Source organism: Hakea prostrata, chromosome 7 (assembly GCF_041222555.1).
Source record: "Hakea prostrata isolate BN-2017 chromosome 7, UWA_Hpros_2, whole genome shotgun sequence".
In the NCBI taxonomy this organism is placed as follows: domain Eukaryota; kingdom Viridiplantae; phylum Streptophyta; class Magnoliopsida; order Proteales; family Proteaceae; genus Hakea; species Hakea prostrata.
The window spans coordinates 33,291,571-33,363,659 of NC_142606.1; the positions used below are offsets into that span (position 1 = coordinate 33,291,571).

The 72,089-nt window shown below is 38.3% G+C and overlaps 1 protein-coding gene and 1 pseudogene across 1 annotated transcript; both read right to left on the reverse strand.

Moving 5' to 3' along the window:
- Positions 1–22,997: 22,997 nt before the first annotated feature.
- On the reverse strand, positions 22,998–23,627 carry LOC149010920 (polygalacturonase-1 non-catalytic subunit beta pseudogene; annotated as a pseudogene).
- Positions 23,628–25,594: 1,967 nt separating this feature from the next.
- LOC149010921 (ABC transporter C family member 3-like) lies at positions 25,595–46,835 on the reverse strand. Its single transcript, XM_089162504.1, is given in 13 exon segments — positions 25,595–25,695; positions 25,809–26,048; positions 26,265–26,328; positions 26,752–27,057; positions 27,206–27,414; positions 27,514–27,808; positions 29,360–29,524; positions 29,628–30,278; positions 30,363–30,449; positions 30,732–30,779; positions 30,782–32,212; positions 32,214–32,528; positions 46,527–46,835. Coding segments are annotated over 13 exon segments (4,221 nt in total).
- Between the last annotated feature and the right edge of the window lie 25,254 nt (positions 46,836–72,089).

Here is a 72,089-nt window from a genome sequence, read left to right on the forward strand (position 1 = left end):
TATGGGGGTTGTTACATTCCTCCCTCCTTAAAAGAAATTTCATCCCCGAAATTACAACGTACCTGAAGGTCCAAAAAGGTGAGGATACTTGGACCGCATCTCATCTTCTTTCTCCCAAGATGCTTCCTTAAAAGAGTGATTCTTCCATCTGATCTTCACCAAAGGTATAGTCCGATTTCTCAATTGCTTGTCCTTCCGATCCAAAATCTCAGCCAGTTCTTCATAATATTTCAAATCCGCACTCAAACCTTCCGGTTCATGCTGGACCAACTGCTCTGCATTTGTCAAGCATTGCCTGAGCATAGATACATGGAATACATCATGCACACCAGCAAAAGACGGGGGCCGAGCCAATCGATAAGCTATTGGTCCAACCTTTTCAATAATGTCAAAGGGACCAATATACCTAGGGTTGAGCTTTCCTTTAGCATTAAAACGCATGACTCCTTTCATCGGCAAAACTTTCAAAAACGCACGCTCACCAACTTGAAACTCAAGGTCAGACCTTCTTTTATCCACATAAGACTTCTGTCGAGACTGAGCAGTTTTAATCCTTTCTCTAATCATATCCACCATGGTGCTGGTGGTTTCGATTAGATCAGGGCCAAGAACACGCCTTTCCCCAACTTCATCCCAATACAACGGAGTTCTACAAGTCTTTCCATACAGAGCTTTAAACGGGGCCATTTCAATAGTAGACTGATAACTGTTATTATAAGCAAACTCCACCAAGGCTAGGTGGTCATCCCAGTTACCACTCATATCTATGACACACGCCCTAAGCATATCTTCCAAAATCTGTATGGTCCTTTCCGATTGGCCATCGGTCTGAGGATGATGAGTAGTACTCAAATTCAGCTGAGTACCCAGAGCTTTCTGCAGACTATTCGAGAAACGCGACGTAAACCTTGGGTCTCTATCTGACACAATGCTAATAGGAACACCATGCAGTCTCACCACATTATCAACATAGAGTCGGGCCAACTTATCCATAGAATAGGTGATCTTCATTGAAATGAAGTGTGCGGATTTGGTTAATCGGTCTACTACCACCCACACAGAGTCATTCCCTTTTTCAGATCGGGGTAGACCAGTGACAAAATCCATAGCAATGTCTTCCCACTTCCAACTAGGTACTGGAAGAGGTTGCAGAAGGCCAGACGAAGGCTGTCGCAGCTTTCACAGTTTGACAAGTTCCACACTTAGCAATGAAATCTTCCACATCATTCTTCATGCCAGACCACCAAAAATACCCTTTCATATCATGGTACATCTTCACGCTTCCGGGATGAATAGTAAAGATGGACTGATGAGCACCAGTCAAGATTTCGCTTCTGAGGTCTTCCACAGCAGGAACACAAACCCTTTCTCTAAAAACAAGAGCACCATCAAAGGCTAGGGAGAAATCTTCCATGTCCTTAGTCTTTGAAGTGATCAAGTCAATCTTCTTCTTCAATTCCAGATCAGTCGACTGTAGAGCAACAATTCGGTCCCTCAAACTCGGTCGAACTGACACAGCTGCCAAAATAGCACCGGAACTTTCTGACAAAATCTCAAGTCCAAATCTTACAACGAAGAACAATAAGGGCTTACTGAGAGATGTCAGAACCAAACTTCCTCGATTACTCTTTCTACTCAAGGCATCAGCAACCACATTAGCTTTTCCTGAATGATACTGAATATCACAATCATAGTCCTTCACCAGTTCTAGCCATCTTCTCTGTCTCATATTCAACTCCTTCTGAGTAAAGAAATACTTGAGACTCTTGTGGTCAATGAAAATCGATATGTTTTCACCATAAAGATAGTGACGCCAAATCTTTAGAGCAAAAATCACAGCTGCCAATTCCAAGTCATGAGTAGGATAGTTATGCTCGTAGTTCTTCAACTGCCTAGAAGCATAAGCTACAACCTTCCCATGCTGCATCAAAACGCAACCCAAACCAACTTTAGAGGCATCGATTATACACTGTCAAACCTCCAAAGTCATCTGGTATCGTCAACACAGGAGCGTTAGTTAACCTTTTCTTGAGTTCTTGGAAACTCTTTTCACAGACTTCCTTCCACTCAAACTTGACTCCTTTTCTGGTAAGCTTTGTCATAGGTGTTGAGATTCTAGAGAAATTCTCAATGAAGCGCCTATAATATCCCGCCATACCAAGAAAACTTCGAATTTCAGTGACTGACTTAGGTTGGTCCCAATCAGCAATAGCTTGAACCTTTGCAGGGTCAACCTTAATACTGTCAGCAGAAACAATGTGACCTAAGAACATAACTTTAGGTAACCAAAAGTCACACTTGTTGAACTTGGCAAACAACTTCTTCTCTCTCAAACGCTACAGAGCAAAACTCAAATGCACAACATGTTCTTCTTCGCTCTTTGAATAAATCAGAATGTCATCAATAAATACAATGATAAACTTATCTATGACATCCTGAAATACTTGGTTCATCAGATCCATGAACGCTGCCGGAGCATTAGTAAGACCAAAAGGCATAGCTCGGAGTTCATAATGCCCATATCTAGTCCTAAATGCGGTCCTGCAGACATCACTGGACTTCACTCTTAACTGATGATACCCAGATCTCAGATCGATCTTCGAGAACACAGAGGCACCTTTCAACTGATCAAACAAGTCGTCGATCCTAGGGAGAGGATATTTATTTTTAATCGTCAACTTGTTCAATTCTCGATAGTTTATGCACATTCGCATACTACCGTCTTTCTTCTTCACAAACAACACCGGGGCTCCCCAAGGCGAAACACTGGGTTGGATAAACCCTTTGCTTGACAAATCATTTAACTGAGTCTGAAGTTCCTTTAACTCAGTCGGAGCCATCCGATATGGAGCTTTCGACACAGGAGCTGCTCCAGGAATTAAATCAATTGAAAACTCTAACTCCCTCTCTGGAGGCAAACCAGACAAATCATTAGGGAAAACATTAGGAAAGTCCCTGACAACTCAATATCAGACAACCATTTCACACCTTCCGAGACATCCACAGAAGAGGAAAGAAGTCCAACATCCTTAGTCCACTGCCTGACTTTCACAGTCGCAGCCACTATCTTCTTGCTCAACTTCCCTTGACTACTTTGATACTTAAACGGACTATCATCCTTAGGATGAAACAGTACCTTCCTTTCTGAGCAAAGGATAACTGCGCCGTACTTAGATAACCAATCCATTCCAAGTATCACATCAAAATCAGACATGTCTAACTTGATCAAACGGGCTTCAAGGGTTCTACCAGCAATAACAACGGAACAAGATTCTACCACTTCATCTAATCTAACCACAGATCTGGTAGGAGTACTAATAACTAGTCCTCTTTCCAACTTCGCAAGTGTAACAGGGATACGACTCACAAAAGAAGATGCTATGAATGAATGCGATGCACCAATATCAAATAATACGAAAGCAGAGATAGATGATACTGAAATAATACCTGTCACAACATCGTGATCTATCTCAGATTCTGAACCAACAACACTGAACACTTTTCCAGTGGGAACATTCGAAGCAGGCTTCTAAGCTGACACCTGAGAACTCGGCTTCTGAGTGTAGTTACGAGAATAATGACTCGGCTTTCCACAGTTAAAGCAGATCAAATCCCTACCACTCACAGGAGCTGCTGAAGAAGGATATGCAGGTCTCTGGTTATTAACCACTGGACGAGGGTTAGCATAGATCGGTCCAGTACCCTGACTACCTGCAACAGGACGCACCGGTGCACCACTAGAACCATAGCTCGAAGCAGAGCTAAAACTGGAACAAGCTCCTCTAGGCTGGAACGAAGGGGCAGTATAAGGAGCAGGCCTAGAGAATCTCCGGTTACGGTCACCCAAATGATTCTTGTTCGCAACAGAACGCTGGAGCAGATAATTCTCTCTCTCATTATCTTCTACCTTCTTCGCATTCTGTACCATCTCAGCATAATCCACAATCGGATGAATTGCCAGGTAAGTCTTCAGTGACGACCTCAAACCTTTGAAGAACTTCTTTGCCTTCTCACGATCACCTTTGAAAGCAGCAGGGGCAAAGTAGAACAATTCTTCAAACTTCTTCTAGTACTCCAGAACAGTACTAGGTCCTTGCGTGAGTGCCATGAACTCAACTTCTTTAGCATCTCTCACAGACTCAGGAAAGTAATTCTTGCAAAATACTTCCTTGAAAATTTCCCAAGTAAGAACCAGGTGCGAAGCTTCCAAAATAGGTCTGGTAGAATTCCACCACGCATCAGCTTCATGCTGCGAGTCTATTCTCGCACATAGAATCTTCTCGAGCTTCATTGCAACGGAGGTTGCGAAAAGCTTTTTCCATCTCTCAGATCCACTTGTTAGGGAACAATGTATCCGACGAAATACCAGTAAAAGCAGGGATCTGAAGCTTCAAGAAATGCTCCATCAACCTTGCATGCGGACCAGGGGCAAAACCGTCCACAAAAGGACCAGCTGCAGAAGTACCAGCTCCATTAGGATTAAGAGCTGACTGGGCATTCTGTTGAGTAGTCACAAAACCTTGCATCATAGTAGTAAACTGATTCTGCTGCTGATGCATCATGTTTCCCAAAATGTTCATCACATCCTAAATAGAGACTACTTGCGGTGCATGCGGAGCATTTCCACCAGTGGGAGGCTCAGTTCCAGTGTTTACTACAAATATCTCAACACGGTTCTAATTCTCACCACCTTCTTCTCCATCTTGACCATTAACAGCACGATTCCTTAATCGAACCATTCTGCGAAAGAAATTCCAGAAATTAGCAACACTAAAAGATCTAGTCCGGAAAAGATTTCACAAGTCAAAATAACTCCACAACATGGCCAACATTCACAAACAGAAGCAGCAACAAGCACAAATTCCAAAAATCAACATAACAGAGCCAGAATCCAAAAATCTGTGCAACAGCAACTGGACCGGTCGCTTGAGCCGGTCGCTCAAATCAATCGACCTCCAATAGCGACCGCCCCAAAATACGCGCGACAACAACGTTTCAAATACGGTTTTTGGGTCTCATTTCACTTCTACATTGTTCCAAACACATTTTGGGCTCTAGGGATTTCGTGCAAAGGTTAGGAAAGTATTTTGGAGACTCCGTGGGCTTCGGATCTACTTCCCACGCGACACTTACACACTACACAGGTAATCTTCTCACAAAACCCTTCATTTCTATGGTTTGCATGAAAGAACTACAATGTGCAACTATTTTTAGGTTTTCTTTTGTGCAAAAATGTTTCTTTTACTTCCCATAACATGTCTAGGCATAGATCTACTGTTCACTATGCATTTTTACACTAATAGGTAATTACTGGACATCTCATGACTTCTCATTTTGCGTCTTTTTCGCCTAAAAATAGATTTTCTCACTAGATGGCTGCCCGCGGAGGTAGGAGAGTACCCATTCGCAGCTAAGGTCGTGGTCGAGGTAGAGGTGACGCACATGACCCAGTCCCTCCACACTACTTTAGATCACTGGAGGCACAGGAGCTGTACTTTGGCCACTTTAGTCAGCGTCCAATCAAGCATGGTCGACCAGTAGTGACTTCAGAGGTAGCACAGTTCCAGATCGAGAGTAGATTTGCGGCTGTGGGCTGGAGAGGTACCTTGTTTTTGAACGAGGATGCCTATCCAAAGCTAGTCAGGTTATTCTACAGCAACCTGACCTTCCACAGAGAGATGGATGGAGAGCACGACACTAGGCTGGTGATAGAGAGCCGGGTGAAGACTACTGACATACGCTTCACCACAGAGGAGCTGGCTCACATCCTAGACGTGCCATACATCCACAGCGACAGGAGATGGTTCGAGCCGGGGGCTGAGTCAGATGATGTCATTCACTAGGAGGAGAGAGCTCTCGTCTTCTCGAGCATTTGCCCACAGGAGTGCAGCGGGGTAGAGTCAGTGACCGAGCTGCATCCCTCATGCAGGATCATCTCCCGGATCATAGAACGGAACTTGCTGCCTAAGGCAGGTCATCAGAGTGAGATTTCACTCATGTAGGCTATGATGACCTTCTCAGTGTACACCCGCTACCAGATAGACTTGGCTTACATAATCCAAAATGCCATGATCTATCGAGTGACTCATCCGAGGGGAGCAAACCTTGGATACGGGCGACTTCTGACGCGGATCTTCAAGCACTTCGGGGTCGACTTCGAGGGAGAGGAGGCTGTCCCGGTTGGTCATGGCTGTACGATAGGTCACAGATTGGTCGCTCAGATGCACTTACTGGGTGGACCAAACTCACCAGAGATGCCAGCAGAGCCGGAGGACATGGATGTAGAGGCTGATGATGAGGATCATGCAGACTCGCCACCACCTTCTCAGTTCGAGACAGGAGGCACATTCGAAACTCAGGATACTTCGGAAGTCGCACCACCTTGGGCTAGAGGTCTGTTCACTTGGATGGACCAGTTCGAGCAGGGGTAGGTAGAGATGAGGGGCCAGATAGAAGAGTGCCTTGACATACTCCGCCAGATGAGACTAGCTCCACCACCACCACCACAACAGTAGATAGGCTTAGGTTTTGATTCATTTTGATTCAATACTGACTTTAGCGTTTAGATATGTGTATTTTAGTTTTTTTATTTATTCAGCACATGTTCATTTCCTACCATTTTGTAAAGCGTAGAGTACGCTCCAAATTATTTTAAAACTTTATCTTTTAATGAAATACAATTATGATTGTTGCACTTGTATTATTGTCTCTTATGCATTTTCTTGATAATTACAATGTGAGAATGTATTTCACTTGACTTATAGTAAGTTATGCAAAAGAAGATTCACTTACTTTCTCAGTTTGTTTCTAACGAAAGATGTTCTATTATTCACTCTAATTCTTTTGAGTCACTACTGGATCTATGACTCAGATTGCTCATCTAACACTTGTATTAAATATTATTGACTTCGTAAAAACTTGGCTCTGATACCACTCTGTCACACCCCACCCGCCGGTCTCGGTTACCCGCCCGACAACCCGTGGAGTGTGATCCGTCACAAGATCCAAGGTTTTAGTCTATCAACAATATTTAAGACAAATAAAGATAATTAAGAGCAAAGACTATTCAATAATTGAATTAAATGAATTACAAGAGTCCAAATACTCCAATAATAATAATAAAGGAAAGAAATAATGAATAAAATGAATAAGGGTTTTAACGGAAGTAAACAAAAAGTTATATCAATTTCTTCCAAGTTTCCTTTTCTAAATCTAAAAAGTGTTTTTCATGGATCTCAAGGTAAGGTGTTCTTCAATTCAACTCTATTCGCCGAACAAACTTTCTGACCACCTTCCGTCTCTGATCATCAATAGGTGCGATAAGCGCACTCCATGCAGCTGCAGGAGCTCCCACACATGCTATTTCCATCTCCCACTGACGGTGCCACATCTTCTTCATACGGGATGGTTCCTTCATAGGAAACCAGTCCATCCTCCTGTATAGTTCCTTCTTCTATGCAGGCTAATAAACAATACAAAATAAAGACGTGAGTTCTAGAGAACTCAGTAACAAAAACAATCACAAATCCCATCAATTATCCAACAATGCCAAGATACATAAATAATATGAATGAATGCAAAGTATGAATGATACTATGATTTCTAACTATGCAGGTCTCTAATAGTTGACATGCTTTAAGTTATACACCAGCCCTCCTCTGGGAAAGTCTCATCACTCTGATCCGGCAAGGACTGGCTACCTCTGTAGGGATCCTGGGAAAACGGGGAAAGTCCACACCTGGCTTTCAATTCCATGGCTGGGGGTTAAGTCAACACTCTCTTACCACCACCATTGGTAATGAGTACTGGCGCATGTCGGGGTTTCTAATCCAATGCAAGGTCATATTGGTTACATGTCTACATGAAGTCCAGATACATCCCCTATGGCACCAACCAACTCGGTTCAGTATCCTTCGCAACCTAGGAGAGAGAATCCTCATGGATTGGCTACCGCTATTGAACTCCACTCCTTAACCCTATGGTCATCCACATATTATTGGGGCGGATGCTCTCATGATTCCTCACGACACCTGGTTCGATCCTTGGACATCCATGAGCCCAACCCTAAAATATGCAACCCTACCATTTATATGACTAATAGTGGACCACAATGTCATATCACTGTCATCACGGGTCACTCGGTTTCAATCCCCTTACCAAAAGGGTAGTAGCATGTGGGGTACCTAACCATGCAAATCTAGACTCTACCTAATTAATGCCATCAAATAGTAAAGACAGTGATGGAGACATCAGCAGGCATGTGTCCCATTTCATAGCCTTCTGATATCCCTAGCTAAGATATCCCAAAATAGTTACCTCATCCATCAGAACCATATACCAACTACCATCAATACATAACATTCATAATCAACACAATATGTATATAAGTAAGACAAACAACAGTAAAGTAATATGATTTCTATATAAGACATATAAACAGCAGCATATATAAAGAAATATGATTTCAAATATACACTAGATTAACATATTATAAGTCTATTCAAGAGATAGGATGAATTGTCCTTACCTGCATATAAGTAAGATTGACCGTAAAATGAAATCCGATAACTATTATATGACTTTTCTTTCAAACAGTGATTACCTATACACAGGGTTACAGTAACATATAAGTTAAATGAATCAATTTGAATTAGAACCAAAAACCATTTGGTCTATGTTTACCAGCCGGTCGCTTAGGTTGAGCGACCGCCACTAGTGACCGCCCCAAAAACACAGTGAGTTTCAATCCGAAACTCAGGCCTTTGATTACTCGTTTTCAATCCGGATTTCGAGTAACCTTGACCTAAGTCTCGAATCTAATACTCCCTAAGCCAAAAGGGTGAGGGAAAACTAACCATTACCATCAATAGATTACCCAGAACTCTCCCCTTGATTGGATTAACCTTCTCACGAAATCAGGGTTTCGTTTACGGTTAATTCATCTCAAGTAGATATAAAAGAGAGTCAAAAATGATCCAAGGGGGTAACCACAAAGACGAGGGGGTGGGTTAACACTAATTTAACGGACAAAGAGAGTAAAGAACAAAGGATTAATTCATTACCTCACGCCAGAGAGTCAGAAAAGGAAAGGACTAATCTCCAAGTCACTGCCAGCACCCCAGAGTCTCTTTCGGAACTTCCCCGCAGCCGTCTAACCTCCAAATTTAGCAACCATGAATAAAATATTCGTTACTTAGACGAGGGTTGCCTTTTAAGAAGTTAGGGGGCAAAATAGGGTAAAATTCCCAAAAATAGACCAGGCGGTCGCTTGGTTTAATCGACCGCCACTAGCAACCGCCCCCATGTAATTTGCCATACAAGGGTGCTTTTGCTAGGGGGTTGATACCCAAGGCCAACCTAGCCCTAAAGAAGAGATGGGGAGATCTTACCTTCATTCCGGACGTCTCCGAACAACACTTGACTTCCAGAATTCCAAAATCCAACCAAGGCAGGCTCTTTAGATAAAGGATCCAGATCCATGGGTTTAGGGTATGGATCATGGACTTCAATCTGGACACTCCACAAATTCACCCGACTAGACCTTCGGGTTCTCGGACCTGAAATACGGATCTCGGGTTAGAAATATGGGGGTTGTTATAGAACCCATTCATAAACAATTGGTGTTTGAGCTTAGTGACGTCTTTAAGCCCTACTATCACTAAATGAGGGAGGCCCCTTGTTGCTTTAATGGAGACACATAATCTTGCAAAAGACAACCTTTCTTTGAGTAGAGTACATTTATATGCACAGACCGGGGTTCCAAGGGTGCTAGCAATGAGCCCTAGAGTTTTTGGTCCCCAAAGATTCAAATTCAGACCATAAACCCTAATACATGGGGGGGGGGGTCTGCTTCTCCTTTTTTGTGAAATCCCTCAAAACCCTAACCTAGAAATCCATATTGTAGGTCCAAATACCCGAAGTCAAGGAAGAAGACAGCTGTGGGCCATCCAAATTTGAACCATTGGATCTGACTTGGAACCAATGGAAGTAGATGGTGATCATCCTATGATGGAAACCTTGTCTAATTTTGGAAGAAGATGCAACTTATTGAATGATGAAGGACTTGGTAGATGGACCATGAGTGCATTGTTGACACAAGTGGAAGGTCCCATAGAACCAGGTAAGACCCTTTTAAAACTTGAAAAAGGACCCAATAAGAAGCTAGGGCTTTCAGAACACCAAACACACTTTTGACCAAAAACGGACAAGTTGGTTGCTTGCCTTGGTCCCCCAAGGCAACCAACCCAATCGACCAAATGGTACCGGGGCAGATTTGTCACTTTTTGGAAAATTAGGTTTTTGAAGCCCTATTTAAGTATTTTTTTGTTCTAAAACGTGTCATTATGTTCTAAAGCCATCAGAGAACATGAGAGACTCTCTAGAGAACCCTCTCCAAGGTGAAGGAGGGTTTGGAAGCATTCGTCGAAGTTTTTGTCCGTCGATTCTTCTTTTAAAAGGTTAGCATTCATTCTACTCTTTCTAGTTTCTCTCTCTCCCTTGTTTCTACCTACTGTTTAGATCTTCTTCAAGGTCTATACTTGTTGTAATGACCTATTTTTCCATTCTCTTAGTTCTAGAGTGAACCTCCATTCACTCTATCTCTTCCATGAGCATCACGATGTGATTTTGGTAAAGCCTAGCATGACCTTCATGATTGTATTCTCTTTTGATTGATTTGATTTCTAATCCATGCTAGATCTATTTCTAATTTATTTTTAGACCTTGATCTATTGTTTTCTTAGTTCTAGAGTGAATCCCCATTGACTCAAGTCTATTCGTGAAATCTACGGATTAATTTCAGATGAAGCATAGTATGTGATCCGTTGGGTTTTTATTCCGTTGACCATGATTGAGGCCTAAACCATGTTAGATAGTCTCCCCATATTATTTCAGAGTTTTCCTATTAATTTCAAAGTGTTTGTATCTCAAATGATGAGATTTCGATTGATTTTAGGTTTTTCTGTCCCTACACAGTAGTGTTGGCGACTTGGCTTGGTCTCCCCAAGCGACAAGGCCAAGCGACCAAAGGGTACAGTGATAGTAAAATCCCCTATTTTGACCTCTTTTCATCTTCGAACCTTTAGGGTTTGTTCCTAACATTAAATCATAGTATTATTAGGGTTTCTTTGGCAAGTTTGAACCTACCTTTTCATCTACTCTTCAAAGGTTTCGAGACGACATAAAGTGAGAACGTTCACTTACAAATAACATAAGTTACTTCCTATTTTTGAATGCATGATCTTTGTTATTGTTTTTGGATTTATTCATGATAGATACGCCTTCGTAATTACATTATGTTATTCATTATATGATTTGCATATCTATAGTGAATGTGAATGCTTGATTGTGAATGGATTATGATATGATGTTATAAATGGAATCACATTGTAATGTGATTGCCTAAGTTGTGGTTATAGAATGGGGAATGCCCTTTTAGTGTTTCTTTCTTGGGACACAAGTGGAAGTGGTATGGGATGCATTCCTATGTTGCTCCTTGGCGCTTTCCATAATTAGTTGTTAACATGCCTAGGATTTGTGTGAAAACCCACCTAATCCTAACTTTGTTGTTGTATCAAATGCATACATACCATATGCATTGTTCGATTTATTCTCTGTCGTCTGAGTTGCCTAGTTTTGTTTGGTAGACGTTTACCTCGAAGCTGATCTATTCTCTCTACCATTTCTTCTTGTGCCTCCCATTCCCTTTGGTCTTCTATCCCTTTTGTTCTAGAGTGGATCTCCATACACTCCATAACCTTGTAAATTCTCCACATAATGATTTTGAAGAGAAATCAAGTGTGATCTTCATGATTTGTTAACCTTTCGAATTGTTTTTGATTTCAAAGCATGTTAGATTTACTCATTTGTTTTCATCACAAAAGACTTATTGTTATTTGTTTTCTGAAGATTTTGGGAGAAGAAAGTCAAGAAAAAGCGATGTATCTCTATTTCTTTGAAAGCTAAGTACTCTCCCAATTTCGAGGACAAAATTATTTTAAGGGGGGGGAGAATGTGAAATCCAGCCCAAAACCTAAATTAAACACCCTATTTGTTTTGGATGAAAAAGAACTTGTTTGATGTTTGACCTTGAAATTGGACCTTGAGTATAGTGTTGATATGTTTAGAAGATCCTAGAAAGTCAAGTCGGACCTCTCCCTTAGTGTAGATCTAAAGGCCCAAAGTAGTAGTGAAAGTCAAATATGGGTCATATCAGTAGAAGACATGGTGTTCGACTCCGAACCCATGGAGATAGACAATGATGCCCCATACTTGAAGACCTTGATTGATCTAGAAAAGAGACTACGCCTTGATGAAGAGAAGATTGGTTGATGACCCTAGAGCTTGGTTAATTATGATTCGAAGCCATTTTTCCATGCTAGGTAAGTTGTAGTTTATATGTTTAAAGTTTCGTTTGATTCCGAGTAGTGGAAGGCCCTCAAATCCCTATTTCCGGCTTTGTTGACAGTTTGGGTTGACTGCCTAGGTCGACTGGGCTAGTCTACCCAGCCAATCAACCCAAGGATGCTGAACTCAAGCAGAATCTTTTGTTTAGGTTATCTTGCTATATATACCTCATAACTTCGTGATTTTAGTATCCCTAGCTTCCAAAACACCTAGAGAATGAAGGGAATTCATCTCCAAGCCTCCATTGGTGTGGAAGAAGATCTACATTCAACTCTCAAGCTTTCTCTCTCTTGTTCTTCAATCAAAGGTTAGTATTCAATCTATTATGTTATTGATTCATTCTTACTATGATCATCCTCTTCTTTGAACTGAGATTATGAGGAAGATATTGCATCTCTGCAATCATATCTTCTACAATCTCTTCTTATTCTATATGCTATGATTTCATATTAATTCTCAACATGATTTTCATGATTTCTTTTTAAACTATGATCATATTCTTATTTCGATTTCTTCTAGCATTATAGATGTATTCTTATGATTATTCATACCTTTGATTTACTGTATTCATGTACTAGAATGAGATCTCATCATCTCTAGTTCATCTCTTTCATTCATAGCATGTTTTCAATGCAAACTATGATTTTTACCAAATTAGAAAGTATGATTCTAAATTAGTAAGTATTGATTTTGATCAGTGTTTGATGTCTAAACTATGCTTTTTAGTCTTAGACTACTATGTTATACATTCCCTCCAAGTTTCATAGCATTCGAATAGTGTAGAATAGGTTTCGGACTAAAAATATGATTTTTGACTCGTACTGTTCATTGGGTCGACTGGTTGGGTCAATCAACCCAGCCAATCAACCCGCAGTGATAGCAACTCTGTTTTTGATCTATTTCGACTCCAATCTTTTGGAATCGCTTCTTATGATCTATACATGTTTTGTCAAGCTTGTTTAGGTGATTTTGGATCTGTTCTCTGATCTCTTATTTGAAGACTATAAGTTTGGATTACAAGGTGAGTATTCCAACTCACAATATGCCTATTTACATGTCTTTATGTATTATGATATGAATGCATGATTTAACTACTGTTGTTTGGTTTCCTTTACATCATGATACTTCTACAACTACAGTAGCTTGTCCACATTGTTAATTTCATATTAGAATTGATTATTGATTATGAGTATATGTTATGGACTACGATGTGGATATGGATGTGAATTTGACTTGTATGGAATCATGATGTGATGTGGATGCCTAGGCCGTAGTTGTGGAATGGGGAATGCCCTATTTGCATTTCTGTCTTTGGACATCAGTGGAAGTGGTATGGGACGATTTCCTATGGTGCCCCTTGACTCTTTCCCTAACTATTGGTTGACATACCTAGGATTGGTCTAGAAGTGTTTGGCTAGAGTCCGTATTTGAGAGAGTCGGATAAGCTGACTCTAGTGTGAAGGATACCGGAAAGGATCCCGAGAGGGGAGGAATGGACGTATCTGGATTTGAGTTGATATAACTAAGTAGATGACTTGCATTGGGCTAGGCTTTACCCTGACATGCACCAGTACTTAGGCCAAACGGTGATGTGAGAGAGAGGTGACTTAAACCCCAGCCATGGATTGTCCAAGATGGATGAAGGACCCTTTGCCAACCGAGGATGAGTGAATTGGGACCTACCCAAAGAAGTATGGTGCTATGACTTAAAGCATGTCTGCCAATAGAGACCAGCATACATACATAGAGTTAGAAGCATATTGTATTTATTATTTCATGTCATTGCATATATGTTTGTTTGTGAATGCATGTGAAGATGCTTATTGTGTTTGGTTTACTTACTAAGTTCTTTTGAGCTTACCCTTCGGGGGACATGTTTTTAGATGACATTGCATGTACGAAAGAGAACCCGTGCCCCAGTACGGAGGACCTTTCCATATATGGATACAGCTCCGGATGTCCTTGGACAAGGTAATGAACAGCGTGGCAGCCAGTACACAGACTTGGGCTGCATTGATGGCTCCCATTGACGGCAGCTAGCATCATCTTATTCGCCGATGGGATCGTGCGCTAGATGCTGATCTGAAGCTTCAAGAGCATGACCCTAAAGTGAAGAAGATGAAGACCGAAAAAGAAGAAGAAGAGCCGACTGAAGATGTGGATTAGATTCTCTTGTTTCTTCTAGACTTTTATTTTACTTGTATTAGCTTAGAGCTTGCTTTAGATTTCAATCTACCTTCCGCATATGTTGTGGGGTATATTTCAGCTATACTCTATAGTTGTCTTTTGATTTAGTATCTTGTTGTTCCTCACTCTGATATTCTTTAGTGATCCTTCTGAATCCTTTCTTGACTTTTATTAGTAAAATACTTGAATACAATGATTTGTTTTTGCTTTTGATTATGTTATTGTGCTAAATGGATATGATCGTTCCTAAACTTGATCTTCAGGGCTGTGAGTCACTCCCCCGGGTAACTCAGATAGGGTATAGAATGGGTGTATTTGGGTTGGATGTGACAATTTGTCTAGAAGTGTTTGTCTAGGAAAGCCTATCATATCACACCCTATCGGGGGGGGGGGGGCATTGAGGCCTAGTGACCCATGGCAACAATGGGGATTTGTAGGGGCTCAAGATCAATAGCTAATCCGTGAAAGGATACAAATCACATTGTGGGGGCCATTCGTTGGTAGAGTCGCCCATAATAAACATGGGCTCATGGGCTCCCAAGAGTGCGAGAAGCATAAGGGGACACAAGAGCTTCCCGTTTATTATATGTGGATGACCAATAGGGTTAAGAGTCTACGTAGCCGAGAAGAAGACAGTGACTCTAGGGGGACAGATACCGAAACAGATCACGAGAAGCGAGGAAGGGAAGTATCTGACCCTAAAGTGGATGTGACTCAGTAGATGACGTGCATTGGGCTAGGTATAACCCTAACACGCTTTAGTACTCATACCAATGGTGGAGTGAGAGAGTGGTGACCTAAACCCCAGCCATGGAATGTCCAAGAAGGATGCCTTGATCCAACTACCTCGGAGAACCCAATAGACAAAGATTGTTGGGGGAGAGTGATTGAGACTACCCAGAGGAGTATGGTGTTTCATCTTAATGCATGTTTGCTGATGAGCACATTTATGTGTGAAATCTTAGGGCATAAAGCATACATTTTACACACTTAGAGTGGAGCTACTTTTGTTTTTATGTTGTCTTTGTAGATTTTAGGACTTTTCATGATTCAAGCAAATATTTGGAGTTTTGGGTATGAAACATGCAATTTTACATGTCAAGTGGTCCGTTCAAATTCTCAAGTGCGAAAATCGGCATGATCTAGAGCATGATGGATTAGAGATGTGATTATGGGTCAACTCCAAGATATTTTAGAAATAAAGAAGAACATGGAGAAAAAGAGTCCTTGCATACTTCAATTTATTTCCTACTTGGGACTTGATCAAAAAGGAAAAAGAGGATAAAGAATCATATTGAGAGAAGGAAGAGGGAAAAATCCCATTTTGAGTGTCTCTGCCCAGCTTCGATCAAACCCTTCATCGAATGGTCACCCAATGTCCGATCGAGCAGACTTTTGGAGGAGAGCTTCATGACTTCTTGATCCTCAAATAGAATGGTAGAATTGTGCCTTTGATCTCTCTAAGTCAATCCGATTAGTATGTCAAAGCCCTCCTTAGTTGAGTTAGATAGAAACTCTAAGTTTGATTCAAACTTTGTCAAGAATCATATCCCATGTAAACTCTATAAAAGGAAAGCATACTCCAGCAAGAGAGAACGAGTTTTTAGAGCTTAGGAGAAGCACACTTTCTTTTCTCTTTAATTTATTTAGGCTTTCTATAGTTTTCTTTGATTGCTTTTGTGAGATTCTAAATTCTAGGTTGAATGTTTAGGTTTAATTTTTCTATATAATGCAACTTCAATTTCAAGTTGAAGTTGAAGTTTCAAGTTTGAGGATTTTTTTTCTTCTCTGGGTCTAACAATTGCAGATCTAGATCATTATAAATCTGGTTGTTAGGATTGATTGAGATTCGAATTGTTCGTTCAAGTTTTGTTTATTCGAGATTCAAAGATGCAAGTAAGTAACCTTCGACAATAATCTTCTCTCCCCCTTCCATTCTCGCTTCTATCTACCCCTCCATATTCTTAATTTAGGATTCACTTTCAGCATTTATTTATTGTTCTCCCTTCCCCCTGGGTCCTTGATCAAAGATGCCTATAGTCGTGCCTCTCTTTGTTTAAGGTTTCCCTTTTCCTTTTATTACTTTGTTATTAACTCTCTGCAATTTATTTTTCTTGCATTTATTTATTGTTCTCCCTTCCCCCTAGGTCCTTGATCAAGGATGCTTACAGTTGTGTCTCTCTTTGTTTAAGGTTTCATTTTTCCTTTTTTTGTTATGTTATTTCCTTTCTGCATTTTTTTCTGCCTTTTATTTATGTGTTAGTTATATTTGTATTATCTTTAGTCTCAATTTGATCGCATTAGATGTATGGATTAGGACCGCTTGTTTAGATTAATTAATTAGTAACAAATTTGAATCATTGCACTCTCATATTATCATTAAGAGGTTAAATTCAAAAGTGGCATATCTCTTTGAGATCGACCCATTAGTTACACGATACCGTGCGCTTGCGGTTATTTTTATTTTGCAAACATCTGCCAATAGAGACCAACATGTATAGAGTTAGAAGCATACTAACACATTGTTTTATATTATTTTACATTCATGTCTTGTTCTTGGATTGTGACTATAATTGTTATTGTAAATGAACTACTTGCTAAGTTTTTTTGAGCTCACTCTTTGGGGACAACGTTTTAGATTTTTCTATAGGTGTAGATGACAGCAAGATCTAGGATTACGAGCCCATGATGACTGATCCACATGGTCTACAAGATTTTAGTGATCACGAACATAACAGTGAAGCATGTCCGTGTGATAACTGTGCGCACCAGGATTAGTCCGATCTTGAAGCTGGAGTGTCTCATGCGAGAGATGGAGATCTTTGAATTTAGACATTATCTTATGGACAAGGAAACTTATTATGAATAATTTTAAATTAGTTTATAGACTTCTTTGATTCTTTCAGTTGCAACACTTTAGATTTTGATCTACCTTCCACATTTTATTTTAGAGTTTATTTTTCGCTTTACTCTTTACTTTGATTCTATATTGGTATCATTTTTCCACACTCTGATTATTTTTTTTAAGATACTTCTGAGATCCCTTCATTGATTATTTATTTTGAATTACTTTAATGCAATGATTTGTTCTTGCTCTTGATTATACTATTGTGCTATGTGGGAGGATGATTGCCTTGAACTGATCTTTGGGATTGTGGACCACACCTCCGGGTATTCCAGATAGGGTACCAGCTGTGGTGATGTGACATTTTTTTCTCCAATGAGTGTTTTACAGACCATGGATAGAGGACCAAGAGACGGGAATTGAAGATCCATGGTCCCTCTTCTAAGATTCTTTGGTTATGCGTTTGATCATTGAAAGCGAACACAAACAAACCATTATCTAGGCCATATACATCTACACCCCTAGCATGTTTCCAATTATTTTCAACATATTGCTGCATATGTAAGGTTGGTTTGCTTGCAGATACATACCCCACAAGAGTGGAAGCCCAACACTTTTCTTCTTTGTCTGCCTCATCGTCTATGCAATTGGCAATGATTTCTTCATCCTCAATCATGGGTTCAATGAATGGTATTTCTGCAGATCCATCCAGAATTTTCCCACTTTTGAAGAGTTTTGCCCAGACTTTCAGCGCGGGTGCATCAGATTGAGATTTAGAAGGGGGTTCCCTTGGTGGGAACCTTCATTCTCCAACGGAATGGTCTTCCACTATTTTGACTTCTCAGATTCACACTCTTGTTTTGGAGCTAGTTGATTCTAAATAGAAGGAAGGGGAAGAAGTAACGAACCCATTCGTAACCTTCAGAGAAACAAATTCCCATAGAACTGGAACGGAGACACCAGTGGAGGTTCCATCTCATTACTTTGCATCTACATTGTTTTCCCCACTTTAGTCTATGATGGATTTAGTCTTGCCCTTCTACTGGTAATTTTTCTTTACTTACCCACTTTTAATTTTCTTTTGCTCTTGTTCTGAAGTTCTTAACCTTTGCATTTCTTTTTTCAAAATAATTCAAAATTTTGATGATTTTTAAAATGGATATTGTTGATTAATGTAGAAATATATGTCGTAAGCTCTGAAAATGAACTTATCTGCTCTTATTATTCTAAAATTGTGCCTTAACGTGGTGCAACATTAATTCCTTCTGTTTTTTCTGAATTGGATCTGATTTATCTAGGAAATTGTGAACTTCGTGAGGATTTTTCTGATGAGTAGAGAATTGAAGCCCCAAGACGGTGGAAGAACAGTGATGAGGAAAGAGATGGTTCTTGTTGATTTCATTAATTACTTATGACACTAATTACTTGCTGGATTTTCAAAGTGCTTTTAATGTGAGTTCCTTTTGTTTTCATGAAATCACACTTGTAGGAACCGATCATGATAACGACGATGAAAATCAGCGTTGTTCACATGAAAATGTTTCCATTTTTGGAGGAAAGGTATGATCTCGCTCTGTCACTGTAAGATTTTTTTTTCTTTTTTAATAATTTTTTTAAAGAATGAATTTTTCCATCATCATTATGTCTTGAAAAAGTTACTTGGGAACCAAAGTATTCAAATTAATATAGAACACACTCCCTGATTAAGGAAATTGGAGGCAAAAATTGTCTCATTATTCAACTGAGTTACATCTCATTTTATGACCCCCCAAAAAAAAATCCCTTTGGGTGAAGAACTAAGTTAGATATCCAGATTCTATCAGGTTTACTTGGAGGCATCCTTCCAATTACATTACTTCGTTTTATTTCATGTTTTGAGAACATATCGTTTCACTTTTTCTATTGGAAGTTTTGTAAAGGAAACTATGGTATCTCAATTCTCAATGCACGATGAGAGTTTAAGGGCCGTTGATACGAATCGAGATTTCAATCTCGGATTCATGAACGAGAATTTACCCGTGGTTGTATCTCTAATGAAATCTGAGATTCACATTTTTCCATAAACGGAACGAGATTTATGGGTAAGGGTGAAATCCAGAGATTTCAAAAAAGCTATACATTTTTACATTCACAAAAATCACATCATGAAATAATTTTTTAGGATGAATCCACAAATTTCATTCCACAACCAAACATCTAATTTTATAAATTATAACTCCATAGACTTAAAATCTATGGATTTGAAATCTCTAGATATTTTATGGGTGATTTGCCTTTTCAAAATTTATGTAGAAACGAGAGCTGTTGAAACCCATTTTAGAATGCAACTACTATCAGAAATTACTTCATTACTTGAATCATAAATAAAGATTGTTTATTCTTTCACTAACATTCCAGTGATACATGGGAGGGAACTCCTTCCAAGATGGTGGGGGTGGTGATTTCAAATGCATTGCAGAAGTACTTAATTTCAGAACGCAAGAATTGAAATTTGTCTGCTCAGTGACTTACGTGAATCAAGAATGTGCTATCATCTATTCTGCACTTCATTTACTTGAGACGGCATTTCTTATAGTTACAAATCTGGCAACTCCCTGTAGATGTTCTACTTAGTAGAATATTTGTGGGTTTCTTTTCTAATCCAAATGTGATAAGAAAAGATTGATATATAGGGTTTGAAATCTTTCAACGCAGTTTTATAGTTCTCTTTTATCTTTCTTGGGTTGTCGTCATTTGGAAGCTGAAGTCCTCATGAGTTGTGCTAAAAAGCTAGATTTGGTTCACATTATTCCAAAAGGGTATAATCAATATGTAGTTCAACTGCTACAACATCCTTATTTAATTTGACCCAGCATGGAAGATCCAATTTGTTATATAAGCCTCTAGGAATTTGATGCAAACCTTCACAGACATTAGGGTCCAGCACACACTTAGGGAGGGCACAACGTTGCTGAATCATTCGCCTCACAAGCAATACAAAAATGTCTGTTTGTTTAAGGCTTCCCCCCCCCCCCCCCCCTCTTTCTTTCACTCTCTATCTTAACTGACAATACTAGTTGTACCTTCCGAAGAGAATTTAAATTTAAAATGCATTCCCTTTTCAACCAAAAAAGAGGAAAAGAAAAAAAAGGAGAAAACAGAAGTCCTCCGTTACAACTGAACAAAATAGGCAAAACATTCCAACATTCATGAAGTAACTGATTAGAAAATAAGAAAGGCAAAAGATCAAGAAGTCATCAGGGCTAAGGCATATTTGATAAAACCATTATAAGTGAATATTCTTGATGGATTCAAACTAAATATATGATTCAATCATGGCATTAACCCATGAACTTTTTAATTTATGTTGTCCAACATTTCAATACGCTACAATACGTATAAAAATATTCACTAGGTAGATTAATAAGTTTGTTTTCCAAAAAGTAACTAAATATTTTTAAAAAATAATAATAATATTTAATCTTATATTAGAACATCACAAAACACATGCATTTGCACTTGCACTTTTACTAGTATATATAAATATGAAGTTTGATATTTTGGACTTAGTTAGAACTTATCATTTGCCTAGTCTATAAGAAAATGATGCAATTTGGGTTATTAGTACATTTATTGTAATGATTTTGTTGTATTTGGGTAGAGAACCGGATTATATTTGTAAGATTAGATCTTTTACACAGAAGACTTCAATTCTGTTAATGTAGAGTGGTAGGAGGGAATGTTTCCTAAATTCAGGTCAAGTCATCGTATATATGTGAAGGGATAAGAGATATGGAATGTGAAATAATTGAGAGTGGTGTTAATTAGGTGAAAATGGTTGATTCTGGGTCGTTGGATAATCATGACCTTTATACGTGTTGGCTTCATAGAGTTTTTGTTAACAAGAAGTCAAGTGTGTGAGATGCATCGGCTTATCACTAGCAAACCAGTTCAAGGATTTATCTATTGTGTACTTTTGATTAGCTTTGATGGTTTTCCTAAGTGGAGGTTCAAGTCGATAGACACCTTTCATTAATGCATTTGAGTTCTAGGCCTGTTTTGTGAGCTCCATTATATTCAAAATGGTGGGAGATTGTTGTAATTTTTAATTATAATGGATATATTTCTTGGTTTCTTTTTAATTAAACAAAGTGTCTTTTTTTAATACTATATTTAAAAAGTATTTATGTTTAGTCCCACATTGGATGCCTAGGAGTCGGATACCGAATTTATTAATAGGTGCTACCTATTAATTTCAGTTCATGATAAAATAGATACGCTATTCGATGTGTGCAATGTACGAGTAAGGATGGTTTACTTGTCCGAGTGTGCATGTGCACGCACAGCAAGGGCAGGACAGCTGTTTAGGTGCTTTTGGGGCGCTCTTGGCACTTTGCCACGTTTGCATTGCTTCAAGCGAGATTTGATCTAGAGCGTCAACCAAGGTGATGGATCCAAGAAAGATCTGATGGTCAGATTAGCATAACTAATCTAAACATTAAAAAGGTATATCCAAGTTGATACATCCACCAATATGGACCATTGGGTTGTGCGGCTGAATGATCCGACAACACATATTTGTTCGTATGTGGGTACCTATTTGTATAGAGTCGTGAACTTACAGAATAGGTACCTCTCTGCTAATAGGTACCTTGATTCACAAAATTAACTCTATTTTCCCTCTATAAATGCTTTGTGTTCAGATGTTTTATTGCATAACTAAAATCTGATTTCAACTTAGAGTTGGGCTTTTTTGTATCTTGGGAGACTGTTCACTATAACCCGATTGCACACAATGCTGGGGGTGAATATAGTCTTAAGGAAAGCAACGCTATAACGCTCCTGAAAGTGCCGACTTTGTGATTTGGGGTGTGGGGGGGGGGGATGTGGAAGGGTTTGACTATTAAATATCACAAGGGAGAGATGTGACCTCTTCACTAAGAGGTGTTGGACTTGATGATGGTAACATACTTTCTTCTTCTGTGCATTTGTTGTTTTTCACAACAGGGGCCGAACATAGAATGGAGTGAGCGTACAAGTTCAATTCAGGCATACGAAGTGGTGAAGAATGAAAATTATGCATTATCATCAACTTAATCACCACAGCTTAATTAGTTAGTAGTTGAATAAGAAGCATGGATGACTGTATAAATTTCCATAAGGCTTCTCCATTTGATTGGATGTAACCAACAAGAATTATATAACAAATCAAAAACTTGTAATAGATATGGAACCTGATTTTACCATGTCACAATAAAATTTCAATATTAATGTGAAAGTTCAAATGAATTGAAATCTATAATGCTCCTAGTTCAGGAATGATTACAAGGTTTTACTTTGTTTTGTTCAAATTTTACTCACTTCACTTCTAATCTGAATAATGGGGCTTGACTTTGATTGGGTTTTATTTGCATTTCAGATTGTTATTTATTATATATGGTTGACAACTGAAGATCAAAATCATATTGAAGCTTGAAAAATATAATGGACAAACCACAATGTCATTATTTATTCTATGAGTAGTATAATCATCAGTAGCATGTACCACAACTAAGAGAACTTGCAAATCTTCAAATTCCACTTAACCTTGAGCTTTTGTCCAGACCATTTCATTCTCATTCATCCAATGACACACCTCAATAAGGCCAGGGCTAGAACCAAGCAACTTGAAAGCAATATGTCTTGGATCCCAAGTAGATGTGTCATAGTGACATACCATGATTGCATGATTTACTTTTTCCTGAGCATGTATATCAACTGAATATATTTTTACCCTTTGTAAAACATGACAATAATAAACTTGAAATAGGAATGGCTCACTATGACATAGCATGGGTGGCTGCGAGAGATTTCCATAGATGAGTTTCACAGCTTTAAATGTGACATTCTTGTAAGATCCTTTAGCATTCTCAGTGCTCCATATGTCTACATGGTTTCCTAATTTTTCAACAACAAAATCAATGAGATCCTCAGCAGAAATTACACAAGTGCTTTGCTCACCTTGAGTGGTACTCTTCTTACATATCTTGAGTGTCTTTCTAATATGTTTATCCATGTTTGATTCTTCTATCACACCAAAAATATTCTTCAAATCCTTAATCTGTTCAAAGGAAAATGGAATTTTTGATGCTAGAGTTCTTGGCAAGAATGATGTATATGACATTGCATCTCTTAGATCAGGGATAGATAAGAAACCTCCCTCTTTGACCATTGATTCCCTAAAAAATAAAACTCCTCCTTGGCTGACAATTGATTGGGGTATCTCATATTGAAAGTGATCGTATACTTCTTTGATAGCAGTCCATTGAGCTATTGGTGGTAGGGTTGTATCATCTTTTGTCTTCTTTACAAGTAAGTTTGCAGAACATGCAATATTAGCTTGTTTACAAAATGAATGTAGGTGGGAAGCCAAAACATTTTTTTCAATAAGTTTTATAAACATTTTTTCCTCACGGATGCTTAAAGGAGAAACTTTTGCATCTATCCAGTGTGGAGGGTGTGGGAGATCAATATGCTCTTTCCAATATTGTGAAAAGGAATTTTCAGCTCGGAAGCCCTACAAAGTCAAGGGAGAAGAAATAACCATACAAGGAGGTAAAAAAAAAGCAAGAAATTAACACATTGAATGAATAACGGAAAAAAGCATCAGTATTCTTACACTAAAGTGAGCTGTCATTAAAAATCCAAGAAATAGAATGCGATGGGTCATGATAGATTTTGAATGAAGATCAAAAGTTTGCACCATGCTGCAACTGAAATGGTTTTGTTATTGTTGAAGTTGGTGACTGGATTTATGTAGTTGTAAATTGTGTAGTATCAATACATTAAAAAAAAAGAAAATGCTTTGGTCTACTCCTAAAAACATGTTGAATACTATTAACTATATACTGACAAAAAAAAGTTGGTTGCAAACCAAAACAACAAGAGCACATTCAAGGAAAATGACCCAAACCTAACCCCTTAGAGGTCAGAAGTCTAATAATTCCTTTTGCAGCTAACTTGGCCACCCTCCCCAAAGTGGGGAAAAACTGTGATATTAATGCCCAGAAGGCTTATTTAATTTAAAAGATATTTTTGGAAGATCCTCAGCCATATGTTTCTGAGGTTAGAGATAACCTCCCACATGGTTGGCTGCATATGAACAATTCAAATTCTCGATATAGAAACAATCTTGGGTTTTCATGTCAAAATGCACTATCATAGAAGGAAAACTTTGAGAGGTGGAGAAACTTGGAAAGACCAGTTAGAAAATGTTTAGGCAAGATATAACACCTAATGTAATAAAAAGATACTGTTAACCTAATGTAATAAAAGATATTGTTAAAAGGCACACAGAAGAAAAATGGAAATAGGTCGAAGTAATACAAAGATTTAACGTGGTTCATACACCAACGCAATGTGTTACATTAAGAGGTTAAAAAAAAAAAATTCACTATAAAGGAAGAAAACAATGGAGATCTTTCAAGTAGTCGTCAATACAATGTCATAAAACTCTCACCTAGAGCCTTGATGTGAAAGTTCTCCAAATCTTTCGATTATATGGTAGAATGTAAGGTACGTATATGTAGAGTTCCAATTGGTTAAAGGGGTCAACCAATTGAGTCAGTTTGTACTGTACTGCGGTGTTGTGCCCTCACACCCCCATTGGGAAGGGAAATTAGTGATGGGCTTGGGGCACCACAAACCCTCTACCTCTGTCGCGGATCTTAGAAACAGGTCATTCAGGTTATCCATAAAAATGCATTGATACGGATTAATCTTCAAAGCCAGGTAGAAGAAATCAAGTCATACATGATAGATATTCATTTTTGTCCATAAGATAGATTAGAATACATAGATTAGAATGCATGCACCAAATGTAGTCACATGAGAATTTCAAATCTTTCTTTTGTCATCCATTTCGGATCATGAAATGTTTCTTTTTTTTTTTTATATATCTTTTCTTTTCAATAAAAGGTCATTTGTGGTTAAGTAAAGCAAAACAAAAAGTACAAGGTTACTAGAAAAACACAGACGCTGTAGAAGAATAAGTCCTTGGCTTACTGCACTCAGCTAAGTCTAAACTGAGGAAAACCATTTCCGATCTTAAGGATATCAACGTCGCAGTCAGTCTAATTCAGACTGCATGGTTTGAGTATTCAAATGTTTATCAAACTTTCACATTTAACTATTCAAAAACTAATGACTACATCTTCGAGTATATTCCTTAACAAGCTTTGCAAATGAGGAAGACTCATTCTGTAGCAGTCTGGTTGGGGAATCGAATTCTAATATACGACCTGCTTAAGACAATAAAACATGTCAATCTAGTATGGCAAACACAAGAAAAGGATGAGAAGAAATATTAGCAAACTCAACACTTGATATAGTGTACTAGTTACTGCCTACTAACCGTTATCAAGAAGAAGAACCAAATTAACATCAAGGATTGATGTGACTCTGTGTGCAATGGTTATGACAGTTGAGCCTGAGAAGTGTTGATTAAGTGTTTGTTGGATCAAATAGTCAGTTGTAGTATCCATTGATGCGGTAGCTTCATCAAGTATTAACACTTTACTTTTCTTGAGTAAGACCCGTCCTAAACATACTAGTTGCCTCTGACCCATGCTCCAGTTCTCTCCATTCTCTGTCACTATTACAATGACCATATGAAAATGAGTTAGCTATTCAATATCATAGTTTTCATAACTTTTCTTCTTCTTGTTCAAGAGGGAGATAGTACTTGATTGGAAGTTGGGTTTCATACTAGAAGTTAGATATGTACAATGTATTCTAAATTAATATACCTGTACATGGAGAAACTAAATTTAAGCAACTTTAATGTAAGTGAGTAGAAGAAGAAATCAACCTGTAGAATCGAGCTTCCATTCCTTCTTCCTAATCTCATCACCAAGATTACATTTATCTAAAGCCTAGGACAAGGGGGAAAAAAATTAAAGAATTAAAGTCGACTTGCCATGCACCTTGGCTAATTATTCAAGACAATGTATAGAATCAATTATTAGATGTAAGGTGAAATTGAAGTAGGAACAACAGATAGGATATTAAAACAATGCACTTCCTATGACGTCCTTCTTCCAGATATGGCCCCAAAGATGATCCAACATGTCCTATGCAACGATTTCAATGTATCAACCAAAAAAACTAAAAGAAAAGAAAAAAATAGAAAAAAAAAAAAAAAAAAAGAAGGGTTGATCACAAGAAATCAGCTCATATTGGTACATATCCTATAGCCATAATGTGTTTGCTTTGTTTGAAAATAATTAATAAGAGAGTAGTCCATTTTTGGTCAATAATTAAGCACATTATTGGTGATGTGATAAAAAGGGCCTTACCTCCCAAATTTGTTCATCAGTGTATTCAACAAGTGGATCAAGATTATTTCTTAGCGTACCCTGGAACATTGTTGGATCTTGTGGGATGATGCTTAATCTTGACCGCAAGTCATGAAGGCCAATATTGGAGATATTTATACAATCTATCAAAATTTGACCAAGTGTAGGTTCAATCATGTGAAAAAGAGCTTGTACAAGGGTTGATTTACCACTTCCTATTCTTCCAACAATGCCAATTTTCATCCCTCCAAAAAAAGTGCATGTGAGACCTCGTAGGACAAAAGGAAGGTGTGGGGCATAACGAATCTGTGTACACACATCAAAAAAATCTTATCAAGAAGCCTAGTTGAATTCCTTAAGACTGGCAGGAAATACCTTACTACATTAAACTTCCTAGGGTCTATTCCGTATAGGTCAGGAAATAAAGAATTAAAGAATCTAGATGGAGGATTACTTGTAGATCGACAATATCAACTTTTCCTTGTGATGGCCATTCTTGGTCTGGCCTATTTTCTTCGACTAGTAAAGGGGGTTCAGCAACAATGTTAGTGTATTGTAGTATTCTCTCAACTGATATGATTTTATTCTCAAGTCTGCAAAGATCCCATATGACACCATACATACTGAGACCAAGTCCATATGTGACTGCTAAACCCATAATACCTTCAAGAGATAAAAGAAAATAAAATATATTAATATGTTTTTAAATGATCATGATTTCCCTAAAATATGATTTTGTAAGACATCAGTTTTAACTCTTACCTGGATTGGATACTCCCTTCATCAATAAGATTAAGAAAATCAAGGAGATTGCATATGTAATGGATGTCAACATATCCATGCGAAAGCATAACCACTCCATTGCACCATAGATATGAAAAGCAATTCGGGAATACCTATCCACCAACATGAGATTTGCATTCATAAACCTCTCTTCTTGATTGAAGCATCTAATTGTGGTTGAACCTGAACAAGATTCAGCAAAATGTTGTATAATTGGAGCTTGGTATATTCCGACCAGCCGTGAAAGTTCTCGTGCTGTAGACGTGTAGTATTGCTACAAGTAGTTAAAAAGAAAAGAGTGTTACATACAATATAAAAAAAATACTATTGAAAACATAACTAGTGAGAAATTGATGTGATTTTTCTTAACTTGAGCTATTTATTTAGATTTTGAAGGTGACACTCCCAACCCCCAACAACCCCCCCCCTTCCCTTTTCTTTTGTTGATGGAAGAAGGCTTCACTAATCCCATGGGTCCACATTGACCCCACAACAGCATAGATTGGGTGATACGGCTGTGGTTGAATGAGAACTGTTCAACTTTCATTAAATGAAATGAAGAGCGCTCATGAACACCTCCTTGTGAATGGTCTCGGAGTATTAGGGATATTTCTAGAAAACCAAACCAAACCCCAGCACCACTTCTTCTCAGGCTTATGCGGCTAGGGGTGCTTCTAAGAAGTCTAAAGTGCATTGAACTCTTACTGCTACACTCAAGATGGATTCTATACATGCCACTCACAAGGACTCTACCCAATCCAAAGAAGAGTTTGAAGTAGACTACAACTTCTATAAAACCCTGATGATATTTTATGTAATCTCAAACTCCTATCCTCATGTAAACCTAAGCTCTACAAACATTGTAACACAGGGACTCCATATGAAGACAACTATCAGAGTCCTAGATGATTGATGAATAGGACTCTGACTCTTTATAAGAAGGCATGTACACAACTCATTCAGATATAGTGAAAATTATCTCAAGCTCACGTGTGGACGTAGGTTGCATTCAACCGGACCACATTAAACTTGTGTGTTCTCTCTCTCAAACGATTCTCTCTCTATCTCTCCTCTAACTGAATCTAAACATAGAGAGACATAAGCAGTAGAACTTAGGGCCTCAACCTTCCTTAGGCTATAGTCCCTTGCCAACACGTTTAACTCTTGGGGTTTGAAGGTGATTCCATTAATACATCTGTTACCTATTTGTTGCTACATCCCATAACTTTGTTATTGTTATTGAATTCTTTTTACAAAGAGGTCGTTGAACACAAATACAATGATATACAAAGTTTCATAATATCCTTTTCTTCTCCTTTCCTTTCTTTTTGTGGTGAATTTCCTTTCCTTAACAAATTTTCAATCACGTTATCAAATTTGAAATCCAATCAGTAACTATCTATGTTCATACTGACATATCTGAAGTTGCTACAGTACAGTGCACCCTAAGTACTTCAGTTAGGGTAAAAAGAAAATGGCACAAGTTCCCCACGTCCACACTTGATGCTATGTCGCAAGAACTTAGAGAACAAACAGAAACATGTTTGAAGAATATTTTACCACAGAAAATCATCAAGTGATTAAGAATGTGGCATCAGTTCCCCATGTCCAAATTTGATGCTCTGTATTTTCCCTTTTTTTTCCCTAATCAAATAGACCTTTCTTTTCAGTGGCAAGAAAAAATAAATAAAAAAATGGACCTTAGTAGCCTGGGTATATGATTTTAATTCCCAAATCACATATGTATTCTTTTGTTAACCTATGAAATATATGTCGAGCATTTTGAAAATCTAATGACAAAAAGTGGAAGTGGGTGTAGGCATACTTGGTACCAGATGCATATTATAGTCATCGGAATAAAAACCATTAACATTTGCCATGAGACTTGTGACATTACTGCCGCCGTTCCCAAAAATCCTATGATTGAGATGAGAAGTTCTTCAATTTGATTTGGAATAACCGTATCAATTGTACCTTGATCTATGGATGCCTGCATGCCAAAAAGGAAACATTAGTATAATGAAAGTCAAATTAATTTTTATGGTAATTAATCTATGTTATTGACTAGATCCAGATTGTTAATATTTACTAACCCTATTTAGAATCCTTCCACTTGGAGTAGAATCAAAAAACAATAAAGGAGCACGAAAAATGCAAAAATGCATTTTGTCAAAGAGAAGATTGGCTGTTTTGCATCCAACAGTTACAATGAGCATTGATCTTATAAGCACACAAAGAGAACTGCCAAGGAATAAAGAAGCATAAACAAAGATGATAGTAGATCCTCCAACATGTGGCTTCACATCCTCTAAAATGGGAGTAACCAATACCATCCAGTAACTACTGAATATTTGAAGAAATTGAAAAAGAATCTGTGCTAGCAATATTAGTGGAATAAAAACTCCTTTGTAAGCAGCGGTAGCATATTTCGAATAGAATGAAAAACTAACTCCACCCTTCTGTCTTTTCTCTTCTTGAACAAGTTGCTCTTCTGTCCCATCTAGTTTTTCTGTCTTGTAGTCTTTGGATTTGTTATTCTCATCACTTTGAACAGACTTTTCGCTACTTTTAGTATTACCATCTTCCTCCCTAATAGCTAAATTGTCAGAAGTAGCCTTATGTTGGATCAAATTAATGTTTGCTAAAGCTTTATTGTGTGTACACACTAACTCCATAAAGTCAGTTCTTGAATTGAGAATTTCTTCGTATTTTCCTGTTTGAGTAATCCTTCCATCTCTCATAACCTAACAAACAAGAGAAAGTAAGTAATTGTTCTCAAATTAAGCTAAAAGACTTGAAATTGGAATAAAATGATGACATGTTCTCACCAGGATAAGATCGGCATCACGTAAAAATTCTATTTGGTGGGTAACATAAATTAATGTTTTTGAACTCAAAATTCTCAATAAGCACTCCTGTCATAAAATTCAAATATTCATATTTAGACACATTAAAAACACCTTTTGGTTATATAAATGCCAAGAGGCTGTACATTTATGACAATATATTTATTGTTCATGATGATAAGTAAAATCAGATTGTATGATTTATGAAATGCTTCCAATATCATGAGTATGCATATTTTGTTTGCTTGGATTAATATTTAGAGCAAATCTACCTGAACAAAATTGTGAAGCAAACAATGAATCATATACATCAAAAGCCAATCACATCAAAGAGAACTTCATAGTACTTACCTGAAATAAATGAGTTCCTGTATGAGCATCCAAAGCACTAAAAGGATCAAATCAAGCATGTAAATATCAGCATCATGGTACAAAGCACGTGCAATTTGAATTCTTTGCTTTTGTCCACCACTTAAGTTAATTCCTCTTTCCCCTATAATAGTTTCATCCCCAAAGGGACACAATTCTAGGTCCTTCTTTAATGAACAGGCTTCAAGGATAATGTCATACCTTTCCCTGTCCATCTCCTTACCAAACAATATATTATCTACTATCTTGCCACTTTGAATCCAAGGTGATTGTGCAACATAGGCCTTCATTCCATTCACTGTAATGGCTCCAGATACCTTTGGTACCTCCCCTAATATGCATGAAAGTAGGCTTGACTTACCTGACCCAACAGAACCACAAATAGCCACTCTCATTCCACGATATACTCGGAAATTAATATCTTTCAATATACGATTAGAAGAATGGAGGTCCCAAGAGAAATTCCCCTTGGTTATCTCAACGGCAATCTCATCACTACTTTTTGAAGGCTTTTGTTCTATGCTTGGATGAGACTCATCAAGACACAAGAATGAGGCTATCCTACCAAAAGACACTTTAGTTTGGATTATCATGGAGATTGTATCTGGTAGATTATATATGGGCCCTCGCAATATCTCAAGTGTTGCAAGTGTGGATATAATCTTTGCCGATCCTAGTGGAATTCCCATAAGCATACAACACCCAAATGTAACCATGGATACAAACATGGGAGCGGATAAGTAGATAAAGGCAATCATAGCTTGTGAATAAAGTAGCTTTCTTATCCATATTATTTCAAACTTTCTAAGCTCAAGTATCTTAGCCAAGAACTTCATCTCCCAACTATGAAGCTTTAGAATCCTCATATTTCTTAGAGCCTCAGATGTCACTTTCATTCGCTGATCTTTTGAACCCATCAATTCATGTTGGAACTTCTCTTGTAGTTTTCCAAGTGGAACATTTGCGAACATCAAAATTACTGTGGCAACAAAAGCCACAAGTGAAGCTAACCCAAGGTTCTTATACAAGATCAACAATGCTAGAATAATCTGAAATGGTATTTTCCAAATATTATGCAAGTACCAACTAAAGATGCCGATCCTCTCAACATCAATACTCATCAAATTAATGTGCTCCCCACTGGTATGTCCCTGCTTTGATTGGCTTGAAAGGCTAAGACCTTTTTTATAGATAATAGAAAATAAGGCAATGCGAATCTTATTTCCCATCTTGCGCAATAGAAAGAACAAGAGCCTCTCTGAGATGCATTTTATGAGCTTTGAGAGAAAGAAAATACACACTAGAGCATAGCCTCTATATTCCAGTTGGTGAGGACTGCTAAGATATTGAACAAAAGTGTCAATAAGATATGGCCCAACAAAAGAAGCCAATATGCATACAACAGAGAATGTGGCTGTCCATAAAATTTCTTTCTGTACTGAGAGAACCAATGTCCTCGCTATGCTGGAGTATACTTACTCGACCGTTGTTACCATTAGATTCAAGTTTCTTTCTAAAATGATCAAATACCACACTGGCACTATCATCATTGGCAAGTTGAGGAACATCTTCAAGATCCAATGTTTTTCTATATCCAAGTGCAAGTAATGGGCTCATCCAAGAGAAAGTGAAAATGCTAAAAAGATTGGCATTTGCATATGGAGTGACATTTCCGCTGTTGACATTTGATCCGTTATTGTCATCACCATTTCTTTTAGTTTCACTCGAACTACCTTTCAGCAGAGGTTCCAAGGTACTGATATCTTCGTCTTCTTTACCCTTGCAAAAAATGCCAAAATAATAAAAAGAATAAACCAGCAATTGTGGATACAACATTAAATATAATAATAGGAATTATAAAGGATTGTTTCCTATTCATATATATGACAAGTTATGAATAAGACAAGGAAATCGAAGACCCATCAAATTCTTAGTAAAACATGGAACTTTCATTCACTTGAAGGTGAAAACACGATGTGTAAGTCAAAAGAGATCACTAATCAAGTGAATGTTCTGATACAAAATCCAAGCAACAATATTTAGAATAGGCCATCCATGTCGATACCAAGTAGATGAGTTAACACAACGGAGAAGATCATAGACATAGATAAGCTGGCCTATGCAAGATATAGATAAGGGTTGATCACTAGTATAAAGGCTACTGCGCCTTTTAGCCTGTGTTAAGGTGAGCTGCATGGGCAATCTAGAGTTCTGCTATTATGATTCTTGTGTTGCTCATTTGAGAGTTCCTATGTTGAGCGTTTGGTAATTGATTATCCGATCATCATTTATACATTTTGCAAGAAAAGGAAATGGACGAACCATATATATATATATATATATATATATACAAAAGTAGAAGTGAAGAAGCAGAAAAATCATCCAAAAAAGTGATTTAACAAAATCCAGAAATCTCTATCGTGTTTGGTACTCCAGACCATCTACGTTTAGCAAATTATTTATTTATTTCTTTTATATAATTTGGCAGCTATCTCGCGGAGATCAAATACAAATTTTATCAGCTTAATTCCATTTTGAATTGATGCAGGCTCGTCTGTAAAATATTGTGGAATCTCACGCATATACCAACCATTTCCACCTTATGTTCCCAGAACCACGGACCAAAATTAGAGTCTTAATAGCACCCTTAGACGTAGCTGGACCTGTTAAGGAAGAGAGAAATTATCCTTAGGTTAGAACGTGTAAGTTGCTGATGGTAATGCTGTAGGGGAGTAACAAATTCATTCCTACCAAATAAAATAGAAAACTTTCACGTATTAGCAATAAAGCAAGCATCATGTAAGAGAGAGAGAGAGAGAGTTGCACCTTACGAAGAAGAATCAATTTATCTAGTGTGCAAGGATGGCAATGTTTTTCTTCTTGGTGCACTTCTTCACCTGTTGAACATTGGAAAATTGCCTCTGTTGGTATCCCCGTGAGGAGAGGAAGCACTTCTGAGAGCGGAAGGAAATGAGTTTGCTATATGACTGCCTCAAACGCTGATTTTCAGAGCAACAGGAAAATGGCGGGTCTAATATCCCCTAAAACGTGTGTAATTCCCTGGAAATAGGAAAACAATGGGTCTGAGTCATTAGGAATCCGCATAATTCTCCAGAACCAGGAAAACACTGGTGACCGTTATTGAATCTGATTCCACAACAAGAAAATGTTTGTATACTTCGTTTTTCTTTTCCATTTCCCTAGCTTTTTAGGTGGACGGGGCATTTTTCTTTGTCATTTGTTGAACATATTGGCTTTTAAGATAAATCAATAAACCCGAAAGGCAATATAAGAAATCTAAATTAGGTTGTTATTAATTCTTCATACATATAGCGTAAGCCTTGAGACAAACTAGAGAATTAAACATATTCAAATCCTCACTGCTGCTCAACCTAGAGTCATTGTCCAAAAACATTCTGTTCTCATTTATCCAGTTACATGACAGACTTCCATTTGGGCCAGGTCCAAAACCTGATGACTTGAAAGCAAGATGGTTTGGATTCCAAGTTGAGGTAACATAATGGCAATGTATGATCACATGATTTATTTTCTTCTGGACATGTATTTCAACCCTACATATTTTAACCTTTTGTAAATAAGACAATAGTAGAGTAGACTTGAAATGGGAAAGGTTCGCTATGACACAAGGCTGGTGGTGCAGAGAAGCTTCCTATATGAGTTCCAGAGCTCATATGGTAACATTCTCATTAGATCCTTCTGCATTCTCAGTACTCCATATGCTTACACGGTGCCTTAACTTCTTTACAACAAAATCAATGAGTTCTACGCCAGAGGTCACACAGATGTTTTGTTTTCCTTGAATGTGGTTCTTTTCACATATGTCAAGGGTCTGTTTAACATACTCTTCTATGGTATATCATCCACCACACTAAAAAGCTTCTTCAATTCCTTGGTCTGTGTAAATGAAAATGGGATCTTTGAAGCTAGAGAGAATGTGGCAAGAATGATGTATGTAGCATTGTATTACTTAGATCAGGGATATGCATAAACCTCCTTGTTTCACCATTGACTCGGGAAAAATGGGAATTCCCTTGGCTGGCAGTTGATAAAAGTGATGCACTTGGAACACCATCATATACTATGATGATACTCAACTGTTTGTTGTCTTCTTCGCTAATGTGTCTTTAGAACAAGCAACATTAGCCTGCTTATAGAACAAATGTAGATGGGAAGCTGATTCATTTTTCTCTACAAGTTTCATAAAGACTGCTTCTTGGTGGAGAGTTAAAGGAGAAGCCTTTGCGGTAAACCAATATGGAGGATGTTGAAAATCAATATTCTCTTTCCACTGGATCAAGAAAGGCATTCACAGATTGAGAACCCTGCAATATCAAGGGGAAGGTTATAATAAGAAGGAAGAAATAATAATAATCCGTAATGAATGGAAAGAATCACTTCTCTTATGTTAAAAGTACAATGCCATGAGAAGTCCAAGCAGCAGAATGCGATGCATTATGGAAGTGAATTCGAGAATAATGGGTTAGGGTTGAGCTCTTTGGGAATTTGTTTTCCACATAAGGGTGTGAATTTAAATAGCAGAAAATTTTTTAAGGAAAGGAATAAGCATACAGTGTGATAAATTAGCCATGACACAATAGATGATATGAAAAGGGCAAGTGGATCCTTTTAAACAGCTAAAGATAAAGATAGAGATGGACACAACGGGCTAGCTAAATCAACATTCATTTTACTTTTTCCCAATTAGTTTATGTTAAGATTAGGTGTTTGATGTGAAGAGAAGAAGAATAAGAAGAGAGATAGAAGACCAGCATTTCACGTGGTTCGGTTGTGATGAACAACCTACGTCCAGGATGGTAATGGTGTGCTGCTTTTCTATATTATCTCAAGAATAATGAGTACATGATATTTATAGAGATACTTTGGAGTTTCTTACAGTGTTACAACTCATTGTATCTAAGTTGTCCTGGATTAGGATCTCTGAAGAAGCCGATTGGTGATAAGCAGGTTGGCTGGAGTTACTTCCATGTTGAACAAAATCACTCTAGAGAGTTGCGCATGAGGTAGAAGCCCTCAAGTTGGACTCCTTTGGTTGTTGTAGATGAGTTCTTGTGGGACTCTATTAGGGCGGTGATTTGGGTTGCTTATTGTTTACCACCAATCAAAATTCAAAAAAGAATTTCAGCCCTCAAATTTTCTGTTAGGCAAATTATAGATATTACAAAGGGAATAAAGAATTAACAAAAATTGGAAAGACATGTAAACAAAACCTGAGCCAATAGGAGAAGAATAAACAAAAACTGTCAAGGCAATAAGGAAAAAGAGGGAGAATTGTCGAGGCACGTCATAAGCTTTCCTTAAAATAGATTCATCCCCTCTAGAGTGCGCTTGAGGATTCAATGAACGTCTATCCCTCAGTATACAACACCAAACAACGGCATACTAGCAAAAAGTAGACCGTTGCGGCGAACTTGAATTGTGCCTTCCTTCTATCACTGGAATACGAAAAATGACAATACTCTTAAAATACTAATATAACTCTCAACAAAATTTTAGTATGACTCTAAAACTGAAAGAGAGAATGGTCCCAAAACCTTATACTCGAAAGGGGGGAACTTCAATAAAACATTAAGAAGATCCACAAACCATTATGAAAACTCTCATGGCAATCTTAGCACAAAAACTTAAATTACAAGAAAGAAAAATCCCTAAAAGACTTATCTTCATCAGGGGTGGATCCCAATTTATAGTGGAGAGCTTTGGTAGGTACATTAAAAGTACATATTACCATCAATCTCTCATTAACAAGTTGGAAAACAAAGAGCTTTGGTTACTAATGAATCAAGTTTGGGAAACGAAAAGCTTAGGTCACTTATTAATCAAGCTCGGGAAATTAAAGTGCTATAACATTCCATTCATGAACCTTGCCTGGGAGAGTAAAGCCCAAAGTTTCATTAACATTTCATGCATGAACCATCCTTGGATTTGAAACTCCCAATCAACCATAATTATTCATGCACTCATTTCCACAAAAATCCTCTTAATGAGGGGTTTCATTCACATAGCGAATTTCGGTTGGAGATAATGATTTGTTGGCCAAGAAAAATTTGAAATTGAATTCGAAGTTGGTTACAACTCCTTCAAGTAGCGTGGATTGCTCTGCTGGAACAAGTGGACCCAACGAAATTTAAATGGAGATAATGATCAGTTGATTCAGCATCATGTGGGACCTTGTGAGGCCAGCAAAATTCGGATGGAATTAATGATCTGTTGGTCCAGCAAAATTCGGTTGAGCATTAAGTGGGATTGTGTGGGGGCCAACAAAATTTGGATGGTTTGGAAGGCTCTTCTTTGGTCTTTCACTCCAGTATGGATGAGCAGCAGCTTTTGGAAGTAGTTCTTCCTTCAAGCTCTCTTTCTGATCAAGTGGAGGGTGGGTCTCTTCGTCGTAAGCTTGGTCGCCCAAGGAAAAATATGAAGGTTAGAGCAAACTGATGTTAATATACCCTGGATAGCATTGATAAGGAGAGAACTTGATTTAGAAGCTGTTGGTCACTCTAGTTTCAGATTTTGATTCATTATCTATGATTATGTGAGTTGGATCCAATGAGGTTGGGTGTATTTGGGGGCAACTGATGTTGCGGGTTTGAGGGATGGCACTTTGATAGTATGTTTTGTTATTTTTCTTTTCGCTTTTTAATACAAATGACCCTTTTAGGGGGAAAAATGTGCTCATTTTCTAACAATCCCCCACATGAATGAAAATAAACAACAATTAAAACAAAGACCTGACATGGTGATAGAGGACTATGGTTAATGCCTACCTAAGATAGGTAGGTTTTGCCTTTGAACCTTCCCTTGTGAAAGTATATTTACTTTACTGGTTGATTAATAGAAGCGATGTCGTTGACCTATTCTATCATTTGTGTGAACGATGATATACCCCACACAAGTATTTCCCTGACACAATTTCAGTTCTAATGGTTGTCTATTTTGGCTGTGGCAATTGTCCTGATTTTATGAGAGTTTCTGGAGAGTAAAGCCCTTACAATTCTCCTTTGGAGTAGCCCTTCTTCTCTGTCACATAAGTGATTACTTATTTAAGAGTGACATGCATCACTCCTCTTGGATCCAACATTTGTCCAATACATAAGAATCTTTAAAAGCATAAGTTTAACCTCTTCCTTACAGGCATCATTGTTTTCATCTTAGTAATGGGTAGAGGATGAACCTCCACAGTGATCTCACTCAGTTATTACAGTTTAGTTGTTCTATTGAACCTAGATTTTGGGATCTCCAATCAACTAGGTTGGGTTTCCACTATAATAAACCTATTCATTTAAGGTTTTAGTCCAATTCCTCTTGATGTTTGTTTAACTTGATCTCGATTCAACCTTTGGTCAGCAGATCCACAATTTTTGGCTTTTGACCTTACATAGTCATGTATCATGACCTCATTCGAGATCAATTAGCTAACAGTATCATGTCAATGACCCATGAGTCTTAACTTACTATTGTACATCACATTTTTCATTTTCTCAATAGATGCTTAGCTTTACAGATAGCAAGCACAAGTGATGCTTGCAACCAAAACACAACTTCCTTTGCCCGTGTGACTTCGAGATATTTAATTCTCTAGGATGGAATGATCAACCATAAAGTCCATCCCTAAGTGAGATGCTAGCAACCTAGCTTACCTAGACAATTTTTATATTGCCCCAAACTAATTACAGAACTACCATAACAAAACAAGGCTAGTTTTGCAAAAACCAAGATGAAAATAGATAAGTTTTTACTAATAGACAAAAACATTTGCAATACCGCTTTACCAGTAAATCCTTTAAAAAGCAGCCTGTAGGTATGCACACATTTTCATAATCATTAAGTTACTAGCAATAAAGTATCAGCACAACATTTGCATAGATGGACTCCTCATATTCAAAGTGCACTAACCATCGAGAGATTGGTCCTCATATCTCCCATAGTTTGAGCAATTTTAACTAGTACCCCTCAAATCCATCATAGTCTAATAATATATGTTTAACCAACTAATACATTTGGATGGGTGTGGTCAAGTCGAGAAAAACAACGTAGTGGTTCAAACTAAATGATCATCCACAAAACTAGTCCATAACAATCCAATGGACCAAATATTCACATCAACCACCAGATATAATAAATATCATAAAATAGCCTTAAATGTATCCAATGTGAATGTGCAAATAACATAATAACCCATTCTGGAATATCTTCCTAGAAGTTCCATAGCCATTCAGCCTCTTTGCCACATTTATCCAGGGCTACAAACTCGTATGCCATAATGGATTTGATTACCATCTTCTATTTCGAAGGTTTTCCATGAGATCCACCATCAACAGTCATGAACTAACAAAGACGTCTTCAATCACATGACTACCATGATGTCAAGTATTTTCATTTTTACATGAAAATTTACATAAACCACAACAATTCGGGTTTATTATATGTAAAGCTTTATGATATTATACTTTTGTTATGTCCTCCATATGAAGGTCATAATCACCATGCACACAACACTAATGAATTAGATTACATGAATTATGCTACATCATTCATCTCTTACAGCCCTTTATCATGACCAACTATAGATTCAACATAATCCACATAGTCTAGATACATTTGATAAATTTGCAACATGCAACCTCGTATGATTACAACAGGGTGTGATCAACAAGGAAAATATTCCAACACAACCCAAGTTTGTCATATATGCATGGTGCTACATATAAGTGAATATACTTGCACTGTATATCACATTTTTTAAATAGATAATATAGTCATCTCTTTATTTTTGTGCTTACAATATTTCTTGAAGTCGTTCCACATAAATGGTAGCTTCTCAATTATTGCAACTACTTGAAAAGGCTCACTCAAGACATTATCTTGACATAAATTTCATGGATGATTAAAAGGATTTCTAGAACTTGAGTCGTCACTATTTCTGAGTCCACCATTTTGAAATTCAAGAATTAACCCATCATAACTTTTCCTCATCAGTATCCTCATATCTTTACTTGAGGTCCAAGGACTCCCACAGTTCTTTTTGTGGAACCGTTGAGCTATACTCACTATGAAAGCATCAATTTAGCCATTTAGAACATCGTTCCGGCATAGAAAGTTAGATTGTTTCCACAAGTCAATAGTCTACACCGCTAGTGCATTTGACTTATCCTCTCCAACATTAGGAGGATCATCTTTTAAAAATCATGCAAGATTTAGTGTTTTTAAACAAAACAACATCTTTCATTTTCAAGTTTGAGGTATCCAGGTAGGTTTCTCATGGTGATAAGTCGAGGCCATAGGTGCCTTAACTACACTCATGTTGTCACCATATTTTTAACCTTCTAACTTTTGAAATGTCAAACATGGCATTACCATACATTAATAGTTTACCAATGTAAACTTTCCATCTATTTGCACTCAAAAGAAAGAGTACATAAGCTAGAAACAATAGAGAACAATTCTAATTGTTGTCAATATCCAATTTCAAGAACATATTGTTTCTGCTATTTTATGCCAAGATGCTCTATGAGCATTATAGATTGCAATAGCCATGTGACTATACTATCACACCAAAATAAAATTAAAATTGATGTTACTCATATTTATCACACTAGAATATTGTCTAGCCATAAGTTTATGCAATTATCCGACCGATAAATGCAATTATGGAGCCATTACCTCCAAAATATGTTTCTTGGAAATAAAAAAAGTATTTAGGAATAACAAATATATGAACCAAGTAAATACACTTGGTTATGAAAATTGTAACTTAATGAACTGGTGTAGTTCCAAAAGAATCATGCCTTTAACATTAGTTACGAACCAACGAACTCAAAGGCTACCGACTTTGATCATTTTAAGTTTTTGCATCCAACCCAACAAAAGAAAATGACATGATCATATTCAATAAAACATATGACAATGTTAGGTAAGCACCTTGAACAAAGTATCTCCCAGAAGAATGATATGTAGAAAAATGAACTTTTAAAATTTTCTTGTGCCCAAACTCCTTGACTGATTTAGGCCATCAAAAATCAAAGCCCACTAAATAAATTCAAAACCACCTAGTATACCAAACTAATAAGAACTAATGTAATGGTTAACTCAATGTAATGGTGCTTTGAGCTTGAGTAAGCAATTCTTTGAAACCTTTAACTTGCCCACTTTAAGCACTGGAAGATAGGAAACCATATAAACAATTCAAAACATCATCTTCTCTTCTCTTCCTTTCAACTTTCTTTCTCCTTGCATTAAATATATTGAGAAAGTAAAGTAAATAAAACTATAACCTTTAATACCAAGTTAACATTTCAAGCAACTAAATAGAGAGATGAAAAGCTCATATACCCATTCTCAGAATTTATGTAAGGTTTTCATGCTAAAGCAAAGAACCACCATGTGATATCTCAATGAGGATTACCATTTTGAATTAAAATTACATCCAACTATATATGCAATTATATAGTGGTCTTATACTAATATTTCAAACATCTTAAGATTGATGGAAATATCATATGGTCCGGTCCCTCTTCACTAGATCTTGAGGGGTCCATGTTAATTCATCATTTTCATATCAAGCATTTGACAAGAGTTCATAATCAAGAATAGGAGCATCAAACAATTTTGATAGTAGTTTATGGAGTTTCTTAACAACTAAAGTGTCCAAGAAACTCTAAACCCTCACCATGATGTCTAAAGATCAATGAATGAGGATACCCTCTCAGCAATGAAATTAATGTGACTTTCACTGTGCTTGCACCAATCAATAAGTATTTCAACCAACTAATGTCCAATCATTTACACCACATAAAGGTTTGAAATTGTTGAGACTAGCACCATCTATAATAAGTAGCTTATCTTTCCAGAAATTTAAATGCGTTTAAAAAAAGTCACCTCAAAGTTTCCTTATTCTCAGGGAAATGTTGAATCTATTCTATTCTTATACGCTTAGAACAAGAACCCTTGTCTTATACCTAAAGAATTTGTTTTAAGATTGTTGGCCAAATTGTAGGTATAAAAAAGGGAATCAAGAATTAACAAAATTGGAAAGATATGTAAACAAACCTGAGCTAATAGGAGAAGAATAAACGAAAACCGTTGAGGCAATAAAGAAAAAGAGGAAGAATCGTCGAGGCACGTTAGACACTTTCCTTAAAATAGATTCGTCCCCTCTGGATTGTGCTTGAGGATTCAATGGACGTTTATCAAGATACAACGATGAACAACAATATACTAGCACATAGTACACCGCTACAACAAACTTGAATTGTGTCTTCTTTCTATCACCGGAATATAAAAAATGACAATACTGTCAAATTACTAATATGACTATAAAAAAAAACTTTAGCATGACTCTAAAACTGAAAGAGAGAATAGTCTTAAAACCTTATACTCGAAAGGGGGGAACTTCAATAAAACATTAAAAAGAGCCAAAAACCAGTAGGAAGACTCTCAAAGCAATCTTAGCATGATTCTTAAATTACCAGAAAGAAATATCCCTAAAAGACTTATCTTCATCAAGGGGGGGGGGGATCCCAATTTACAGTGGAGAGCTTTGGTAGGTACGTTAAACGTATCATATTACCATCAATGTCTCATTAATAAGCTTGGAAAAACAAAAAGCTCTTGTCATTTACAACCAAACTTGGAAAACGAAGAGCTTCGGTTATTAATGATTCAAGATTGGGAAATGAAAAGCAACAGTCACTTGTGAACCAAGCTTGGGAAATGAATGTCCCATAGCATTCCATTCATGAACCTTGCCTAGGAAAAGTAAAGCCCAAACATTCATTAAAATTTCATGCATGAACCGTCCTTGGGATTTGAAACACCCAATTAATCATAATTATTTCATGCACTCATTTCCACAAAATTCCTTTTAATGAATGATTTTCATTCACATATGCTCATTTTCCAACATTTTCAAGTACCAAAATTACTAGGACGACGTATTTTGAATTCAATTGCTGGACTTCAAACTAGAATTGGTTCATAGGTCAATCCCTTCTTCTCCTGGAAGCTTGACATTATTGACTGAGATCTATTTAGAAGAAAAACATTTACTTTGAAAAATACCTTTAGGTCTTGGAAACGCAACGGATTGTCATGCTTCGTTCTTTTGGGTAATTGTTTCCATAACGTGATACCAAAAGAGATATTTGATATTGCATATTAATAAATATATAATTGGGCACAAGTTATTTCTTTGGTTCTCTACCTTACAAAGTCCGTTTGCTGAAAAATCTTGAAAGTTTCTGACATGTTATTTAGTGAAATTCTTACAACTCTTGGTGTTTGTGCAAGCCTAAAGCACCTTTTCAAATGTAATATACCATATATGTTGGACAATTGAAAGATCAATCATACTGAATCTTGAAAAACATAGTACACAAACCACAATGTCATTATTTATTCAATAAATAGTATTTTCATCAGTATCATGCACCACAAATAAGAGATCTTGCAAATCTTCAAATTCTAGTACTTAAACTCGAGCCTTTGACTAGACCATTTCATTTCATTTTCATTCATCCAATGATGTACCTCAACTAGGCCAGGGCTAGAACCCCGCAATCTAAAAACATGTCTTGAATCCCAAGTAGATGTGGGATAGTGATATACCATGATTGCAAGATTTACTTTCTTTCGAGCTTACGTATCAACTACATACATTTTTACCTTTTGTAAAACATGACCATACTGAGAAATGGGAATGCCTCACTATGACATAGGGCTGGTGGTTGAGAGAGATTGCCATATGAGTTTCACGGCTTTAATTATGTCAGACTTGTAAGATCCTTTGTCATTCTCGGTGCTCCATATACGTACATGGTTTGCTAATTTTTCAACAACAAAATCAATGAGGTCTTTAGTAGCAGTTACGCAAGTGCTTTGCTCACCTAGAGTGGTAATCTTCAACATATCTTGAGTGTCTTTTGAATATATATTTATCCATGTTTGATTCTTCTGTCACCCCAAAAATATTCTTTAAATCTTCAATCTGTTCAAAGGAAAATGGAATTTATTGTGCTAGAGCTCTCGGCAAGAATGATGTATGTGACACTGCATCTCTTAGATCAGGGATAGATAAGAAACCTCCCAATTTCACCATTGATTCCCTGAAAAATAGAAATCCTTCTTGGCTGACAATTGATTGGGTTCTCTGATATCAAAAGTGGTCGTATGCCTCTTTGATAGCAGTCCATTGGGCTATTGGTGGTAGGTTTTATCATCTATTCTCTTCTTGACAAGTAAACTTGTAGGACATGCATTAGCGTGCTTATATAATGAATGTAGGTGGAAGCCAAATCATTTTCTTCAATAAGTTTTATGAACTTTTTCCAAGTGGAAGCTTAAGGGAGAAACTTTTACATCCAACCAATATGGAGGGTGTGGGAGATCAATATGCTCTTTCTAATATTCTAAAAAAGAATTTTCAGCTTGGAAGCCCTACAAAGTCTAGGGAGAAGAAATAAACAAACAAAGAAGATAAAATAAGAACGAAGAAATAAACACATTGAATAAATTAATGAATGAAAAAAAAAAAAAAACATTTCTTACATTGAAGTGAGATGTTATTAAAAATCCAAGCAATGGAATGCGATGTGTCATGGTAGAATTTAAATGAAGATTTGAAGTTGGGACTATGCTGCAATGGAAATGGTTTTGTTGTTGCTGAAGGTGATGACTAGATTTACGTAATTTGAAAATTGTTTAGTATCACTACATTCCAAACTTGCATGGTCTACCCTTAAAAAAGAATTGAAAACTTTAGTGTATACTGATAAAAAAAAAAAAAAAAAAAATAAAAATTGCAAACCAAAATAATAGGAATACATTAAAGGAAAGGGACCCAAACCTAACCCTTTAAAGGTCATAAATCTCATCATTTCTCTTGCAGCTAACTTAGCATCCCTCCCCAAGAGAAGCAAAAACCTGAAAAATTAATGCCTTGAAGAGCTATTTAATTAAGAAGATAACTTTTAGAAGACCCTCAGCCATCTGCTTTTGAGGTCAGAGGTAATCTCCCACATGGTAGGTTGTATGAACAATTTAAGTTTTGATTATAAAAACTATTTTCAGCTTCTATGTTAAATGCATGAATATAGAAAGAAAACTTTAAAAAGAGGAGAAACTTGAAAAGACCAGCTAGAAAATATTCAGGCATAGGAAAGACAATGCATTAATGTGGTAATAAAATATTGTTAAAACAAACAATGCTAAAAACCGGGGGAGTAGGTCAGAGAATTTATGTGGTTCGGTTGAATTCAACCTCCTCCACGGGAGAGTTTCAGATATTTTCACTATTGTAAAGAGTTGTGTGCATGAATTCCTTATATAGAGATAGAGTCCTTGTTCATCAATGTTCTAGGACTCTTGTAGTTGTGATCTTCTAGATACCCTAAGTTACAATGTTTGGATTTACGTGAAGATAGGCGTTTTAGATTACATAAAATATTGACCAAGGTTTTGTTTCAATTGTAATCTGTATCAAACTCTTCTTTGGGTTGGCTAGAGTCTTTGTGAGTACCATTGTAGAGACCTTTTTGGATGTAGTGGCTAGTGTTTGATCAATTGTGAAACTCTTAGAAGCAACCCTAGCCACATAAGCTTGAGATGGAGTGGTGGCTAGGGTTTTGGTTGATGTTCCATAAATATCCCTAATACGCCCTTGCAAACTTAGTAACCTTGAGGTTGGCTAGCAAGGTGTTGAAACGTTGAATAGATAGCGGCTTGGTGAAGATGTCAGCCAGTTGATCCTTAGTAGATATGAAACAAACTTAAAGATCTCCTATGGCAACTTTATCACAAACAAAGTGGAAGTCAATCTCCACATGTTTGGTCCGAGCATGAAGACAAGATTTGCAGTGAAATATATTGCACCAACAAATATTATCACACCAAAGGACAGGAGTAGTACTTAGAAAAATATGAAGTTCGTAAAGAAGAGATTGTAACCAAGTGAGCTCAGCAACAACATTAGCAAGACCTCGATATTCAGACTCATACTGGAGAAAGCAACAATGTATTGTTTTCAAGAACTCCAATATACGATGTTGGGCCCTAAGAAGATAGCATAACCACTGGTAGACTTACGATCGGGGCATCCAGCCCAATCAACATTGGAAAAGGCTGTTGATGTCATATTAGAGGTTTTGTTGATGACAATTCCATGAGATATTGTACCCTTTAAGTATCGCAGAATCCTTTTGACAGCAGACCAAATTGACAGACTTTGTTGACTACATACTGTATGTCAGGATGAACCATAGTATTATACTATAGAGCCTCCACAAAACTTTTGTACAAGGTAGAATCAGCCATTAGCTCCCCCAAAAATTTGCTCAACTAGGTAGAAGGAGAAAGAGGATTGGTTCTGAAGAAGGTCAATAATGTATTGTTGTTGACAAAGATGAAGACCATTAGAGAATGGAGACACAAACATTCCAAGAAAATAATGTAGATGACCAAGATCTTTGATAGAAAACACAGAGGCAATAGCAGTCATGAATTTAGAAAGTAACAATGATGTCATATACATAACTTAAAATAAAAAGTGTACCAAAAATACAATGATAAATGAAAAGAGAAGTGTCAGTTTTAGATCTAACAAAATCAAAGTCCAGTAAGAAGGAACAAGGACAACCAAACCAAGTACGAGGGGTCTGTTTGAGACCATTAAGAAATTAGTGAAGGTGACAAACATAGTCAGGATGAAGAATCAGCAAACCCTGGTGGTTGTTTCATGTAGACTACTTCATTGAGGAAGTCATGGAGAAAGGCTTTTTGGATGTTTAGTTGACGAGTAGGCCAAGAGAAGGAGACAACAAGCGATAGAACAAGACGAACAGTAGTGGGTTTGACAACAGCGCTAAAAGTTTCATTGTAATCAAGACCCTCTTGTTGATTGAACCCCTCAGCCACCAAACAGGCTTTGTATCTTTCAATAGAACCATCAACCTTCATTTTAATTCGAAACACCCATTTGCAGCCAATAACATTTTTCTGAGGAGGAGAAGAGATAAGAGACCAAGTGTCATTCTTTAGTTTAAATTCTTCATCCATAGCCGTTTGCCAGTGAGCTTTTGCTGGTAGTAGTGAAAAAGGTAGGCTCAAGTTGGTTGTCATAGAGATGGATATAAGGAGGGCTCTAGGGGGAGGGTGGGCTTTGGACGAGTAACCATGTGGTGAGTATTGAGAGAAGAGATTGGATGAGGTGGTGCGGAAGGAGAATGAGGTTGAGAGTCATAAGTGTGAAATCCAGCCCAAACCTAACCATAACATCATATTTGTCTTGGGTTAAATCGAGGCTTGTTCAATGTTAGACCTTAATATTAGACCGAGATGTCTGTGTTTTTATCATTGAAAGCCTTAGGAGGTTATGTCCGACCTTTTCCTTAGTGTAAATCCATGTCCCAAAATGATGGAAGTTGTTCTTGTGGACCCTTTTGATTAATGATTTGGTGTCGGAGCCCAAGCCCTTGGACATTGTCGATGATGCCCCTCACTTGAGAACATTGTCAGTGTAAGTTCTGAATCTGCATCCTGAAGAAGGTGAGCTTATTTGGTGGACCTAATGAACTCCCGTGCTCTATCCGAAGGTATTTTCCGAAACTAGACTTCTTGATGGACTTGTAGAAGAAAACCCCACTCAATTTGACCTTGTATAGCCTTCCGAATCTCTGTCCGAAGTTGCTGAACTATGACTAACCAATCCTGCCTGCGCGTCGAAGAACATTGAATTATTTGAAGTACCTAATGAGCTCCAATGCTTGATACGAAGGTATTTATGGAAACTAGACTTCTTGATTGACTTGTAAGAGAAAACCCAACTCAATTTGACCCAGTATAGCCTTCCGAATCCCTATCCGAAGTTGCTGTTCATGTCTTGGTCGACTGGCCAGTCAACCAGCCAGTCGACCAGCAGTAATGGAATTCGAAAATCACAAAAATATTTACCATTTTGACCCTACCTTTTTGGAACTCATGAATGAGGGTCTACCCTGATCATTGGCACTCCAGAGAACAAAAAGTGACACTCTTTTGGGCTCCCCTTGGTGTTTGTGAAGATCCTTGACTCCAATCATTAGTTTTCCACTCAATCATCAACTCAAGGTATGGATTCTCTTCCTTTTCTTCTACTCTACTCAATCTCCTATTAATTTCTACTCTTGGGACCATGGCTGAAGTGCTGCAACCTTGCAAACACTTGGCCATGAATTTCCCCTTTCATTTCCATTAATCTAACTACGTTCTTGCTATGATATATTCCCATTATGATTGTTTATATTGCATTTCTATGATTTCTTACATTTCAACCTATCTTTGATTCAAAACTGATGTGTAGATGTATGCTAGGTCTGATTTACTATGGATTCATGATTCTAATTTAATTCTTAGCATTCACTTGATTGATTCCCATCATTCTTTACAACAACAACATCGATATTTATCATAAGAACATAGGGCTTCGATTGGGGGCGGACGGGTGCGATTTGTGTGTGTCCTCCTATGTTTCCACCCTCCAAATTTCGGCGCGGAGCAGGTAAGTTTGGGCCTTCAATTTGCCCATTGTTCGACTGCCTTGGTCGAATGACAGTCGACCAAGCCAGTCAATCAAGAGATGTTAACATCCCTGTACTTGGCTGAATTGCTTCGTTTGACCTCCGATTCGATTGTTTTCTTCTTTGATGTTACTTGTATGTTGTCTAGGGTACCGACACTGATTTTTGGGACTATTCTTGGTGATCTTTGGGATTTGTTTTCGACTCGATTAAGGTAAGGATGGTTATATCCATAAATAAATAGGCTATGAACTTATGTTTTGGTGTTTATACTTAGTGAACATAGTCTCTTAATTGCTTTTGAATATTATAGGACTGCTATACATGTTTTAGAACTGTAGTATTGCGATTTCATACTCTCTTGTTATAATGAGTTATCATTCTTGTACTTGTACATATGATGGATCAGTTTGATGTTATGATTTAACTTTTATCATGATGATGTATCAAATATATGCGATATGATGGACTTGGGTATGTGATTGCCTAGGTATAACTTGGGATTGGGGAGTGTTCTATTGACACTTCTATCCTTGGGCATCGGAGGGAATAGTATGGGATGTTCTCCGAAGGTGCCCATCGACACTTTCCTGGGTTATTGGATGACATACATAGGATTGTCTAGTTGTATGGCTAAGATTATCCTTGTCGTATCAGACCCGAATCTAAAGGGCATTGAGACCGAACGACCTGTGGTAGCAATGGGGATTCATGGGTGCTCAAAACCGGTAACCAACCAGTGAGGGGACATGAATCACATTGTGGGGGCCATTTATTTGTAGGGTTGCATATGGATAGACTTGGGCTCACGGGCGCTCAAGACCGGTAACCAACCCGTGAGAGGACGTGAGAGCTTCCTGTTTACTATATGTGGATGACCAATAGGGTTGATGAGTCCGTAGTCTGGGACTATGCTGACTCTAGCTTGAAGGATACCGGAAAGGATCGCCAGGGGGGAGGAATGGACGTATCTGGATCTGAGTTGTTATGACTAAGTAGAAGACTTCCATTGGGCTAGGCTTTACCCTGACATGCGCCAGTACTTAGACCAAACGGAGATGTGAGAGAGAGAGGTGACTTAAACCCCAACCAAGGTTGTTCGTAAGGTGTACCGACCCATTGCCAACCGGGGATGAGTGAATTGAGACCTACCCAAAGAAGTATGGTGCTATGACTTAAAGCATGTCTACCTTAGAGACCAGCATTCCTAGAGTTAGAACCATACTTGCATCATGTGTTTCATATCATATTGCATCATGTTATGGCTTGTATCATATGGCTTATGTTTTATGGAATGACTACCTTGCTGAGTTCTTTTGAACTCACTCCTTTTTGCAACATATTTTGTTAGACTTTTCTGTAGGTACTACTATTGTTGATTGTGACGGTCAAAACTCTGAAGACCAAGTTGGTGACTCGTACCACATTGGTGGCGATGAACATGTTGATAAAGATTAGCAGTCCAAGATTGATATTTGTCAGGAGCAGATGCGGCCTGGCTTAGTTTCTTATAATTTTGTTATTTAGGAAACATTGTATAACTTAGAAGAAACTGTAATTTAGTTGTTTACCTTTCCTTTCCCTTCTTTTAAGAATTGGATGTAACCTGCACCTTATCTTGATCTACCTTCCGTTGTTATTATAGAAGGGGTTTCTGCCTCATTTCACATTTCGATTAATTATTTTATTAGTATCTTTCCGCACTCTGATGCTCTTTGTGATTCTTCTGAGATTCTTCCTTGACTTTTATTATTAAGTTATTTGAAAATTTTGATTTGTTCTTGCTTTTGATTAAATTATTGTGCTAAATGGATACAATTGTTCCTAAACTTGATCTTTTGGGTTGTGGATCACTCCACCGGGTACTCCAGATAGGGTACCCTTAGGGTGGATGTGACATATTGGTATCAGAGCCCAAGTTTTCGGACGATCATAAGCATAGAATGCAATAATGAAAGCATCCTTGAGTCATAGATCCAGAAGTGACTCAAACTTTCTTAGAAGTGAATAATAGAAAACTTGGATTAGAAACCTGAGTAAATGAAGCATAATACATCTTGATTGAATAATATACAATAATTAAAGTTTATGACTTATACTTGGGTTGTATTCATGGTTAGAGTTAAGTTTTCAGTTTTAAGTGTTGTGTATGTGTGTTGAGTGTGAGTTGAGTGTTGAGTTGAAAGTTGTCTTTGTGAGTTGTCTTTGTGAGTGAGTTTTTGTTGTGAGGTGTTGTCGAGAGTAAGTCTTCATGAGTCTGAGTTGTGTTGTCGTCATATGTTGTCGTATGAGTCTGAGTCGGGTGTGGTCGTTGGGAGCATGGTAAAAATTCAAGGGAAACTCAAGTTTCGTCCGGGTGAAAATGGGAAACTTAGGTGGAAACTTGGGAATTTTCGAGGAAACCGAGGACTTTTCCGTACAAGTTTCGACAGGTTTTAGAGAGTATTTTGGGGTGGGATCCTGTATTTAAGCTAATTAGAGTATAAAGAATACATTTGTTGTATTTTGCTAAACAAATCAATGTAGATATGTCATTCAATGTACATAACATCAATGTAGAGTTGTCCAAAAAGTACATTATAAACTTAACTACTTAAGCACATAACATTCAATATATAATTTCTAACTTCAAAATAGTTGACAATAAAAGGAAAATACAACTTAGTGTTAAGAGGAGTGCCAAGAGTGGATTCATCTTGTGAGCTGAGTAGTACTATGCATGTAACATCCTCTCCTCCAACCAACGAACATAGATATCCCATGACATTTTATGCCTATGGTTGTCAAGTTAATCGACAAGTGTAACTTTATGAGTCTGGTCATTTGTGAAACCCAGCCCTAACCTTGACCCGGAAACCTTGTTATTTGTAGGTCCGATGACCCGAAGTAAAGTAAGAAGTCAGCTTTGGGCCATCCCAGTAGAGGACTTGGTGTCCGGCTTTGAATCCATGAAGGTTGATGATGAGGTTCTATTTATGGAAACAGAATCCTGATGAAGATCTAATTAGTTGATGGACTTGGAGTGATCTCTATCTTGGTTTGAAGGCATTTCTACCTACTAGGTGAGTCACTTGACTTGTGTGCAAAACCTCTTTAGGTTTGGATTTGATCTGGGCCCAATCTTGCATTGGTCGCCGATTGGTCGCGGGCCGACGACCAATCCACCGACCAATGGGGCGCTTGGCAATAGGTTGATTCTTGCTCTATTTAAGTCTAACCTCGAGTCCACCGATTTGCTGCCTCCAAACCCCGGAACGAACCAAAGACCTCGCAAGTCACTCCTTGCATCCTTGGAGTTTCTGGCGGATCTTCGTCGGAACTCTTCTTTTGCATCAAAAGGTATGCTACTCTCCCTCTCCTCCATCTTGTTTTCTTTCCTTTTGAGTTGAGACAGAGAAGAGATGCGCACCTCGTGCAAACATCTCCGAACATGTTCTCATGATCATCCTAAGGATTTAAGGCTAGAACAATGATCTAACCATGATCATTGCAAGCTGAAGGATTCATGATCAAACCAGATTAACTCGTAATTCAATCTGAACGATCTCTTTGGATCTTCTCATTGACATGTTAGTGGTTAATGGTTGTGTTTTCTTCTATGATCCATAATCCATAGAATTCTAGTTGTTCCTTCTACCTTACTATGTGTCTTCATGATGCATGATAGTACATATATGGTAGGTTTTATTTCCTTATTTAGATTTATGCTCTAAGCCTTATTCCATGAAGACCTATGCATGTTTTCATGTTTTCATTACCGAAAGCAATGATCCATCCTCCTATTGTTCTTGTCCTTGTTTTCTATTTCAAAATTCATCAAGATCCATGTTTGATTTATTTATGGTAACTTTTGTTTCCTAATTTGGATCTTGATACCTTGATTTGATTAGTGTTTGAGGTCCCCATATGCTAGAATACACGATGAGTCTACCCCTTGATTAGTACCCTTGAACCACCAAATGGTTCATATCTCAAAACCCGATTTTATAAGCTACGCGCATTGGTCGACGATTGGTCGTGGACCACGACCAATCCACCGACCAATGAGTACAGCAACTCGAATTGGTCGGATGTTTTGCTATATATTCCGTAGGGATCTTCCTAATATGTTGTATATACTTGTTTAGGACCTCTCTCAAGTTTGCCAAGATCTACTTGATTTCTTAGGATTCTTTGCGAGTTATAAAGGTAAGGATGGTATTTCCTTAATTACATAGATAGCATGAATCTAGTTTCTATATTTGAATATCATTAATATGTTTCTTAAATTAGATTCTTACAATGATATACTACGTGCATAACTTGATTACGAGCATTACTATTCATATTGAATTGATCATGTATGATTTACTACCAATGTTATACAAATGATTGTAAATATGATTTCTTTCCAATATGGAGTTACCAATATGTGATGATATGAATTGATGCAGTGATGCTTCGATGGTTTGGAAAGGAGAGGTGCCTTTGACACCGCCGGACTACTACGGGAAATTATGGGATGTTCCGGAGATGCCCTCCGGACACCCCAAACGTTGGATGACAAATAGGATGTCTAGTAGTGTTGGCTAGGATGTCCTGTTATGCGGACCCTAACGGAGGGGTATTGAGACCGAACGACCCGTGGTAGCAATGGGGATCATGGGCGCCAAGACCGGAACCAACCCGTGAGAGGAAGAATCACATTGTGGGGGCCATTATTGGTAGGGTGCATATGGTTAGACTGGGCCACGGGCGCAAGACCGGAACCAACCCGGAAAGGACGGAGAGCCCGACCAATGTGGATGATCGATAGGGTTGGTGAGTCCGAGCGGGGACGAGGACCAGTGTGAAGGATACCGGAAAGGATCGCGGGACGAGGAATGGAAGATCCGGATCGACGATGTAACCAAGTAGAAGACTTGCATTTGGCAGGTAACCCGACATGCGCCAGACATACCAAATGGTGTGAGAGAGTGGTTGACTAACCCCCCGCCAAGGTTTGTCCCGAGGGATGAAGGACCCAACCAACGGCGCCGAGATACTTAAATGGTTGGAGGGAATCCAAGATATCTTAAATGGTTGAGGATGTGAGTGGACTCCTAAAGAAGTACGGGCATGACTTAAAGCAGGCGCCAAAGAGACCAGCATACATAGAGTTAGAATCATTCATTCATGTTTGCTCATATCATATGATTATGTTTGTCTAGAAGCCATTTATGTTATTATGGGTTTTAACGCCCCGAGTTCTTTGAAACCATCCTTATTGTACAATGTTGTTAGACATCCGCGAGTACGGAATACATGCGGTCCCATGAGGAAGCGCAAGGCGAAGAGACATACCCGGGAAGGTGAGCGGTACCACAAACCCGAAGACACGGGTGGATGCCGACGATGCAGCCGACCAGAGGGAAGCGCCTTGTGCAATGAGACTACACCACAAGGATGCGCTACAAAGTGGAGAATAATTTAGTTACCCAAGTACGCGGGATTAGCTTTATCTAGTTTATTCTTCGAGCTACTCCGCGGATGAAAGTGGGATTTGCTCACTTACTATCGGACACCGATTATATCATATCCGTGTTACGATCATCTTTCTTTATTGAATCATGATTTATCTTCCGCACTCTTGTTATGGTTGTCATGATTATGTTATTGTTTATGTGGGAGGTTGATCACTCGATACCGATCTTGGGCGTGGTCACACCCGGGTATGCCAGATAGGGTACCGGCTGGGAGGGCGTGACATCATTAATATGCTTAAGATAACCAACCTGAGGGAATACGCACTTTGGATAGGGAAGTCCTGATGGAGGGGGCATTTGTAGTGGTATTTGGGGAAACATGAAATAAACAAAAAAATGAAAAATTTGGAAAGCTACAAAAATTACATGAAAAAATCCCAAGTTTCCACGAAATTTCCCAGGTTTCCTCGAAATTTCCCAAGTTTCCACGAAATTTCCCAAGTTTCCCACAAAATTTGGAAATTTTTTTTCCTCATGAACCAGCTGGTCCAACTGGGTTGAACCAAGTTTTGACAGGTTTCGACAAGTTTCGATGAAATTTTGACAGTTTCAATCGAAACTAAGGACTTTTTTTCGGTCCTCATGAGTTTCATTTCGCATTTTCCAAAATGGGAAATTTTGGTGGAAATTTCGCAAGTTTCGATGGAATTTTGTTCTATGGTTGGGAGTAATGGTCATGAGTGAGTCTTTGTTGTGAGGTGTTGTCGAGAGTAAGTCGTCATGAGTCTGAGTTGTGTTGTCATCATGTGTTGTCATATGAGTCTGAGTCGGGTGTGGTCGTTGGGAGTAATTTTCGTAAGTGGTCGTCATGAGTTATAAGTCATAACTAAACATTTACAACTTCTAATGCAACAAAAGAAATGCATAATGTACAATAACACAAGTGAAACAAACTGAATTTCATTAATCACATAAGAGATTTTTACAAGTCTGAAAGAGAATACATCTGTGAAAGCATAAAAGGAAACTCCTAGCACTATATATCTAGGTGATTGACTCCGGTGATCTGTCTGGTCCCTCCTAGATTTGAACTCTTTCTCCAATTGTACAAATCTGTTTCTCAAAGTATACATATAGGACTCTATCCTTTCCTGTTGAGCCTTTATCCTCTTAATCGTGGAAGAAATCGATGACTGATGAGAAGCCACACCTGGAGCCTCAGAAGTCGTATGTGTTGGACCTCCAATCTCACGGAAGCGTGGTGTAGGAATCTCCTTATGTCTCAGAATCTCATTTTGACCTCGATCCTCACCTCCCTGATCATCAATATCATCCTCATCCCGAGCTGGAACCCCGTCATTATCATCATCATCACCATCTCTGTGCTCATCACCAATAGCATCGCCATGATCATCCTCATCCTACTCATCACCGTCAACGACATCCTCATCCTCTATGTCACCAGCCTTGGCAATATCACCCTCATCCTTTGACTTAGCTGCTTCGTCGAAACCTCTGTGATGTCTGTGCTAGCCGAACTCCACCAACGGAAATCGCGTACGTATGAAACATCCACAATGCGGGTTAGTACCCTGATAGTAAAGCCGATCGCTTTGCCTCCAACCGTAGACTCGATGTCAATCTATTTGTTTAGGAAATTGTTCCTGAGAATCGAGTTGATCTCTCATAGCCCGAGACATTTCCTCAAGTCGTGTCAATCGATCTTCTATAATGCATATGTGTGTCACTATCCTCTCTTGTGTGGAAGTCATTGCTGACAGCTGAGGAACCACACCCGGTGCCTTGAAAATCGAATGCGATGGACCTCCAACCTCAACTGTTGAGCTGGAATAGTTTCCTCCTCATCTTCCTGAACCTCCTAATCTTGAGTCTCATCCTCATTATCCTCGTCCTCATCATCATGTTCATCCTGATCTTGAACCCTATTTGTAGTCTGGACTGTTGTCTCCTTATCCTTGTATTATCCCTGCTTGTGGCGTATGAATAGTACTCTACCTCTCCTAACCCTTAAGTGTTTTCTTCGTGGTGGTTGATGGGAATTTGAAGAGACAAGTTGAGTTTTGCATTGCACAAGTAAAGGAAGCTAAGCAATGCAATATTTGGTGAAGAAGGGTATTTTGGTAAATTTTTGAATTTTTGTTAGTTTTCGATGGAAGATGCGATTTGGACATGTTAGCATGTGTGCAAGAGTTGGTTTAGCATGCTAAGAAGGTTTATTTGGAGAAGTTCCATTGAAACCCTTAGAGTTTGGAAAAGTTTAGCAAGAATGAAAGTTGTGGAAGAACCCTCCGGTAGAACTACTAGCCGTAGAACATGTTCCCAACCTCTAGTAGCCCTTCCACCTCCTCTAGGCTTAGTGAAGCTGTTGAGTCAAGAGAAGTTTGCATTTGGATTAGTTCTTTTGCTTGTTTGAATGAAAGAGTGGCATTTTCGTAATTTTTTGAAAAATTCTGATTTTATCGAAATTGCGGTTTCAAACATGCTAGCATGTACATAAGACTTGGATAAACATGCTGTGATGGTTTGTTTGAAGAAAATATATCAATTTTGTAGTGTGGATGTAAAAATTCAGCAACTTTAGAAGAAGGAATCCTCTTTTGGGCAAGGTTTAGTAATTTTTGGAAAGTTGGATTTTGGCCAAATGAAGTGTGTGAGCACCTTCCTCATGTTGAAATAGTCATGTAGGAACTGGTTTGGTGTCAAAATTCCTTTTGGTTTGAAAATGGGACAAGTGTTTGTAAAGTTGGGATTTTTGTAAAGTGAATAGTAAAATTGGTGCAAAGTGTGGGAAATCTTGTTGGTTGAAGCTTGGCTTGTGTGGAAATTGTTTGGAGCATGTTTCTAACCAAGAACAGCAAGCAAGTCTCAGTTTTGAAGAAAATCATATTGTTGGTAATGAAATTTGAAGAGAAAGAGAAGTAAGAATGAAGATTACCTTGTGTTGTTAACCTGATTAGTTTGTGTGAAGTTGTTGAAGCCTCTTGAGAGTCTTGGAACCTTAGGAACCCTGAAGAACCTTTTTCCTAGAGCCAAACTTGTAGTTGGAAGAGTTTGAAACCAAGCAAGGTGATTTTCACTGTTTTTGCCAATTTTGAGAAAATTTGATTATGATGCCTTGGTTGGATTTTAATGGCATGCGTAGTTGAGTTAGGAGTGTTTTTCATATTAGAAGTGTAATTTTGAATTTGGATAAACTTTCATGGATTTAATCTTTTATTGTTATTGGTTTATCAGAATGGCCGGAAGAGGGGAACATGGTGCCTTCTCTAGTCAGAATGGAAGAAGAGTTACCCCTGAAGTCGGAGTGTCTTCTGGTGGTGATGAAGATCAGAACGCTCCAATTGGTCAAGGTACTGGTAATCCATCCCGTACTCTTGAAATGGTCAGCATCCTTGGTGTTGCAAATCTCTTGGTGAATTTGATGCAACAACAGAGTGCACAGTTCAATCAGATGATGACTGGGTTTATGGCTATGCACAATGAGATTCGTGCTATTGCCCAGGCAAACCCTAGTCATGTTCTGTGCCAGATGCTGAAAGGTATGCGGGAAATCCTCATACCCGACTGATGGAAAGTTTTCTGAAACTGCAATTCCCGAGTTTTACTGGAGTAACGGAAGATACTCTGTTCCCTGATAAGTGGCTGAGGGAATTGGAGAAAGCTTTTAGAATCTTGCAGTGCTCGAAGTGCCAGAAGATTATGTTTGCCGAGCAAAAGCTCCAGCACGAAGCTGATGCATGGTGGAACTTGACCCGTCCTATCCTTGAAGCCTTGCATGCTGATGGTATCTCTTAGGAAATATTTAAGGAAGCATTTTGTATGAATTATTTCCCTGAGTCTGTGAAGGATGCGAAAGAGTCGTTGTTCATGGCTGTTACGCAAGGTCAGTTTTCTGTACTTGAGTATCAACAGAAATTTGAGGAACTGTTTTTCTTTGCTCCTAAATCCCTGAAGGTAGATAGAGCTAAAGCGAAGAAGTTCTTCAAAGGACTAAGACCCTCAATCAAAGCATATCTCACCATTTTACAGATTGAGAGTTATGCTCTGATAGTGCAGAATTCGAAGAAAGTTGAAGAAGCCGAGAGAGAAAAGTTTAGTCACCTGAGATCCCTGCCCAATAGAAGTGTTGGCTTGGTGGAAAGGACCAACAGGAAATTCACTAGACCTACATCGTATTCCACCTTGACTTATCAGGCGCAGACTATGGAACAAAGTGTTGGGAATGCAAATCCCGGGCCAATTTATGCAAACTCGAGGACAGTGAATCAAAGACTCTTAGCACTGATACAAATTGTAGGACAAAGAGAACTTGTCTGTTATTTCTGCCAACGGACAGGACATTCCGCTCGTCTCTACCCTCGCAAACTAAGTTGTGGAGCTACGTTAGCTGTGAAACCATTTCAAGCCCCTTCTACCGGTAAAGTGATTAATGTTGTTGGAAGCAAAATAGAACCAAATCAAGATGTCGTAACCAGTACATTGCTCTTAGCCCTTAACTTCTGCTATTGATCTATTCTTTTCTTGTACATTGCATAAATACCATATGCATTGTTTTGATTTATAGTTACCTGTGCATTGTATGAATACTACATGCATTGCCCTGATTTATTCTTTACTTATACATTACATGCATATCATGTGCATTGCTTGATTTGATCCTCACTGATGTGTTGCATATAGGCCATATGCATTGTTTTGACTTATTCTTGCCATATGAGTTTGCCTAGTCTATATGAAGTGCCTGTGAGTATTGTTTGAGTTCCTCTTAACTGTTTGAGAAGTCAGCCAAGAGTCTAGTATTCTTTACCTATTAGGTCTATTTTTTCATTGTACTTTCTGTCCCCTTGGTAAAGAATCGGTGGAACAATCACACCACTGAAGAAGTTTCCTCATCTTTTTGAAAGCCCAGGCATGCTTTCAATTTCGAGGATGAAATTATTTTAAGGGGGGGGGGAGAATGTGAAATCCCACCTAATCCCAACCTTGCTACTGTGCCGAATGCATACCTACCATATATATATTGTTTGATTTATTCTCTGTCGTATGAGTTGCCTAGTTTCATTTGGTAGAAGTTTACCTCGAAGCTGATCTTTTCCCCCTTCTACTTCTTCTTGTGCCTTCTATTTTTCCCTTTGATGAGAGGGTGATCTTAAGTCATTCCCATGATTGATTCTCCTATACCTGCTGTTGTAAAATGGATCTCCATACACTCTATAACCTTGTGATTTCTCCACATGATGATTTCGAAGGAAAATCAAACATGATCTTCATGATTTGTTATTCCTTTTAATTGTTTCAAGACTTCAAGCTTTTCATCTCCTATTCTTCAACCAAAGATTAGTAATCTCCCTTATGTTGTATTGATCTACTCTTACTATGTTTTATTCTTTGTGATTGAGACTATGAAGAAGATGCTGCATCCTTGCAACCATCTCTTCTACTATCTCCTTTCATTCTTAAGGTTTTATAATCTTCATATTGGTCTTCGCCATGATCCTTGTGAATTCTTCATGAAGCCAGGATCATACTCTCGATTTGATTTCAAAGCATGTTTGATTTATTCCTTGTTTTCTTACAAAAGACTTATTGTTATTTGTTTTTCGTATATTTTGGGAGAAGAAAGTCAAGGTAAGAGCGATGTATCTCCATCTCTTTCAAAATCCTAGTACTCTCCCAATTTTGAGGACAAATTTTTTTAAGGGGGGAGAATGTGAAATCCAGCCCAAACCTAACCAGGAAATCCTATTTGTCTTGGGTTAAAGAAAGGCTTGTTCAATGTTAGACCTTAATATTAGACTGTGATGTCTGTGTTTTTATCTTTGAAAGCCTTAGGAGGTTATGTCCGACCTTTTCCTTAGTGTAAATCCATGTCCCAAAATGATGGAAGTTGTTCTTGTGGACCCTTTTGATTAATGATTTGGTGTTGGAGCCCAAGCCCTTGGACATTGTCGATGATGCCCCTCACTTGAGAGCATTGTCAGTGTAAGTTCTGAATCTGCATCCTGAAGAAGGTGAGCTTAGTTGGTGGACCTAATGAACTCCCGTGCTCGATTCAAAGGTATTTTCCGAAACTAGACTTCTTGATGGACTTGTAGAAGAAAACCCCACTCAATTTGACATTGTATAGCCTTCCGAATCCCTGTCCGAAGTTGCTGAATTATGTCTGACCAATCCTGCCTGCGCATCGAAGAAGATTGAATTATTTGAAGTACCTAATGAGCTCCAATGCTTGATACAAAGGTATTTCTGGAAACTAGACTTCTTGATTGACTTTTATGAGAAAAAACCACTCATTTTGACCCAGTATAGCCTTCCGAATCCCTGTTCGAAGTTGTTGTTCATGTCTTGGTCGATTGCCTGGTCGACTGGCCAGTCAACCAGCCAGTCGACCAGCAGTAATGGAATTCGAAAATCACAAAAATCTTTACCATTTTGACCCTACCTTTTTGGAACTCGTGAATGAGGGTCTACCCTGATCATTGGCACTCCAGAGAACGAAAAGTGACACTCTCTTGGGCTACCCTTGGTGTTTGTGAAGATCCTTGACTCCAATCATTAGTTTTCCACTCAATCATCAACTCAAGGTATGGATTCTCTTCTTTTTCTTCTAATTTACTCAATCTCCTATTAATTTCTACTCTTGGGACCATGGCTGAAGTGCTGCAACCTTGCAAACACTTGGCCATGAGTTTCCCCTTTCATTTCCATTAATCTAACTACGTTCTTTGCTATGATATATTCCCATTATGATTGCTTAAATTGCATATCTATGATTTCTTTCATTTCAACCTATCCTTGATCCAAAAATGATGTGTAGATGTATGCTAGGTCTGATTTACTATGGATTCATGATTCTAATTTAATTCTTAACATTCACTTGATTCATTCCCATGATTCTTTACAATTTCAATCAATTCCAATTCGATTCTTGATATTTATCATATAGAACATAGGGCTTCGATTTGGGGGTTTTCAATTGGACCGTTGGAGTGTCAAGAAATTTAGTGTGTAGTGTCCTTCTATTGTTATAATCATGCCCTCCAAATTTTGTGTCGATCGGAGCACCAGAAGGTCAGTTTCGGGCCAAATCTTCAATTCTGCCCATTGTTAACAAGTGTTGGTCGACTGACAGTCGACCAAGCCAATCAACCAAGAGATGTTAACATCCCTGTACTTGGCCAAATTGCTTCGTTTGACCTCCAATTCGATTGTTTTCTTCTCTAATGTTACTTGTATATTGTCTAGGGTACCAACACAGATTTTTGGGACTATTCTTGGTGATCTTTGGGATTTGTTTTCGACTCGATTAAGGTAAGAATGGTTATCTCCATAAACACATAGGCTATGAACTAATGTTTTGGTGTTTATACTTAGTGAACATAGTCTCTTAATTGCTTTTGAATATTATAGGACTGCTATACATGTGTTTAGAACTGTAGTATTGCGATTTCAGACTCTCTTGTTATAATGAGTTATCATTCTTGTACTTGTACATATGATGGATCAGTTTGATGTTATGATTTAACTTTTATCATGATGATGTATCAAATGTATGCGATATGATGGACTTGGGTATGTGATTGCCTAGGTATAACTTGGGATTGGGGAGTGTTCTATTGACGCTTCTATCCTTTGGCAGCGGAGGGAATAGTATGGGATGTTCTCCGAAGGTGCCCATCGACACTTTCCTGGGTTATTGGATGACATACATAAGATTGTCTAGTTGTATAGCTAAGATTATCCTTGTCGTATTAGACCCGAATTGGAAAGGCATTGAGACCGAACAACCCGTGGTAGAAATGGGGATTCATGGGCGCTCAAAACCGGTAACCAACTAGTGAGGGGACATGAATCACATTGTGGGGGCCAACCCGTGAGAGGATGTGAGAGCTTCCTGTTTGCTATATGTGGATGACCAATAGGGTTGATGAGTCCGTAGTCTGGGACTATGCTGACTCTAGTGTGAAGGATACCGGAAAGGATCGCCAGGGGCGAGGAATGGACGTATTTGGATCTGGGTTGATATGACTAAGTAGAAGACTTGCATTGGGCTAGGCTTTACCCTGACATGCGCCGGTACTTAGACCAAACGGTGATGTGAGAGAGAGGTGACTTAAACCCCAACCAAGTGTTCCGTAAGGTGTACCGACCCATTGCCAACCGAGGATGAGTGAATTGAGACCTACCCAAAAAAGTATGGTGCTATGACTTAAAGCATGTCTACCTTAGAGACCAACATTCATAGAGTTAGAACCATACTTGCATTATGTGTTTCATATCATATTGCATCATGTTATGGCTTGTATCATATGGCTTATGTTTTATGGAATGACTACCTTGCTGAGTTCTTTTGAACTCACTCTTTTTTGCAACATATTTTGTTAGACTTTTCTGCAGGTACTACTACTGTTGACTGTGACAGTCAAAACTTTGAAGACCAAGTTGGTGACTCATACCACATTGGTGGCGGTGAACACATTGATAAAGATTAGCCGTCCAAGACTGATATTTGTCAGGAGCAGATGCGGCCTGGCTTAGTTTCTTATAATTTTGTTATTTAGGAAACATTGTATAAGTTAGAAGAAACTGTAATTTAGTTGTTTACCTTTTCTTTCCCTTCTTTTAAGAATTGGTTGTAACCTGCACCTATCTCGATCTACCTTCCGTTGTTACTATAGAAGGGGTTTCCGCCTCATTTCTCATTTCAATTTATTATTTTATTAGTATCTTTCCGCACTTTGATGCTCTTTGTGATTCTTTTGAGAATCTTCCTTGACTTTTATTATTAAGTTATTTGAAAATTGTGATTTGTTCTTGCTTTTGATTAAATTATTGTGCTAAATGGATACGATTGTTCCTAAACTTGATCTTTTTGGCTGTAGATCACTCCACCGGGTAATCCAGATAGGGTACCCTTAGGGTAGATGTGACAATAAGGGAGATCAATGATGATAACCAAAGAAGGAGAAGAGGATAAGGATGAGGTGGAGGTGTGGGGCCCAGGGGAAGAAGAAGGGGTTAGTTGCGGAGGGGAGTCGTTGATCTCAACAAGAGGGGATTCGGCCAGGGCTGAGGGTGGGGGTGGTGGGACCAGACGTGGAGAAGATGGAGGAGGTGAAGGAAACATAGGAGGAGGGCCAAGAAGAGAATGTAAAGGTGGTTGAGATTGATGGGTAACCTCACTGGGTGATTGATGGTGATAGGAAAACTGTTTTTCATTAAAAATAACATGGCAGGAAATTAAGAGTTTACTTGTTTGAGGATTGAAGCAACGATAGCCACGATGACAAGGATTGTACCCAAGAAAGGCATGCATGCTAGAGCGAAACTCTGGCTTGTGTTTGTTGTAAGGGTGAAGGTAAGGGTAGCATGCACAACCAAAGATTCTTAAGGAGGCAAATCAGGATGGACTTTAAAGAATTTTCCGTGGGGTGGAATATTGCCCAAAACAGGGCTAGGAGTCCTATTGATAAAAAATATTGTAGTTTAAAAAGTATAGTTCCAAAATTTTCTAGGGCAAGAAGAATAGGCTAAGAAGGTAATGCCAGTTTCACCAATATGGCAATGACGGCACTCGATAACCTCATTTTGCTCATGGGTGTGAGGGCAAGGAATGCAATGATCAATCCCACAAGAAGTGTGAAAATAGAGACAGTGCGATATTCGCCACCTCAATCACTTTGAAATCTTTTAATCTGTCTTGAAAATAAATTTTCAACAAGTAGTTTAAACTTCTGAAGAATTACAACAACTTCAGACTTTAGATGCATAGGATACAACCAAGTATACTTACTAAAGGCATCCACAAAAATAACATAATACCAAAATCCATAAATAGAAGCAATTGGAGAAGGTCCCCACACATCCGAATAAATCAAATCCAAAGGAGATGAAAAACTGAAGTGGAAGAGGAGAAAGGGAGTTTATGACTCCTTCCCCTTTTGACAAGCATCACACAAAAACTTAACTCTCTCAGAAGTAACAAGTAATTTAAATTGGAAAATAATATGATGGACTAATTTAAAGCAAGATGGCCAAGTCTGGAGTGCCACTGGGAGATAGAAGCTCATTCACCAATGAAAGCTTGTAGAGAAAATTCGCCCAAGTGCATCTGGTAAGCCCATTTCTAACGGTTCCCTCGAGAAGACAAGTCCCTGTTGCTTGATCCTTCACATAAAAAATGTCAAAATGAAACTCAAAATTTGCATTATTATCACAAGTAAACTAGGAAACGAATAATAAATTCTTATGGATGGAAGGGACATGAAGAGCTTTATTGGAAAAAAAAATAGAAGACTGCTTTGTAGGGATAGAAAAGTTATCAGTGTGAGTGATTGGCAAGCTTGTACCATTACCTACTAACACCTTATTTGAACCAGTGTAAGGTTGAGCAATTTGAAGATTGTCAAGGGCATTGTTGATATGATGTGTAGGCCTAAAGTAAGGATACCAAGTTTCGTCTACATACGTACTACCAGAGAGTTCTGAAACATGCAGAGAGGAGGGAGCAGTGGTTGTACCTTCAATGGCATGATTGTAGTGTTGATAACAAGCACAAGCTTTATGGCCATGGTGATCACAAATTTGGCAAATAATGAGAAACGGCTACTATTGTTTGTAACCACCAGTAGAGTGTGAAGGTGGAGTGGTGCTGCTTGCTATCCCATTAATTAGATGTCACTAGTCCATCCTGATAGTAAATCTTCTATCTTGCTAGCCAGTTGTGTAGCTAGACAGATTCGCACTAGCTGTAGATGGTCAGTGTGAATGAGAAAGTGTTAAGTGAGTCTTCCTGGAATAGACGATTTATGGTGGATGATAGCTAGAAGAAGGTCCACGAAAAATTTATGCCTCTGTTGTCCTCGAAAGGGAGGACGATAATGGTGAGCATGGCCTGTTTGAGCTAGATTAGCCAAAGGTGAAGATGAGTCATAGGCTAAGTCATCCTTAAGACAGATTTCTTGAGTGAGTAATATTCCTTTTAACCAGCAAAAGTGACAAGGAAGCCACAAGTTGTTATAGAAGTAACAAAGGCTGAATAATTAGGGCCCAATCCATTGAGAATATGGAAAAAAAAATTCATCATCTAAAACAGTCTTACTAGCAGCTGCAAGTTGATCAGTAGTATGCTTAATATGAAGAAGGTAGTCATGGATCGTATTGTTACGTCGTTTCATATTTTGTAATTGAAGACGAAGTTGCATAGTCTCCACTGTAGAAGGTGTTGCATAAGTGTTTTCAAGATGAAGTCAGACTGCTAAGGCTATAGAACATCCAACAATTTGAGCATGAACAAATTATGTGAGTGAGGCAATAAGCCAACACATGAGAAGTTGGTCCTGAAGAATCCATGAATTATAGGCATGATTCGGTTTGCATATAGGGATGGAGTCTTCTTCAATGACTATAGTTGCAGGAAGAGATATTGAGGAACCATCCACAAGAGAAAATAATTCATAAGTCTTCAAGAGAGGAACAAGTTGCAACCTCCATAGTAAGTAGTTGTTGTCCATGAGCTTGATTGTCAGCAGCTTATTAAGGGAGGGAAGCGAAGTAGGGGGGAAGAAAGAATCTAGTGCTCTGATGCCATGCTACAAACCGTGGGAGAGAAGAGAGAGAGAGAGAGAGAGAGAGAGAGAGAGAAGGTCTGAGAATTTACTTGGTTCGGTTGAATTCAACATATGTCCACGGGAGAGTTTCATATGTTTTCACTATTGTAAAGAGTTGTGTGCATCGCTTCCTTATATAGAGATAGAGTCCTTGTTCATCAGTGTTCTATGACTCTTATAGTTGTGATCTTCTAGATACTCGAGTTACAGGTGTTTGGATTTACATGAAGATAGGTATTTTGGATTACATAAAATATTGACCATGGTTTTGTAGCAATTTTAATATATATCAAACTCTTCTTTGGGTTGGCTAGAGTCTTTGTAGTGCCAATTGTAGAGACCTTCTTGGATGTAGTGGCTAGTGTTTGACTAGCTGTGGAACTCTTAGAAGCAACCTTCTTGGATGTAGTGGCTAGTGTTTGATCAGCTGTGGAACTCTTAGAAGCAACCCTAGCCGCATGAGCTTGAGATGGAGTCGCAACTAGGCTTTTGGTTGATTTTCCAGAAATATCCCTAATAAACAATAAGAAATTACCATCTAAAACAAAAACAAATTGAAGCAACATAGGGATATATAGAGTTCTCCATTTGATTAGATGCAACCAACAATAACTATATAACAACTCAAAATTTTATATAGATGTGGAATCTAATTTGCTTTTACCACATCACAATAAAATTTCAATAATATTTTGAAAGTGAAAAAAAGAAAAATGAAATCTACTTCCTATTTAACATATCGTTGAGTCAAGTTTTCAATTATTCTCAGGGACGACAAGCTTTTACTATGTTCTATTCAAATTTTACTTTTCATTCACTTGCTAGTCTGAATAATTGGAGGTTAACCTTGATCTGGGTCTTGATTTCATTTCAAATTGTAATACATTATGGTGGACAATTGAAGATCAAATTACATTTTTCTTTTCTTTTAGTAACAGGAGATCAGATTACATTGAAGCTTTAATAGGCATAATACACCGAGACAAAGTATGTTTATAAATAATATAATCAGTATCATATGCCTGCGATCCAGAGAACTTCAGAATCTGAACTTCAAATTAATGCTGTTCAATTAACCTATATAATCTTTTTCCAGACCACTCCATTCTCATTCATCTAGTGACAGATTTCAATTAGATAAGGGCCACAACCGAGCAACTTAAAAACAATATGGTTTGGATCCCAAGTAGATGTGGCATAGTAACATACCATGATTGCATGATTCACTTTTTTTCGAACATGTAAGTCAACTTCCTATGCTTTTACTTTTGTGGAACATGACAATAATAGACTTGATATGGGAATGGCTCACTATGACACAAGACTGGTGGTTCAGAGAGGTTCCTGTATATGTGTTTCACACTTCCAATTGTTATATTTTCATTAAATCCTTCAATGTTTTCAGTACTCTATCCACCTACATGGTTCCCTAATTTCTCAAAAACAAAATCTATGAGATCCTCAGAAGAAGTCGCACAAGTACTTCTCATCTAGAATGCGTTGCTCCTTCTTGCTTACCTTCAGTGTCTTCTGAATATACTTATCCATGTTTGATTCATTCATCATGCCAAAATGTCCTTCAAGTCCTCAATTTGTGCAAAGGAAAATGGAATTTTTTATACCACAGTTCACAGTAAAAATGAATTATAAGACACTAGGTCCCTCAGATTAGGGACAAGCATGAAACTTCCATCGTTTACCATTGATTCCCGAAAAAAATGGAAATTCTCTTCGGTTTACCATTAACTGTGATGTGTCATTCGAAAGGCAATTATATACTTCTTTCACACCATTACACTGGGATACAGGTGGTAGGGTGGTTCAGTTTGCTTTCTTCATGAACAATGAATTTGTAGAACAAGCAACATTAGCCTGTTCATAGAAAGTATGCATCTAGAAAGCCAATTCATTTTCTCTATAAGTTTTATAAACATTATTTCTTCTAGGATGCTTAAAAGAGAAGCTTTTGCTGCTGACTGGTATGAAGGTTTGGATCAACCGAACAATCGATAGGCTCTTCCTAGTAGTGTAAGAATGAATTTTCGGCTTAAAACCCTACAATGTCAAGGGAGAAAAATAATAACTAAAAAGAAATAACAAGAACAACCAAACAATCACATCAAAATTATTGGATGATAAGAAAGCATAATTTTTCTTACTCTATATTTTGTTACTGCTATAAGTCCAAGCAATAGAATGAAGTAGATCATAGTGGAATTTAAGGGATTTTTCATTACATGACCCTTTGAGTCGAAATGAGCAGGTTTTACTTTTGTTGTTGCAAATGTAGCAAAGAAACAAGGATTGAAACGACTCCTACCCAAAATAGATTGAACCCTCCTAACAAGGGAGATCTCTATAGAAACTGTTGGTAATACTCCAATTAGTTCAATTCAATTAATTGACAGGGGAAAGATTCCTTACCTGGATTCACTTTCCCTTTTGTGAAGTATTCGCAGCGGAAGTAAATCTGGATCCACGTTCTCATTCCACCACCAAATCTCTACCGGGATGATTCCACAATCACAAGGAAATGGAAGTATTTCCACAACCCAAATGCCGTGTGGAAAGAAAATGGAAGATTGATCTAAGGCCAAGGAAGGAAACCTCAACTGGGTTTCTCCTTCTTGTGTTTGTTGGAGATAAGGGAGAGAGAGAGATAGAGCTGCCTCTTTTCTTGGAAAAACTTACGTAATGTAAACACACTCACTTATGTAGTGGTTACCAAAATATATAACCCTATTTTGTAACCGCCCTAATAGTGAGTTTCCAAATTTGCCCTTGGGCATTTAATTTATTAATTGTATTAATAAATTCCAACAGCTCCCACTTGCACAAGGGCAAGTGATAATCTTCCAATGTGTCCCAGACACACATGTATATCCCAGATATACACATTCAATCTCTCTGCTATGTATTCCAGATACATAGACCTCTTGTGTCCCAGACACACATGTATATCCCAGATATACATACATATTGATCTCTTCGCTATGTATCCCAGATACATAGACCATCTGTGTCCCAGACACTAATATCCACAAGTCATACTGGAAAATGGGTTGTGCGACCGGTGATATACTTGCACACGTGAACACCAAACTAGAAACCTTCCCAAGAAGGTCGAATGGCACATCACTCAAAGAAACATATCAAATAAGCATTAGTAAAACACGTGTCCTAGGTTTATTCAAACTCACCAGACTAAAGGTATCTCAATCCCTCTAAGAGATCACCTTCTTGTCCTTAAAATGTTCACTACTGTAACACATACAATTGGTGCCAGCAAACACTTTTTGGGTGCAGTTGAATCAAACCTTTCCTTTCACCCCAGACCATCACTACACTTAGGATTGACTCCTTTCCCAGTAGTGCCCCTTTAGGTTGAATCTATCATGACCATAGGTAACACCCCAAAGTAGCCACATCAACACTTCGTTTCATGATGTCGTCGAAAGTCATTAAGAACACTAATGGACCATAAGGTCCAGGACTCACACAATGAGAGGAGCAGGGATCCATCCTCTCATTTCCAATGATTGCTAAGCACACATAGTATGATATACATACTATGGTGGAGCATTCTATATACAATAGAACGTATGTCCATCTCAACACCATACAGGTCTTAGTCTAGTCGCAACCTCTTGCGCCTAACCCGAGTTTCTTTATTGTCGCCACCCTAGCGCCACATAAAGTCTCGCATCTAGCTCCTATAGGCAACATGAATAGTGGGAACATTCATATCGATTCTCTTCACAATAGAGAAACTCATCTTGATTCCAAATCAAGGCGACATCATGATTATGAATTGACCTACACAAAGTCTTTCACAATCCATCTTATCTCTGCTTGCCTCCAAGGCGCCAGAGGCGAATGCTCGTGTGAGTGAGCCATTCTCTTGCCTATTGACATATCTTGTTTTATGCTAGAAAAACACAATCACACAGATAGTGAATAAATGAAATGCTGGAATGAACTCATATTACTCATTAATAAGAAGTCTCAGTACAAAAGTAAGTCACAATCTACGCAAGCCCAAGGATTTTACATGAGAAATAAAAACATCCTTGGCTATAGGTTTGGTAAGAGGGTCAGCTACCATCTGACAAGTAGATATGTGCTTAAGTACAACTTTCTTCCTTGATGTAATGTCTCTAACAAAGTGATATCTCAACTGTATATGTTTGGTCTTCCCATGATACTTGGGGTCCTTAACATAGCTAAGAGTTGTCGTACTATCATAGTAGACCAGGGCAGCCTCTTTGGATGTCATCACAATCCTAGTATGTCGAAGGAATCTCCTCAACCAAAAAGCCTCTTGAACCGCAGCTGAGCATGCCACATACTCTGCTTCCATGGTCGAGAGGGATATACAAGTTTGCTTCTTGCTACACCACGAAATGGCCCCGCAATTCAGCCAGAAAGCATATCCAGATGTTGATTTGCACTCATCAATGTCTCCAGCCCAATCGGTATCGCTATAGCCAACTAACCACAAATCCGGTCCTTGGTAACATAGCATGTAGTTACTCGTTCCTCTGAGATATCTCAATATCCTCTTGACTGCTTTCTAGTGCTCTATGCCTAGGTTTGATTGGTACCGACTAACCAAACCCACTACATAACAAATATCCGGCCTAGTACACATCACAATGTACATAAGGCTACTTACCACACTGGAATATGAAACTCTTTCCATCTTGGTTTTCTCCTCTGGAGTCTTAGGACCCATATCAAGGCTCAAATGCAAACCCTTCTCCACTGGAGTATCAATTGGTTTGCAGTTGTGCATCTGGTATCTTGTCAAGATATTGTCAATATAGGTCTCTTGAGATAAACCCAGTAATCTCTTTTGCCTATTTCTGACAATCTTGACAGCAAGCACATAGCTTGCTTCACCCATGTCCTTCATATCAAATACGGAGGACAACCATTTCTTAATGGTTTCTAATAGCTCCTTGCTATTGCTAGCCATAAGTATGTCATTTACATACAGTGTCAGAATGACATAATTACCATCAGATCTCTTGGTGTAAACACAGTGGTCTTCCTCAAGCATGGAAAAACCATTTTCCATCATAGCTTGGTGGAGGCACACATTCCACTGTCTAGATTCTTGCTTTAAGCCATATATGGACTTCTTTAGCTTGCACACTTTGTGCTCAAGTCCATTAGCTTCAAAACTTTGAGGTTGATCCATATAGATCTCTTCCTCAAGTTCTCCATTGAGAAAAGCAGTTTTTACATCCATCCGATAAAGCTCCCAGTCCAACTGAGCAACAATGGCTAGAATGAGGCGAATTGAGGCAAATCTAACCACAGGGGAAAAAGTTTCCTCATAATCAATGCCCTCTCGTTGGGTGTAGCCCTTAGCCACTAAACGAGCCTTGAATCTCTCAATAGATCCATTTGCCTTTCTTTTGATCTTGAGAACCCACTTGTTCCCAATTGCCTTTCAGCCTGGCGGCAAGTCAACCAAGTCCCAGACATGATTAACTTTCATCGACTCCAACTCTTCCTCTATTGCTTTCAACCATTCCTTTGAGCTTGACCCCGCAAGAGTTTCCTGCATGCTCTTCGGTTCATGCTCATCGACTGAAGTCATCTCACAGTCGATCTCTTCAGGAGTTACCATGTAGGCTTCATCCTTTATGTCGAAGCGTTGACAAGGATCTAGCCCGTGCCCACTACGGCGCAAGTGCATGTCAGATTGCTCACCCTCTGAGGTAGCTATCACATCTGCACTCCCACTCCCACTAGGATCTTCTGGATGAACCCCAGGTTCATTATCCAAATCTGAATCCCTGGAGTGACAAAACCACTATCTTGTATCTCAAAGAATTCCGATGATTCTTTGTTAACTCCTGAAAGAGATGGAAAATCATTATCCAAGAATGTTGCATCCCTAGACTTAAGTTCTGTTCTCCTCTCACTCTCATCTAGTCCAATGAAGACATGGCCCTTTGAGGGTTCAGAGTATCTCACAAAGATACACTTTCTTCCTCTGGGTCCAAGCTTTCCATATTGGTGAGAAGTAGAGTGAACATATGCTGTACATCCCCATGCACACAAGTAACTCAAATCTGGCTTCCTTCCGGTCCACAACTCATATGGTGTGGAAGGAACCGATTTGGTTGAAACTCTGTTGAGGATATAGGTCGCAGTCAGCAAAGCATCTCCCCAATAAGAGATGGGTAGATTTTCCTGCGCCATCATGGAACTCACCAGGTCTAGCAAGGTTCTATTCCTCCTCTCAGCAACCCCATTTTGCTGTGGAGTCCCTGGAATAGTAAGTTGTCTAGATATCCCCTTTTCATCACGCAACCCTTTGAACATATCGGAGAGATACTCTCTACCTCTATCCGTTCTAAGAGTTTTAATCATTTTATCTAACTGATTCTCAACTAAGCTCATGAATTTCTTAAAACATTCTAGAGCTTTTGACTTATGAGAAATTAGATAATTAATGTGACCATACTAATCATCTATGAATGTGATGAAATAAGCCTGTCCTTTTCTAGTATGCACATTCATGGGTCCACACACATCTGAATGGATAAGTTCTAAAGGAAGAGAGGCTTTCAAAGCCTTTTCAAATGATTTTCTAGTTGCTTTTCTTGCTAGACATGATTCACAGGTTGGCAAATCAGATAGTGAACCTTGGCCTAAGAGACCTTC